General features: G+C 36.4%; 1 protein-coding gene and 3 long non-coding RNA genes across 9 annotated transcripts in view; 2 read left to right on the plus strand and 2 right to left on the minus strand.

The window, feature by feature from the left end:
* Positions 1-2,646, minus strand: part of LOC123919072 (probable acyl-activating enzyme 17, peroxisomal) — a 9,560-nt gene extending 6,914 nt beyond the window's left edge. The window contains exons 1-2 of one of the 3 annotated variants that reach the window (XR_006813016.1): positions 2,003-2,399; positions 1-32 (exon numbers count right to left, since the gene is read on the minus strand). The exon at positions 1-32 is cut by the window's left edge and continues 98 nt beyond it. Coding sequence is in view for 2 of the 3 variants with exons in the window: in XM_045971294.1 (XP_045827250.1) it covers positions 1-32; positions 2,003-2,250 (280 nt within the window). In the remaining variant the exon portion in view is untranslated. Of the gene's footprint in view, positions 33-2,002 lie in introns of all 3 variants that reach the window. The other 2 variants (XM_045971294.1, XM_045971293.1) reach the window with 2 other exon arrangements.
* Positions 2,647-6,211: 3,565 nt separating this feature from the next.
* LOC123916634 lies at positions 6,212-8,645 on the plus strand. Its single transcript, XR_006812219.1, has 3 exons — positions 6,212-6,404; positions 7,207-7,271; positions 8,116-8,645. It is a non-coding gene; the product is annotated as an uncharacterized LOC123916634 (long non-coding RNA).
* An 11,729-nt stretch (positions 8,646-20,374) lies between these two features.
* Positions 20,375-37,965, minus strand: LOC123912687. 2 transcript variants are annotated; one of them, XR_006811438.1, is made up of 4 exons: positions 37,743-37,965; positions 36,266-36,495; positions 36,072-36,141; positions 20,375-20,780 (listed from the first exon to the last, which is right to left on the minus strand). It is a non-coding gene; the product is annotated as an uncharacterized LOC123912687 (long non-coding RNA). The 2 variants fall into 2 exon arrangements; XR_006811437.1 differs by lacking the exon at positions 20,375-20,780 and having other exon boundaries at positions 35,808-36,141; positions 37,743-37,958.
* Positions 37,966-43,299: 5,334 nt separating this feature from the next.
* On the plus strand, positions 43,300-50,424 carry LOC123918178. 3 transcript variants are annotated; one of them, XR_006812714.1, is made up of 4 exons: positions 43,300-43,692; positions 43,814-45,868; positions 46,254-48,624; positions 49,063-50,424. It is a non-coding gene; the product is annotated as an uncharacterized LOC123918178 (long non-coding RNA). The 3 variants fall into 3 exon arrangements; XR_006812712.1 differs by having other exon boundaries at positions 43,300-45,975; XR_006812713.1 differs by having other exon boundaries at positions 43,300-45,868.
* The last annotated feature ends 21,665 nt before the right edge of the window (positions 50,425-72,089 follow it).

Genomic DNA, 72,089 nt, shown 5'->3' on the forward strand with positions numbered 1-72,089 from the left:
ACCGGCCAACATTTGTTAAAGTAACACTTTCCCTAATCACAAACAAACCAAAGAAGTTTATGACCTTTTACTTCATAACTTCAAAAATACTCCCTCCGTCTCATAAAAGTTTTCCTATTTGAGTTATGCGGTTCTTAAAAAAATGACTACTGGTGTTGATTTTAATGATAAAACTAGTGTTTTGTTTGGAGGTTAGCAAAAAATATTCTACCCACTAGAGAAAACTTGTGTAAAAAAGGGGTGCAAATTGAGCATATGTGTCCACTGTGTAATTCTGAAATGGAAACAACTGAGTTCATGCAATGTAATTTTGCCAAACTAGTTTGGTTCTCATCTAGCCTTGGAATCCATGTTCCGATCAATTCTTCTCTAAACAAATGGCTGTCATGTTGGTTGAAGGAAAAAGATAGCTTAGGAGCCCAATTATTTTGTTCTATCATGTGGAAAATGTGGTTTTTTAGAAACCAAGTTGTGTTCCAACAAAAAATTCCCACTCCCCCTGATATAGCTATTGCAGCATTGGATATTGTTCATGAATTTAACCTTGCTGTTCCTAAGAAGTCGAAACAGAGGCAGCAGCATGCCGCATCTGAACCGGCTGCAACACTTTGTTCTCATCTAATTCAGGTTGATGCAGGTTGCTTCCCAGATGGTTATACTACTTTTGGCTGTGTTATTAAGGACTGCTCTGGCATGATCTCTTTCTCAGCCTGCAGGAAGGAAAATTTGTTGGTGGATCCTCTTCTTGCCGAAGCTTTGGCCATTCGTTGGTGTCTACAAGTAGCAAAGGACCAAAACTTGAAGGAAGTTATAATCCAATCTGATGCTCTGGTGGTGGTAGAATGTATTAGAGGATCTAATTCTATTGCTTGTATTGAACTTATAGTTACAGATTGCAAACTCCTTATGAGTACTTTTAGTAGTGTTTCTATTAATTATGTTTGTAGAGATTTGAATGTTTTAGCTCATAGGCTTGTTGGTTATGCTATGCAAGTTGGTTGTAAGTCTTGGTTGGGTTATGCCTTTCCTTTAGAAGACTCTAGTGTTATTTGTAACTCTTCTGTCATTTGAATGAAGATGTTTGAATTTCAAAAAAAAAAATGATAAAACTAGTGTTATTTACTAAAACACCCTTATTAAGTGAAGTAATAAAGTTAGTTAGTGTATAATATTGGAAAAATAATAAATGTTGCATTGATATTCTAAAGTGACAATTCTGAGATAGAAAAAGTACAAATGAGACATTTTTTATGAGACGGAGAGAGTATTTCAAAATTTCAGTCATTCAATTGAAACAGCTTCTACAAGAAATGAATAGGCAAAGCATATGAATAATTAGTCTCCACTTAAGTTAATTCACTTTAAATGAGAAATAGAAAAATTATCACAGGTACTACAGGGCCTAAAAGCATTAACACATGTACTACATTAACGAGGTTCTCACATTGACAATAATCAGATTTGAATCCACACCAGCATCAGTTGAACCCGTACCAATTAGATCAACCTTAATGATTAAAAAATCACAACATTGAAAGTTTTGTGATCATTACACATGTAGCACCAACACTTCAGATTGAAGGCGTGTTCGGTATATGACACTGTGCTGGTGTTGGACACCAACAAGACATGGGTGCGTGCGGTTACATTCGGTCACTTCAAATTTGAAAAATTATCATCAATCTCTACATGTGAGTGCCTCGTGTGTAGTACTTGTGGCCGTTTGGATTAGCTTATTTTTGAGCTTATTCAAACAGCTTATGCAATATAAATTAGGTTGTATGTTATTTTATAAGTACACAGTAACTAAAATTGTACTTTTATAAGCTATTTTAATGTAAACTAGCTTGACAAACTTATAATAATACATAAAAATTTCATAAACTGTTTGCCTAAGTTCAAAAATAAGTTAATCCAAACGGCGCCTTGATAGTTTATAGTAAGAAACTATGAAATTAAGCTAAATGTTTGATGGATAATAATATTAGAGAAGAGAACATACGGGTCGGGTATCCAAGCGGGCGGGTCAGGGCCATAATCCTTGAAGCAACCATAGTAAAGCATCTGATGGAACGAGAAGGGGAGTTCTGGGTTGAGGATGTTGGTGGTGATGTTCTGCCACGTGGCAGGTGCATCATCAGTTCCAATTAATTCTGTGAGACTCTGGTGGAGAGTAGCAGCGTGGTCTCTCGCAATTCCAAGGGATTCAATATCCGAAACAGAGATAGAAGATAGCGATTTGTAAGCCATAATCACAACTCGCTCACTTCAATTTTCTACACTTTCTAGTTCTTCCTTCTTTCAATTAAACCTGAAATCAAAAAAGTAAGTAACTCATTAGATTAGATAGATATAGTTAAAATTCAAAGTAGTTTCAACTTTCAACTTTCAAAGGGTTTCTACAACTATAATATTAATAGTCCTCCGATCCTTTTTATAAGCATCACTTTAAGAAAAAAATTTGATTCTTTTTATAAAAAAACTTTGATCAATTTTTAAATATTTTAAATGTATTAAATGAAATAACCATGAAAGAGAATACTAAAATAAGTAAATTAGTTAAATTAAGAATAAATAAATAAGAATATAAGAGTATTAAATGAAATAATCATGTGCTTCGATTTGGAAGGAAATGAGTATAAGACCATCTCCGATAGTGGATACTTATTTTTTTAAGTACTAGTACTTAATGGCGGATTCTAGGGTGAGATAGTGGATTAGGTCCCTCACCAGTGGTCAGAAAACATATGAGAACCAATAGATCAATCATGATCAAATTTGGTATTCTACACTAGATCACAACTTTTTATTTTATTTTATTTGAACAAACTTTTTTTTGTCCTCCCCTTCTGTTTTCATCAAGCAAACCGACCACCGCGTTGTCTCCCAACTCCGCTGCCGTCGGACAATCCTGACTCTTTCTTGAAGCTCTTATAATTCATGTTCTAATCACTTCCAATTTTCCTCAAAATTTGAAGTAAACACAATCAAACCTCGTCTAAGTTAAAAATCTAAGCCCCCCACTCTCAAATGTATAAATTTTTTAAAGAAATATACAATTTTTAATTCTGTACAAACATATAGTAATTTTCTTTTAGAGGGAGAAAAGATATGTGAAAATTAATTTATGCAAAGAGAGGTTTTCTTTTAGATCTGAAGATTTTTGCTTTCCTTTTCATTCCAATATAAATTATGAAGATGGAAATTTCATTTTTTTTTAATTAACAAACCATTGCTAGATTGGATGAAATGAAGGGGAATGATTCTTCAAGAGAAATTGGAGTTCTACTTCTTACAGTGTTAACGCCAAAGAGATTGGAGTTCTACTTTGAACTAGCTTCGAATCTTCCATCATCTACTTACGAGTTATGGTAGTTATCGTTGGTGTTGCGGCGGTGCTGGTCGCCGTCATGGTGGTCGGTGGTGCGAGTATGCGTTGGTGTAGTTTTCGTCAGAAAAGTTGAAGTACTTTACAGACTTACAATACCAACTACCAAGGAGGTGTATGACAGGATTGTCTGTGCACAAGTATACATGTTCTCTATTTTAATTTTGACAGATCTAAACCATCGATCACATCTGACGGTAAAAAATTAATAGTCCATCAGTGAGAGATATGAGATGGTGTCTCACCCTAGCATGAGCCGTACTTAATAGGTACTCCCTCCGTCCCAAAATATAAGGGAAAATTGGTCAACCAAAGTTGATGTATCTAGTCCAAATTTTTAACCAAATACATCAACTTTCTTTGATCAATTTTCCCTTATATTTTGGGACAGAGTAGTACTCCCATTGGAGTAAAACACAAAGAATATCTAATAGGTACTGGTTCTACACAATAAGAAGCGGTACCTATTTTGTTTTTGTGGATTCCATTTATAATAATGTATAGTTATTGGTGGGATTTATTTATAACTTTTTAAGAGATTTGAGTTGGACGGATTGAATACTTATTAGGTACTATTATTAAAAAATTATAAATAAGTGATGTGTAGACGTGAGGTCCAGTTTAGTACTCAAAAATGAGCATCTCCATTATGGATTCTCTAATGTAACCTTTCAATTCAATATTGCACCTATGATTGGAAAACAATGAACCGTGATGATTCTTCTATAAGGACACCCAATTCCAATTTCTATAATTCTTATTCTTATCTTAATAATTTATTGGGTAAATAGGGTTTTACCCCCCTGCAAAATAGAAGAATTTTGCATTACCTCCCTATAAAATAAAAAGTTGTGATTCCCCCTCGTAATATTAAGATTCTTTGTTTTACCCCCTGAATTGACAACATGGATTTGGAATCTTAATTTTGCTGACATGGCAACCATACGTGGCTTTTTTTTTACACATGGCTTTTTTTCCTGTTTTTATTTATTTAATTTTTATTTTGCCACATATTGAGCTATGTCATTTAAAAAAAATAAAAAATAAAAAACAAAAAAGAGGAAAAACAAACAACAAGAAACATCAACAATCTTCACCACTCTCATGTGAAGAACAAACAACAACAACCCATTTTTTCATTCAATTAAAAAAAAAATCAAAACAACAACAACAAACTTCATCTTCAATCTTAAATTTCATCTCATCAATTCAATCTCAAACCCATAAATCCAAAACCATGAAAAACTCATAAGTTTCTCAATACATAAAATCTCACGGTTCATTCTCCACCACCAGCCACCACCACTGTCGTCGTCCATCTCTCTTTCCCACCAATTGCATCTCTCTTCCTTGCAGCATCACTCTCACTAATTTCCGCCGATTTTCAGATCTGAATTTTGTTGTTTGTTGATTTTCCAAAAAATTAAAATTAAATCAGAATTATTGATGTTTGGAGAACATGTGTTGTTGTTATTTTTCTTGAACTTGTAATTGCTAACCCAACTCATATCCTTCACCAAGATCAAAGGAATGAACACGTGAGAGGTAGAGACCAGGAAGGAGAGGGATGAAGGAGTTGATTATGTTAGGGTTGTTGTTGGTGGTGGTGGTTATGGAGGAGGTGGAGGAAGAGTTTGAATTGGAGGAACCGTTGAGATGATGATTTTATTTTTTTTCGATTTAGGGATTTGAGATGAAAGTTGCTTCCTGAGATTTGATATGAAAGTTGTTTTTTGGGAAAAAAAAATTGTGGTATTTGAGATGAAGATTTTTTTAATTTTTAATTATTTTAAATAACAATGATTTGGAATAATTATAATAATAAAAATTCTAAGAAAATCCACATATGCATGCCACATCATAAAAAAAAAGATTCTATGTCTAGTTGGCGAATTAGGGGGGTAATTGAATGAATCTTTATATTACAGGGGGTAATCACAAATTTTTTTTTTTGCAGGGGGTAATGCCAAATTCGCTCATTTTGCAGGGGGTAAAACCATATTTACCCTAATTTATTTACTTTCTCCGTACCACAATATATGTCACTTTGACACTTTTATGCATATTAAGAAATGTAATGTCCCCATGAGCTTAGCTCAATTGGTTGGGACATCAGCATTTTATATGCAGGAGCCAGGGTTCGAACCCTGGACACTTCACTTATCCATCTTTAAAGGTGGAATTTCAAGCCACTAGGCTACCTGACCAAAAAAAAAAAAAAAAATGTAATTAATGTTGTATGAAAAAGAGAAATTATGAGTTAGTTTACAAAATTGTCCTTCATTAATTGTATGAGAAAGATAAATTGAAGAATTAAAAGAAGAAAGAGTAATATATAATTAAGGGTATAATAAGAAAAATAGCATTCAACGCTTTATTGGTATCGTAAAACGACATATATTGTGGTACAAATTTTTTTCTCAACGTGACATATATTATGGTATAGTCGGAATAAGATTTATAATAGGAAAATGCTAAACAGTGCCCCGGGGGCACTGTTTAAGGAACCAAATATAGTAATATCATATTGAAATTTGTGCAGTCAACGCCTCGAAAGTTTAAAAAGTGTTATTTTCAATTTTAAAATTTCCTTTTTTGGTTTCCTTAACCAGTGCCCCGGGGGCACCGGTTAGCATGACCCTTTATAATAAATGGAACAATCATTGTCGTGATAAATACTGATTACTGACGGATATAGGATAGGATAAATTAAAGAACAGAAATGTTATCCAGACACAAGGACCAAACAAATATACAACATGTTACATCACTGTTCATTTATACACCTAATTTATACTTTACCTCACGTGTGTCTCTCTTTTCCCTTTATACCCTGGCTTTTTTATTTTTTTTATTTCTTGTTATAGAAATTCTCTTTCTATTCCTCACTCATCTTCTTCCTCTCAACGAAATCAGATTCCTCCACGCCGATCTCCCTCCACCACCAATAATCGCGGCGAAATCTCCCTCTACCAGTAAACAATCATCATTGTCCCTCTTCTCTAGTCAATTTCAGGTTTGTTTCTACTCCTTTTTAGGGTTTTAGATTTATTTTATTTTTCCTTTTTATGGTTTCTTTGGTTTTCTTTAGTGTGGTTGGTTTTTTCGCCTCTGTTGTTTGGAATTGGGAGTACCTCTGTGGTTTTGGTTTGGGTGGGCAGGCAGCTTTGTCTTGGTGTGGTTGTGGTTCGCTTTTTCGCTTAGTGTGTAAGGGTCTGGTTTTGCGTTCTGCCTAGTTTTAGCAGAGGTTCTTAAGTATTTTTTTTTTTTTTTTGTGTTTCTGTTTGCCTGCTGCTTGTTTTTGCAGGGTCTGTTTGGTTAGGCTTGGGGTTTTGGCTTTTGTTTGTGCTAAATCCTAGGTTCTTTCATTTATATGTATCTTTGTCCTCTCTTGGTATGCCTTATGCCTTGGATTAGAGGTTTAATAAAATTTAGCAGTAAAAAAAAAAAAACTTTGGCCTTCTTGTAAGCCCAGGGACTCATTGTTAAATGTTAAGCTTAAACATTCTAAAGTTTTTGTCTCTTTTTTTTGTGTTAAAATTGTGTGAAGTGACCTCATGATGTTGTTATTCGTTCTTTTTGAGTTTTTCTTCCATTAATTGAAAAAAATTGTGTAATGGATTTATAATACAAAGAAAATTGAACTCTTCCTTTTTTCCTCACAATGAATCTGTTTTAAAAATTGGTTGGGTAGAAGGCAAACTTGTGAGTTGAGTTGTGATTTAAGATGTGATTTTAATTGTTTTTGAGTGATCTGATTTATACATGTTTTTGAGTAATCTCATCAACCCACCCTCAATTTTGTTTCGTTGTTTTAGGGTGGGTAAGGAAGAACAACCATCTGCAGAACCCCCATTCTTTGTTACCTATCGCGAACCAGCAAGTAAGAACATGTTTAACTAAAGGAAGTAGTCAATTTGTTTTGTGAATTCTTCTTAAAGTTCTGATATTTGTATAATCAAGTGGCATTGTACAAGGAATCCAATATAATTTAATAAACCCCTATGTGGAGAATGAAAAATTGAACTTGTTTGATCTTCTAGTTTGGACATTGATTGAATACATGTCAATAAAAGATGAATAAGTTTAATTGGAAGTGGCTAAAGAATTTAAAACTGTATAATTAGGATCAATAAACTTTCACATTTAACTTTTACTTATGAAACTTATTCAAGGACAAAACTTTAACTTTTGGTTGCGTACATATGATCTGCTGCACTTTTTATTTATATTGCTCTATCTCATCTCTTTGTTGAAAATATGTATATTGAACATGTCATGTCATCTTACTTTCAAATTAGAAGTTACTTGGATATTATTTTCTTATTCAATAAATTAATATTTGAAGGATTTTTCATGTTTTCTTTCTTCACATTGCTGCTACAACATACCTTTGGATTTTTCATGGTTTCTTTCCTTACTTTATTCTATAATATCTTGTGTGTTTGATCTAGTCCTATTTTCTTAATTGTCTTGTGAGTGTAGTGGCTAGTGCATTTACATGATTGTAGATAGTGATCGAAAGACCGAAAGGTGGAGATCATTATTGGGCTAAACTTTTTTAAAATCTACAACCAAACATTGTCTTGGCTGGATTGTTATATAATAGTGTAGATGTTGTGGATCTCAAGCTTTTAGCTTTTTTTATCCTCAATAATTTTATGTGATGGTTTGGTATCATTTGTTTTAATGTTTGAAGTCTCAACTTGTGCGTATTTAATTTGCAGCATAAGTTCACATGCGGCTAAGCATGCACATGCATCAGATATGCAGTCACTACTAGATGATGATGCTTGAACACAATGACAGCGGGATGTAGGTCAGGATGACGTAGGGCCGCAAGACGCATGTGATCAAAGAGATTCACCTGATGTAGCCGACTCCAAGTTATCATATGATATGATTAGCTTGAAGCAACTAATTTGCAAATGGTGTCTGCTTGACATGGATTATCTGAAACAACACTCGTTCAACAAGCTTAAATGGGCAGTAAAAACATTGAGAAGTTGAAGTTCAAGTTGTCTAATGAGAGGAAGAAAATGAGTTGGCTTATCATGAGAATTTTTTATTGCATATTTAATTACTTAGTATTTAGGGGGAAACTTATGGATTTTACTTGTAATGTCATGTACTTGAAATAATGTTATATGTTACTCTTGTTTTCTGTTTTGATTGTTTTTTAACAACTATGTAAGGTTGAACATGATAGTATTTGTATCATATTGTGTGAGCGATGTAACTTGGTGTGATGCACAAATTCTATGTCGTCTCCTTTCCCCCAATGTCTCAAGAAATTCTAGGCTATTCTCATGCTTGGAGTTTGCTATCTAATCCTATTTGTCCAATAATGATCTTCATATATATGTTAAGACAAAGTTAAAGGTGCATGAATTTTTCTTGTTTGAAAGATTTTAAGTCGGTTAACCATATATGTTGCCAAACTCTCCAAGTATCTACACATAACTCCCCACATCTCTATTATTAATAATCGAAAGGAATCTCACTATTTGATCACAAGTGTCATTGTATGAGACACTTCTAATGGTTTTCAGATGAAAAAGTTAAAATAAAGTTAAAGGTGAATGATTTTTTCATGTTTGAAAGATTTTAAGCTAGTTAACCAAATCTATTGCTCAACTCCCAGTTATTTACACATAACTCCACATCTATACTATTAATAATTTAAATAAATCTCACTATTTATTCACAAGTGTCATTGGACATGAGATACACTTCTGATTGTTTTTCAGATGTAAAAGTTAAAACAAAGTTAAAGGTGAATGATTTTTTAATGTTTGAAAGATTTTAAGCTAGTTAACCAAATCTATTTCTCAACTCCCGAGTTATCTATACATGACTTCTCACATCTATATTGTTAATAATTTAAAGGAATCTAATTATTTTTTTCATGAATGTATTGTACATAAGACACCCCTGTATGATTTCAGATGAGAAAATTAAAACAAAGTTAAAGGTTAATGATTTTTTTTCTTGTTTGAAATATTTTAAGCCAGTTAACTAAATATGTTTCCCAACTCCCCTGTTATCTACACATAACTCCCCACATCTGTATTATTAATAATTTAAAGGAATAGAACTATTTGTTTACAAGTGTCATTGTAATGAGACACACTTCTGACTGTTTTCAGATGAAAAAGTTAAAACAAACTTAAAGATGAATGATTTTTTCTTGTTTGGAAAATTTTAAGCCAATTAACCAAATATGTTCCCCAACTTCCCAGTTATCTACACATAACTCCACATTTGTACTGTTAATAATTTAAATGAAACTCACTATTTATTCACAAGTGTCATTGGACAGAGACAGACTTCTGATTGTTTTCAGATGAAAAAGTTAAAACAAAGTTAAAGGTGAATCATTTTAAGCTAGTTAACCAAATCTATTGCTCAACTCCCCTGTTAGCTACACATAACTCTCCACATCTGTATTATTAATAATTTAAATGAATCTCACTATTTATTCACAAGTTTCATTGGACATGAGACACACTTCTGATTGTTTTCAGATGAAAAAGTTAAAACAAACTTAAAGATGAATGATTTTTTCTTGTTTGGAAAATTTTAAGTCAATTAACCAAATATGTTCCCCAACTTCCCAGTTATCTACACATAACTCCACATTTGTACTGTTAATAATTTAAATGAAACTCACTATTTATTCACAAGTGTCATTGACGGAGACACACTTCTGATTGTTTTCAGATGAAAAAGTTAACACAAAGTTAAAGGTGAATGATTTTAAGCTAGTTAACCAAATATATTGCTCCACTCCCCAGTTATCTATACATAACTCCACATTTGTATTGTTAATAATTTAAATGAATCTCATTATTTATTCACAAGTGTCATTGGACATGAGACACATTTCTGATTGTTTTCAGATGAAAAAGTTAAAACAAAGTTAAAGGTGAATGATTTTAAGCTAGTTAACCAAATTTATTGCTCAACTCCCCAATTATCTACACATAACTCCACATCTGTACCGTTAATAATTTAAATGAATCTCACTATTTATTCAAAAGTGTCATTGGACATTAGACACACTTCTTATTGTTTTCAGATGAAAAAGTTAAAACAAATTTAAAGGTGAATGATTTTTTAATGTTCGAAAGATTTTAAGTTAGTTAACCAAATCTATTTCTCAATGTAACGACCCATTTTTCGTATTCGTATGTTTTATTAAATGTTATTTTATTTATTAATTGGCTTTTATTATTTTAGTGAGCGGCGAATAATTATTTAGCCGAGCGTAAGTTATTAGACGCGAGAACCTTTGTTTTGGGCTTAATGGGCGTGAGAGACCAATTGGGCCTAAGCCACTTGGGCTTGGTTCATGACTTTTAGGGAGAGGTATTTAAGGAAACCTTGTCATGAGACTTAGCTCATTTCATGACCTTTTGTCTTAGAAGCAAGATAGAGCAAGGGCTAGGGTTTGATCAAGAGAGGAAGCTTGAGCAAGAGAAGGCTAGGAATCATCACCAAACTTAAGGTAAGAGATTAGAATTCATGATTCTTGAGTGGCAAGGAGAGGGGAGATTGTCTATGTCTCCATTCCCGAACTCTCCCACTCAATTTCTTTTAGACTTTTGATTAAGCTTTTGTATGTGAGTGTGATGTTCTTCATCATCACCTTGTATGTGTTAATCACTAGCTTGATTTCATGAAAAATATGCATGTGTTTGGATCATGTTGAAAAAGTTTATGAAAGTTGCTTAAAACCCAAGAAATTGGCATGATTTTGATTGTTTGAGGTATTTGGATGTTTGGAAGGGATGATTAATGTTCCTTGATACCATATATGTTTGAAATGGCTGTTTATAAGAATTTATAACATGTTTGAATGAATTTTTGAGTTGATTTGATGTTAAACCGCCTTATTGAAACTCAAGAACAGATATTTTTCTGGTATAGTTCGCTAAGCGACTAGGAGTTCGCTGTAGCGAACATGTTCGTTGAAGCTCGCCAATGCTCGCCATGAGCAGGTGACTTCCTGGTGAGGTTCGCGTAGGCTCGCTAAGCCTTCGCTCAGCGAATAGTTCGTTGAAGCTCGCCAATGCTCGCCATGAGCAGGTGACTTCCTGGATCGTGGTTCGCCATGTCTCGCTGAGGCTTCGCTTAGCGAAGGCCTCTGTGACAGCAATTTTTGTTGATGTTTGTAAGTGTATTCAGGCACTTGTAACATGGTTTAAGGGTATCCTTACATGATTGTTGATACATGTTGATACTGTTAATGCTTATTGTTAATCGTTAAATGATTGATAAACGTGTATGCAATAAGATGTAGTTCAAAAGTGAGTATGTTCATTATTTGGCATTAAATTGCAATGAGAGAAGAAATGTGTTTGAATTGTGTTTCCGCATTCATAATGAGTAGCTTCGAGCTAGAAATATCATATTGATGATATGTGCAAACATACATGCATTCATGTATATATATATGTTGAATTGGAAACTTGGGTTCCAATAGATTTAAATGGATTTTTGAGTCCATAAGGAAGCCGAGGATCGGATTAGATGAATCCATAAGATCTAGAGCTGCTATCCAGCAGGATATAAAACTGTTTAACTTATCCATGAGGGATATGAAGGTTTGGTAAGTTCCGAACAATCCGGCAAGATGTAAAACTGTTTAACTTATCCATGAGGGGTAAAAGGCAATTGGTACCACATGCATTAGTCGTGTCTAGGGATGACATGACATAGAATGATTGGCATTAGATACATTAGGGTAAATGCGCATATATTTGATAAATGGTATGTGACATTATCTGGTTGAATTGTGTTGAACCTTATTAATTGATAATTGTTTAGTACAATGTTTTGGCGTGAGTTAGAATATGTATGATGTAGTTCGAAAGTGTAAGGCTTTTCTTATACTCGTATGATATGCGATTATGTTTTCTAACTCTCTGCTTTGTGTTATTTGCTGGACCTTTGGGGGTTCAGATATTCAGGCTGAGGACTGTGCCGACGTTTAGACTGCTGTTTTAGCTCGGTGTTGAAGTACCTTTTGGTGAGGAGACTTAGCATAGATTACTCCTCTTAGTACTAGCTTTTGGTTAGAGTTTGTAAATAGTAAATGCTCTGGTAATGTAACATCGAGTCGGGGGTTACGCTTGGATTTCATCGTATATCGGTGTTACCTTTTTGATATGCTAGTTCTTGTATAAGTGACATCCTTAGGGATGAATATGGCTTATGTATATATATATGTATATATATGCATGCTTGGTTTGATTGAATCCGCTGTTGCTTTTCATGTTAAACTTCATGACGCTCTGTGTGTATGCTTGTGTTTTAATTACCGCGTGGCACTCTGCCTTTACACTTGTTGAAAAGTTTTTAAAATTACGTTTTTAAGGGTAGTACGGGTTAGGGTGTTACAATAGTGGTATCAGAGCAGGTCGGTTCGTGTGAACCAATTAGGACTTTTCTTTTCCCCGTATGAGCATGTGTAGGGAACACTGTTAGTACTTTTTAACGTCTAGTTGTGATTCGTTCAGGAATCATGGCTGCTGCGAGAACGAATGCCCAGATTGCGGAGGCTTTGGCCGCACTCACCAACATAGTGGTTAGAGATCATCAACCTGGAAGAGAGGTAGAGATGAGGTTGGAACGGTTCATGAAGCAGAAACCGCCAACATTTACCGGAGGTTACAACCCGGATGGAGCTCACAAGTGGCTGGAGGAACTTGAAATAATTTTTGAAGCAATGGATTGTTCCGAGGAAGGGAAGACAACCCTTGGGACATATGTGTTGCGTGAGGAAGCGAACGTGTGGTGGAAGAACGCCAAGTTGAGGCTAGGACCCGGTGGTATGGCTATACCATGGACAATGTTTAAAAGAGAATTTTTGGTCAAGTATTTTCCTGTGGATGTGAAGAATAAGAAGGTGGTGGAATTCATGGAGTTGAAACAGGGGAATATGACGGTGGCCGACTATGCCGTCAAGTTTGAGACTTTGTGTGCGTTTAGTCCGCATTACAACACTTTGGAAGCGGAGGACGACAAGTGCGTGAAGTTTGAAAGTGGTCTACGTCCAGACATCAAGCATATGATCGGATTTTCACAGATAAGGGATTTTGCGACCCTTGTGAACAAGAGTAGGATCTGTGATGAGGATGGTAGAGCTAAGGTGAACTATTATAAAGCTGTGAACGACCGAAAAGGGAAAGGACAAGAGCGCGGAAAACCTTATGACAACCGCGGTAAGGGGAATACAAGTGGAAGTAGGAAACCGAATAATGGAAACTGTTACAAATGTGGAGAGCGGGGTCATATGTCGTATGATTGCCCGAAGAAATTGGACAAGTGTTTGAATTGTAGGAAGTTAGGCCACAAAGCCGAAGTGTGTAGGACAAGAGTGTTTTGTTTCAACTGTGGTGAGGAGGGCCACAAGAGTATAACCTGCAAGAAGCCGAAGAAGGCAATGGGGAAGGTCTTTGCGTTGAGTGGAGAGGATGCTAGCCTTGAGGACAATCTCATTAGAGGTACGTGTTTCATCTATAACACTCCTTTAATTGCGATTATAGATACAGGAGCGACGCATTCTTTTATTTCTTTGGATTGTGCGAAGCGTCTTAGTATTCCTTTAACGGATATGACGGGTAGGATGGAAATAGAAACTCCTGCCAATGGTTCAGTGATTACTCGACAAGTATGTCGTAACTGCCCCGTAACCATTTTTGGTAGGCACTTTGGTATGGATTTAGTGTGTATTCCACTTAGTGGTATGGATGTAATTTTTGGTATGAATTGGTTAATTTTCAACCGAATTCATATCAACTGTCGTGAGAAGGCCGTTGTTTTTCCGAAGCCGGAGGAGAACTTGCAATTGATGAGCGGAAAGGAAGTATCGGAAGCGTTGAAAGAACATGCCGAGATGTTCATGATGTTTGCATCATTGAAACTCGAAGGAGGAGTTAAGATAGAAGAGTTACCGATCGTTTGTGAATTCCCAGATGTATTTCCGGATGATATATCTGACGTGCCTCCAAAGTGAGAGGTAGAGTTTTCTATCGACCTAGTACCTGGAACTAGTCCGATATCGATGGCGCCGTATCGAATGTCAGCGTCAGAGTTGAATGAGTTGAAGAAACAACTTGAAGAGCTGCTTGAGAAGAGGTTTGTTCGACCGAGTGTTTCGCCATGGGGAGCGCCGGTATTGCTTGTGAAGAAGAAAGATGGAAGCATGAGATTATGTATAGACTATCGTCAGTTGAACAAAGTGACGATCAAGAATAAATATCCACTTCCGAGGATAGATGATTTGATGGACCAACTAGTTGGAGCTTGCGTGTTTAGTAAGATCGATTTGAGATCTGGATACCATCAGATTAGAGTGAAGACGGAAGACATACCTAAGACTGCATTCAGGACGAGGTATGGGCACTACGAGTATTCAGTTATGCCGTTTGGTGTGACCAATGCACCCGGAGTTTTCATGGAGTATATGAACCGAATTTTCCATTCATTTTTGGATAGATTCGTGGTGGTGTTCATCGACGACATTTTGATTTACTCAAAATCCGAGGAAGAGCACGAAGAGCACTTGAGGATTGTTTTACAAGTCTTGAAGGAGAAGAAGTTGTATGCCAAGTTGTCGAAGTGTGAATTTTGGATGAAAGAGGTGAGTTTCCTAGGGCATATAATTTCAAGTGGAGGAATCGCGGTAGATCCTGCGAAGGTTGAAGCTGTGTCACAGTGGGGAACGCCGGAATCTGTTTCAGAGATTAGAAGTTTCCTTGGTTTAGCCGGTTATTATAGAAGGTTCATCGAAGGTTTTTCGAAGTTGGCTTTACCGTTAACCAAGTTGACGAGGAAAGATCAAGCGTTTGTTTGGGATGGTATTTGTGAGAAGAGTTTCCAAGAGCTCAAGAGAAGATTGACTACTGCACCCGTGTTGATTTTACCCGATGCCAAAGAGTCGTTCGTCGTGTATTGTGATGCTTCGAAGTTAGGACTTGGTGGAGTGCTTATGCAAGGGGGTAATGTGGTAGCATATGCTTCAAGGCAACTGAAGGTTCACGAGAGGAACTATCCGACGCATGATTTGGAGTTAGCCGCAGTGGTGTTTGCTTTGAAAGTGTGGAGACACTACTTGTATGGATCGAGGTTTGAAGTGTTTAGTGATCACAAGAGTCTGAAATACTTATTCGACCAGAAGGAGTTGAATATGAGGCAACGAAGATGGCTTGAATTCTTAAAGGACTACGATTTTAATTTGAGTTATCACCCCGGAAAAGCCAATGTGGTGGCCGATGCATTAAGTAGGAAAACTTTGCATATGTCATCGTTGATGGTGAAAGAGTTAGAGTTGATTGAAGAATTCCGAGACTTGAGTCTTGTGTGTGAGGTTACTTCTTCAAGTGTGAAGCTTGGAATGTTAAGATTGACGAATCCTTTTCTCGAGGATATTAAAGAACGTCAGAAATCGGATAAGAAATTGATGGAGAAAATGGTACTCATCAATGAAGGCATGGAGACCAATATCAAGATTGACGAAAGTGGAGTCATGAGATTTCACGGAAGAGTTTGTGTACCGGATGTACCCGAATTGAAAAGAATGATCATGGAAGAAGGTCACAGAAGTGGTTTGAGTATTCATCCTGGAGTAACCAAGATGTATCAGGATTTGAGGAAGTTATTTTGGTGGCCGGGAATGAAGAGGCAAATTTCTGAATTTGTTTATTCCTGCTTAACTTGTCAGAAATCGAAGATTGAACATCAGAAGCCATTTGGTTTGTTGCAACCAATGTTTATACCCGAATGGAAATGGGATAGCATTGCAATGGATTTTGTGGGAGGTTTACCGAAGACCAAGAAAGGTAACGAGGTGATTTGGGTAGTGGTAGATCGTCTGACGAAGTGTGCTCACTTCATTGCTATCAGGAAAGGTACTTTGGTGCCTAAGTTGGCCGAGATTTATGTGGAGCAGATTGTGAAGCTACATGGTATTCCAACAAGTATTATTTCGGATAGAGATCCGAGATTTACTTCTAGATTTTGGGAAAGCTTGCAAGAAGCTTTAGGAACGAAGTTGAGGTTGAGTTCAGCGTATCACCCTCAAACAGATGGTCAGTCGGAGAGGACGATACAATCCTTAGAGGATTTGTTGAGAGCTTGTGTTTTGGAGCAAAACGTGAATTGGGATTCTTGTTTGCCGTTGGTAGAGTTTACATACAACAACAGTTACCATTCTAGTATCGGAATGGCACCGTTTGAGGCTTTGTATGGGAGAAGGTGTAGGACACCTCTGTGTTGGTATGAAACTGGAGAAGGTGCAATTCTTGGACCAGAGATTGTACAAGAAACAACAGAGAAGATTCGGATGATTCGTGAGAAGATGAAAGCGTCTCAGAGTCGACAGAAGAGTTATCATGATAAGAGGAGGAAGGACATTGAATTCCAAGAGAGGGATCATGTATTCCTACGAGTTACATCGACTACCGGAGTAGGACGTGCGTTGAAGTCAAGGAAGTTGACGTCGAGGTTTATTGGGCCGTTTGAGATTTTGAAGCGAGTTGGGAAAGTTGCGTATAGGATTGCATTACCGCCATCATTGGCGAATTTGCACGATGTTTTCCATGTATCACAGTTGCGCAAGTATGTGTCTGATCCGACACACGTGATTGAATCGGACGATGTTCAAGTGAGGGATGACTTGACCATTGAGACCGTACCCTTGAGAATAGAAGGAAGAGAAGTGAAGAGGTTGAGAAACAAAGAGATTGCATCAGTGAAAGTCGTGTGGGGAGGACCGGCTGGTGAGAATGCAACGTTGGAGCTGGAAAGCAAGATGAGAGATTCTTATCCCGATCTGTTTCTAGGTAATTTCGAGGGCGAAATTCTTTTAAGGGGGGTAGGATTGTAACGACCCATTTTTCGTATTCGTATGTTTTATTAAATGTTATTTTATTTATTAATTGGCTTTTATTATTTTAGTGAGCGGCGAATAATTATTTAGCCGAGCGTAAGTTATTAGACGCGAGAACCTTTGTTTTGGGCTTAATGGGCGTGAGAGACCAATTGGGCCTAAGCCACTTGGGCTTGGTTCATGACTTTTAGGGAGAGGTATTTAAGGAAACCTTGTCATGAGACTTAGCTCATTTCATGACCTTTTGTCTTAGAAGCAAGATAGAGCAAGGGCTAGGGTTTGATCAAGAGAGGAAGCTTGAGCAAGAGAAGGCTAGGAATCATCACCAAACTTAAGGTAAGAGATTAGAATTCATGATTCTTGAGTGGCAAGGAGAGGGGAGATTGTCTATGTCTCCATTCCCGAACTCTCCCACTCAATTTCTTTTAGACTTTTGATTAAGCTTTTGTATGTGAGTGTGATGTTCTTCATCATCACCTTGTATGTGTTAATCACTAGCTTGATTTCATGAAAAATATGCATGTGTTTGGATCATGTTGAAAAAGTTTATGAAAGTTGCTTAAAACCCAAGAAATTGGCATGATTTTGATTGTTTGAGGTATTTGGATGTTTGGAAGGGATGATTAATGTTCCTTGATACCATATATGTTTGAAATGGCTGTTTATAAGAATTTATAACATGTTTGAATGAATTTTTGAGTTGATTTGATGTTAAACCGCCTTATTGAAACTCAAGAACAGATATTTTTCTGGTATAGTTCGCTAAGCGACCAGGAGTTCGCTGTAGCGAACATGTTCGTTGAAGCTCGCCAATGCTCGCCATGAGCAGGTGACTTCCTGGTGAGGTTCGCGTAGGCTCGCTAAGCCTTCGCTCAGCGAATAGTTCGTTGAAGCTCGCCAATGCTCGCCATGAGCAGGTGACTTCCTGGATCGTGGTTCGCCATGTCTCGCTGAGGCTTCGCTTAGCGAAGGCCTCTGTGACAGCAATTTTTGTTGATGTTTGTAAGTGTATTCAGGCACTTGTAACATGGTTTAAGGGTATCCTTACATGATTGTTGATACATGTTGATACTGTTAATGCTTATTGTTAATCGTTAAATGATTGATAAACGTGTATGCAATAAGATGTAGTTCAAAAGTGAGTATGTTCATTATTTGGCATTAAATTGCAATGAGAGAAGAAATGTGTTTGAATTGTGTTTCCGCATTCATAATGAGTAGCTTCGAGCTAGAAATATCATATTGATGATATGTGCAAACATACATGCATTCATGTATATATATATGTTGAATTGGAAACTTGGGTTCCAATAGATTTAAATGGATTTTTGAGTCCATAAGGAAGCCGAGGATCGGATTAGATGAATCCATAAGATCTAGAGCTGCTATCCAGCAGGATATAAAACTGTTTAACTTATCCATGAGGGATATGAAGGTTTGGTAAGTTCCGAACAATCCGGCAAGATGTAAAACTGTTTAACTTATCCATGAGGGGTAAAAGGCAATTGGTACCACATGCATTAGTCGTGTCTAGGGATGACATGACATAGAATGATTGGCATTAGATACATTAGGGTAAATGCGCATATATTTGATAAATGGTATGTGACATTATCTGGTTGAATTGTGTTGAACCTTATTAATTGATAATTGTTTAGTACAATGTTTTGGCGTGAGTTAGAATATGTATGATGTAGTTCGAAAGTGTAAGGCTTTTCTTATACTCGTATGATATGCGATTATGTTTTCTAACTCTCTGCTTTGTGTTATTTGCTGGACCTTTGGGGGTTCAGATATTCAGGCTGAGGACTGTGCCGACGTTTAGATTGCTGTTTTAGCTCGGTGTTGAAGTACCTTTTGGTGAGGAGACTTAGCATAGATTACTCCTCTTAGTACTAGCTTTTGGTTAGAGTTTGTAAATAATAAATGCTCTGGTAATGTAACATCGAGTCGGGGGTTACGCTTGGATTTCATCGTATATCGGTGTTACCTTTTTGATATGCTAGTTCTTGTATAAGTGACATCCTTAGGGATGAATATGACTTATGTATATATATATGTATATATATGCATGCTTGGTTTGATTGAATCCGCTGTTGCTTTTCATGTTAAACTTCATGACGCTCTGTGTGTATGCTTGTGTTTTAATTACCGCGTGGCACTCTGCCTTTACACTTGTTGAAAAGTTTTTAAAATTACGTTTTTAAGGGTAGTACGGGTTAGGGTGTTACACTCAACTCCCGAGTTATCTATACATGACTCCCCACATCTATATTGTTAATAATTTAAAGGAATCTCATTATTTGTTCATGAATGGTATTTGTACATAAGACACCTCTTTATGATTTCACTCTATTTGATTTCAGATGGGAAAATTAAAACAAAGTTAAAGGTTAATGATTTTTTTTTCTTGTTTGGAATATTTTAAATCAGTTATCCAAATATGTTGTCCAACTCCCTTGTTATATACGGATAACTCCCAACATTGTATTATTAATAATTTAAATGAATCTCGCTATTTTTGTTCACGAATCATGACTGACATTGTATATGGGACACACTTATGATTATTTTCAGATGATCATAATTCGGTCTATAATGCAAGAAGATGAACACATCGCACAAAATAACACTATGATCGGCGCTTAATAATCAAGTAAAAGCGTTGTCTAATGTTACCTTTAGACAGCGCCTTTTGTCGTAAGCGCTATTATATGCCACCAATAGACAACGCTTTCTAATTATAAGTGATGTCTTATGTTACATTTAGACATCGCCTTTTGTTGTAAGAACTATTATACGCCACCAATAGACAACACTTTCTACTCATAAGCGCTATCTTATGATGCATTTAGACGGCGCTTTCTACTTATAAGGGTTGACTTATATTACATTTAGACGATGCTTAAACAACATAAGTGCTGATATAGGATAGTATTATAAAGCGCTTTCTGCAACAAGCGTTGTTATTTGCTACATTTTAAAATAAACAAAAAATCATTACAAAAGATGCCTTCATAAGTCATTTTTTTCACATTTTTATTTTTTCTTTTAAATTAAGAAATTGCAGATAGCTTATAAATCAAATATCCATAGAATTTTATTATGATTTTATAATATTCGAAAACATGGAAACTACATGATCAAATACTTAAAAATTACATATCTACATATACAATAGTATTACACAATGCTCTTGTTGCTCTAAAAACAAAATTTGCAACTCAAATATTCAAAAGCATAGACCAGGGTTCAGAATAATGGACCGCTCTACCAACAAGTAGCTGCAGCTCTCGGCAATACCAAGCTCTAGTAGTATATCTTCAAAATACAGCTCTTAACAAAACAAACTCTTTATATTCCAGCAACCACAAGTTCTGAAACCATAACACTATAAACAGTCTACAAAACTGAATTGGTCTCTATATTCATCTTGGTTACTTGCAAACGGTGCCAACTTTACAAACATCATTTCAAATAACCAATCATCAATTACTACAAAGAAAATAGAAAAAAATTGTTTTGAAAAATAAATAGGATTAGAAAAATAAAGCACGAGCTAGAAACATATATGAGTATAGCTAAGAAAAAATAGGGTGGTTTTAAGCAATATATACCTGGAGAGCAATATCATGTAGGTAAGTATGCTGATAAAAAAACACAAAAAATAGACAATTGTTATATTGTTAAGTAAATACACTCTGCCACACGTCAATTAAAACCATATGCTCTTTGTAACACCCCGAACTAACTACCCTTAAAAACGTGATCTTAAAAACTTTTTAAAGATAAGTAGCCGGAGCGCTACGGAAAACATTTTCAAAACGATCGTGCACAGGACACGAAATGTCGCAGCGGAAAACATAACATAAAGGATTTTCAAAGTAATGAACATGATAGTTCAAAAGATAATTCATTTACATAAAACATAAGTTAAGATGTTCACATCGATATACGACGGAATACAAACGATCCCCGACTCGATGTTACAAACTACCAGAGCACTAATATACATCTCAACCAATACTAAACTTAACAAAACTATACAAAGGTAGCCTACACTAGCTCCTCACCAAAAGTGCTCCACACCAAAACGATCTGCAGCTAAAGCTCGATCGAAACCACGACCTGAATACCTGAACCCCCAAAGGTCCAGCACATAACAATTAGGTAGAGAGTTAGTAAACATAATCACATACATACGAATATAGAAACGCACCTATATTCAACCTATCACGTAATACTAACTCACACACATGCCTCAATAAGCAATACACCAGATAACACATACTCACAATTACACAACCAGATAGTTTCACGTCGTTTCGGACAACACAAAGAACTCACATAACACATAACACATAATTGCACATTTACCCAAATGCGACCAATGCCAAACATTCAATGTCATGCCAACCTAGACACGACTAATGCATGTGGTACCATCTTCTTTATCAAGGAACTTACCATTGATATTCTTCTTTATTGGACAAGTCCAATATCCTTCTTTATCAGACAAGTCTGATATCCCTAAATAATGCATGAATTTATGAATGCCATGCATTTACCAAACATATGATAATCACTTAGCACGAAGCTACTGCTCACTACATGGATAACATAATCCATTAAACTTCTTTATCAGACAAACTGATATTCTTCTTTATCGGACAACCCGATATACAAAATACATATACTTCTTTGACATTTTATATAAATGCCATCACACAACACAATTATTAAACATATAATAATTCCAAACCAAAACGAAACCAAATACATGGATACACACACTTTACAAACATTAACAAAAATTGCTGTCACAGAGGCCTTCGCTAAGCGAAGCCTCAGCGAGACATGGCGAACCACACCAGTAAGTCACCTACTCATAGCGAGCATTGGCGAGCTTCAGCGAACATGTTCGCTACAGCGAACTCCTGGTCGCTTAGCGAACTACACCAGAAAAATATCTGTTCTTGAGTTTCAATAAGGCGGTTTAGCCTTGAATCCACTCAAAAATCCATCTAGACATGTTATAAATTCATATAAACAGCTAATTCAAGCATATATGGTATCAAGGAACATTAATCATCCCTTCCAAACATCCAAATACATCAAACAATCAAAATCATGTTAATTTCTTGCAAAATAAGCAAAGTTGCATAAACATGCAAAACCATCATCAAACATATACATATTCCCTCCTAGATGTTCATTAAGCATACTAAGATGAAAAGACATGTTTATGATAAAGAAACTTCACCCAAACCCCAAAGAAATTGGATGAGAGAGTTCAGGAATGGAGGCTAGACACCTCCCCTCTCTTGGATCACCCAAGCTTATGCTTAACCACTCTCACCTTAGATTGAATGATGATTCTTGGCCTCTAAATCTCTTCTCCTTGCTCGTGTTCTTCTTCTTGCTCTCCTAGGGTTTGCTCTTGCTTCTAAGCTCACCAACTTCAAACTTCTCATGAAAAACAAGTTATGATACTATTCCTTGGTTTGACTTGCTACTTATACCACTCTCTATTGTCATGAACCAAGCCCAATGGCTTAGGCCCATTAAGCCCTATCACACGCCCAAGCCCACTAACACGGCAAAGGTTTCGCTCACAAACTTATGTTCGCGATAAATAATTATACGTCGCGTAAATAAATATTTAACACTAACCCAAAATATAAGCAAATATATAAAATATCGATTTACTAAAAATCGGGTCGTTACAACTCTACCCCCCTTAAAAGAATTTCGCCCTCGAAATTACCTAAGAGATAAAACAGAGAACGAACCCTCAACGCGGCATCTTAGGTTTCTTGCATACCGGACTCTTGTGACCTTCCTCGCCACAATTGAAACAAAACACTTTCACCCGACAAGCATCGGCCTTGTGCCCAAACTGTCCACAATTGAAACACTTGTCGCTTTTCCTCGAGCAATCATATGACATATGACCCCGCTCTCCACATTTGTAACAACTTCCACTTCGTTGCTTCTTCTTTCCATTTCCATTGCCCTTGTTTTCATACGGCTTACCACGATCCAAACCTTTTCCTTTCCTATCATTCAGAACCTTATAGTAGTTGGTCTTGGCTTTGCTATCTTCATCACAAATCCTTGCCTTGGTCATAAGGGTCGGAAAATCCCTGATTTCAGAAAATCCAATCAAAAGCTTGATATCCGGACGAAGTCCACTCTCGAACTTGACACACTTATCCTCTTCGGCTCCCAGCGTGTTGTAGTGTGGACTAAACACACACAAAGCTTCAAACTTAGCCGAATACTCGACGACCGATAAATTTCCTTGCTTGAGCTCCATGAACTCGATCACTTTCTTGTTCTTCACATCAGCCGGAAAGTACTTCCTTAAAAATTCCCTTTTGAAAGTTTCCCAAACGATAGCAACACCGTCCACTCCTATCCTGAGTCTCACATTCCTCCACCAAACGATTGCCTCCTCTCTAAGGGCATAAGTTCCCAAAGTAGTCTTGTTCTCCTCAGAACAACCCATTGCTTCAAAGATGATCTCAACCTCATCTAACCACTTGATAGCCCCCTCCGGGTTATAGCCTCCGGTAAACAGAGTTGGTTTATGCGACATAAACCTTTCTAATCTTTTCTCACTATCCCTTCCCGGGTCATTATCCCTTACCACCAATGTAGTCAAAGCAGTCAAAGCTTGTGCAATCTGAGCGTTGGTCCTAGCAGCAGCCATGATTCCTGAACGAATCACAACTCGACGTTAGAATGTATTAACAGTGTACCCAACACATGCTTCATACAAGAGAAAGAAAATCCTAATGGCTCACATGAACCGACCTGCTCTGATACCAACTATTGTAACACCCCGAACTAACTACCCTTAAAAACGTGATCTTAAAAACTTTTTAAAGATAAGTAGCCGGAGCGCTACGGAAAACATTTTCAAAACGATCGTGCACAGGACACGAAATGTCGCAGCGGAAAACATAACATAAAGGATTTTCAAAGTAATGAACATGATAGTTCAAAAGATAATTCATTTACATAAAACATAAGTTAAGATGTTCACATCGATATACGACGGAATACAAACGATCCCCGACTCGATGTTACAAACTACCAGAGCACTAATATACATCTCAACCAATACTAAACTTAACAAAACTATACAAAGGTAGCCTACACTAGCTCCTCACCAAAAGTGCTCCACACCAAAACGATCTGCAGCTAAAGCTCGATCGAAACCACGACCTGAATACCTGAACCCCCAAAGGTCCAGCACATAACAATTAGGTAGAGAGTTAGTAAACATAATCACATACATACGAATATAGAAACGCACCTATATTCAACCTATCACGTAATACTAACTCACACACATGCCTCAATAAGCAATACACCAGATAACACATACTCACAATTACACAACCAGATAGTTTCACGTCGTTTCGGACAACACAAAGAACTCACATAACACATAACACATAATTGCACATTTACCCAAATGCGACCAATGCCAAACATTCAATGTCATGCCAACCTAGACACGACTAATGCATGTGGTACCATCTTCTTTATCAAGGAACTTACCATTGATATTCTTCTTTATTGGACAAGTCCAATATCCTTCTTTATCAGACAAGTCTGATATCCCTAAATAATGCATGAATTTATGAATGCCATGCATTTACCAAACATATGATAATCACTTAGCACGAAGCTACTGCTCACTACATGGATAACATAATCCATTAAACTTCTTTATCAGACAAACTGATATTCTTCTTTATCGGACAACCCGATATACAAAATACATATACTTCTTTGACATTTTATATAAATGCCATCACACAACACAATTATTAAACATATAATAATTCCAAACCAAAACGAAACCAAATACATGGATACACACACTTTACAAACATTAACAAAAATTGCTGTCACAGAGGCCTTCGCTAAGCGAAGCCTCAGCGAGACATGGCGAACCACACCAGTAAGTCACCTACTCATAGCGAGCATTGGCGAGCTTCAGCGAACATGTTCGCTACAGCGAACTCCTGGTCGCTTAGCGAACTACACCAGAAAAATATCTGTTCTTGAGTTTCAATAAGGCGGTTTAGCCTTGAATCCACTCAAAAATCCATCTAGACATGTTATAAATTCATATAAACAGCTAATTCAAGCATATATGGTATCAAGGAACATTAATCATCCCTTCCAAACATCCAAATACATCAAACAATCAAAATCATGTTAATTTCTTGCAAAATAAGCAAAGTTGCATAAACATGCAAAACCATCATCAAACATATACATATTCCCTCCTAGATGTTCATTAAGCATACTAAGATGAAAAGACATGTTTATGATAAAGAAACTTCACCCAAACCCCAAAGAAATTGGATGAGAGAGTTCAGGAATGGAGGCTAGACACCTCCCCTCTCTTGGATCACCCAAGCTTATGCTTAACCACTCTCACCTTAGATTGAATGATGATTCTTGGCCTCTAAATCTCTTCTCCTTGCTCGTGTTCTTCTTCTTGCTCTCCTAGGGTTTGCTCTTGCTTCTAAGCTCACCAACTTCAAACTTCTCATGAAAAACAAGTTATGATACTATTCCTTGGTTTGACTTGCTACTTATACCACTCTCTATTGTCATGAACCAAGCCCAATGGCTTAGGCCCATTAAGCCCTATCACACGCCCAAGCCCACTAACACGGCAAAGGTTTCGCTCACAAACTTATGTTCGCGATAAATAATTATACGTCGCGTAAATAAATATTTAACACTAACCCAAAATATAAGCAAATATATAAAATATCGATTTACTAAAAATCGGGTCGTTACAACTCTACCCCCCTTAAAAGAATTTCGCCCTCGAAATTACCTAAGAGATAAAACAGAGAACGAACCCTCAACGCGGCATCTTAGGTTTCTTGCATACCGGACTCTTGTGACCTTCCTCGCCACAATTGAAACAAAACACTTTCACCCGACAAGCATCGGCCTTGTGCCCAAACTGTCCACAATTGAAACACTTGTCGCTTTTCCTCGAGCAATCATATGACATATGACCCCGCTCTCCACATTTGTAACAACTTCCACTTCGTTGCTTCTTCTTTCCATTTCCATTGCCCTTGTTTTCATACGGCTTACCACGATCCAAACCTTTTCCTTTCCTATCATTCAGAACCTTATAGTAGTTGGTCTTGGCTTTGCTATCTTCATCACAAATCCTTGCCTTGGTCATAAGGGTCGGAAAATCCCTGATTTCAGAAAATCCAATCAAAAGCTTGATATCCGGACGAAGTCCACTCTCGAACTTGACACACTTATCCTCTTCGGCTCCCAGCGTGTTGTAGTGTGGACTAAACACACACAAAGCTTCAAACTTAGCCGAATACTCGACGACCGATAAATTTCCTTGCTTGAGCTCCATGAACTCGATCACTTTCTTGTTCTTCACATCAGCCGGAAAGTACTTCCTTAAAAATTCCCTTTTGAAAGTTTCCCAAACGATAGCAACACCGTCCACTCCTATCCTGAGTCTCACATTCCTCCACCAAACGATTGCCTCCTCTCTAAGGGCATAAGTTCCCAAAGTAGTCTTGTTCTCCTCAGAACAACCCATTGCTTCAAAGATGATCTCAACCTCATCTAACCACTTGATAGCCCCCTCCGGGTTATAGCCTCCGGTAAACAGAGTTGGTTTATGCGACATAAACCTTTCTAATCTTTTCTCACTATCCCTTCCCGGGTCATTATCCCTTACCACCAATGTAGTCAAAGCAGTCAAAGCTTGTGCAATCTGAGCGTTGGTCCTAGCAGCAGCCATGATTCCTGAACGAATCACAACTCGACGTTAGAATGTATTAACAGTGTACCCAACACATGCTTCATACAAGAGAAAGAAAATCCTAATGGCTCACATGAACCGACCTGCTCTGATACCAACTATTGTAACACCCCGAACTAACTACCCTTAAAAACGTGATCTTAAAAACTTTTTAAAGATAAGTAGCCGGAGCGCTACGGAAAACATTTTCAAAACGATCGTGCACAGGACACGAAATGTCGCAACGGAAAACATAACATAAAGGATTTTCAAAGTAATGAACATGATAGTTCAAAAGATAATTCATTTACATAAAACATAAGTTAAGATGTTCACATCGATATACGACGGAATACAAACGATCCCCGACTCGATGTTACAAACTACCAGAGCACTAATATACATCTCAACCAATACTAAACTTAACAAAACTATACAAAGGTAGCCTACACTAGCTCCTCACCAAAAGTGCTCCACACCAAAACGATCTGCAGCTAAAGCTCGATCGAAACCACGACCTGAATACCTGAACCCCCAAAGGTCCAGCACATAACAATTAGGTAGAGAGTTAGTAAACATAATCACATACATACGAATATAGAAACGCACCTATATTCAACCTATCACGTAATACTAACTCACACACATGCCTCAATAAGCAATACACCAGATAACACATACTCACAATTACACAACCAGATAGTTTCACGTCGTTTCGGACAACACAAAGAACTCACATAACACATAACACATAATTGCACATTTACCCAAATGCGACCAATGCCAAACATTCAATGTCATGCCAACCTAGACACGACTAATGCATGTGGTACCATCTTCTTTATCAAGGAACTTACCATTGATATTCTTCTTTATTGGACAAGTCCAATATCCTTCTTTATCAGACAAGTCTGATATCCCTAAATAATGCATGAATTTATGAATGCCATGCATTTACCAAACATATGATAATCACTTAGCACGAAGCTACTGCTCACTACATGGATAACATAATCCATTAAACTTCTTTATCAGACAAACTGATATTCTTCTTTATCGGACAACCCGATATACAAAATACATATACTTCTTTGACATTTTATATAAATGCCATCACACAACACAATTATTAAACATATAATAATTCCAAACCAAAACGAAACCAAATACATGGATACACACACTTTACAAACATTAACAAAAATTGCTGTCACAGAGGCCTTCGCTAAGCGAAGCCTCAGCGAGACATGGCGAACCACACCAGTAAGTCACCTACTCATAGCGAGCATTGGCGAGCTTCAGCGAACATGTTCGCTACAGCGAACTCCTGGTCGCTTAGCGAACTACACCAGAAAAATATCTGTTCTTGAGTTTCAATAAGGCGGTTTAGCCTTGAATCCACTCAAAAATCCATCTAGACATGTTATAAATTCATATAAACAGCTAATTCAAGCATATATGGTATCAAGGAACATTAATCATCCCTTCCAAACATCCAAATACATCAAACAATCAAAATCATGTTAATTTCTTGCAAAATAAGCAAAGTTGCATAAACATGCAAAACCATCATCAAACATATACATATTCCCTCCTAGATGTTCATTAAGCATACTAAGATGAAAAGACATGTTTATGATAAAGAAACTTCACCCAAACCCCAAAGAAATTGGATGAGAGAGTTCAGGAATGGAGGCTAGACACCTCCCCTCTCTTGGATCACCCAAGCTTATGCTTAACCACTCTCACCTTAGATTGAATGATGATTCTTGGCCTCTAAATCTCTTCTCCTTGCTCGTGTTCTTCTTCTTGCTCTCCTAGGGTTTGCTCTTGCTTCTAAGCTCACCAACTTCAAACTTCTCATGAAAAACAAGTTATGATACTATTCCTTGGTAGGGGTGGCAAAACGGGTCAGGCCCGCCGGGCCGACCCGTTTGACCCGCTATTTTTGGCGGGCCGGGCTGAGGTTTTCGGCTCGCTACCTTAAGGTGGCCCGCCCCCGCCTAACCCGCCTAAAAAACGGGGCGGGGTGGGGCGGGGCGGGTCGGGTTAGCCCGCGGGCTTTTTAATTTTTTTATAATTTTTTTTCTTTTATTGAAAATTGGGCTTGGAATGAAAGCCCAAATATCTCAATCCAATTTTCTCTCATAAAACTTAACTTCACCATCTGCTCCCTTCTTCCAAAATTAGGGTTTCATTTCATCCGCTGTTTGCTCCTTCTTCCACTTCGCCCCCGTGATACTCAATCCACTCCACCGTCGTTCTATTCCATCAAGCCACCGCTTTTTGAGCCATGTTTTGGTGGAACTGGATGCATCACAAGCTGTTTGCTTGTTTCAAATGGGAATTATCACTTGCTAGTATTTATCCTTTTATCTTATATTGTAATGAATTATTTATTAACTTAGTTGATGTTTTTATTAGTTTAATTAAGGGTAATTGTAAGTATTAGTTTAATTAAGGGTAATTGTAAGAAATTACTTATTAACTTAATTAATGTTTCTTGTAGTATTTTTTTTAACATCAACTAGGAGGTAAGAATTGTGAAGTTATAATTCAAATAGTTAAAAAAAAAAAAAGTATTTGGCGGGCCGGCCCGCCAACCCGCCAACTCGCCAATAAACGGGCGGGCTTGAGTTGTTGAGCCCGGACACCTAAGTTGCCCCGCCCCGCCCCGCTTTTGGGCGGGCTTAAACGGGGCGGGCCTAAACGGGGCGGGCATGCCCACTTTGCCACCCCTATTCCTTGGTTTGACTTGCTACTTATACCACTCTCTATTGTCATGAACCAAGCCCAATGGCTTAGGCCCATTAAGCCCTATCACACGCCCAAGCCCACTAACACGGCAAAGGTTTCGCTCACAAACTTATGTTCGCGATAAATAATTATACGTCGCGTAAATAAATATTTAACACTAACCCAAAATATAAGCAAATATATAAAATATCGATTTACTAAAAATCGGGTCGTTACAACTCTACCCCCCTTAAAAGAATTTCGCCCTCGAAATTACCTAAGAGATAAAACAGAGAACGAACCCTCAACGCGGCATCTTAGGTTTCTTGCATACCGGACTCTTGTGACCTTCCTCGCCACAATTGAAACAAAACACTTTCACCCGACAAGCATCGGCCTTGTGCCCAAACTGTCCACAATTGAAACACTTGTCGCTTTTCCTCGAGCAATCATATGACATATGACCCCGCTCTCCACATTTGTAACAACTTCCACTTCGTTGCTTCTTCTTTCCATTTCCATTGCCCTTGTTTTCATACGGCTTACCACGATCCAAACCTTTTCCTTTCCTATCATTCAGAACCTTATAGTAGTTGGTCTTGGCTTTGCTATCTTCATCACAAATCCTTGCCTTGGTCATAAGGGTCGGAAAATCCCTGATTTCAGAAAATCCAATCAAAAGCTTGATATCCGGACGAAGTCCACTCTCGAACTTGACACACTTATCCTCTTCGGCTCCCACCGTGTTGTAGTGTGGACTAAACACACACAAAGCTTCAAACTTAGCCGAATACTCGGCGACCGATAAATTTCCTTGCTTGAGCTCCATGAACTCGATCACTTTCTTGTTCTTCACATCAGCCGGAAAGTACTTCCTTAAAAATTCCCTTTTGAAAGTTTCCCAAACGATAGCAACACCGTCCACTCCTATCCTGAGTCTCACATTCCTCCACCAAACGATTGCCTCCTCTCTAAGGGCATAAGTTCCCAAAGTAGTCTTGTTCTCCTCAGAACAACCCATTGCTTCAAAGATGATCTCAACCTCATCTAACCACTTGATAGCCCCCTCCGGGTTATAGCCTCCGGTAAACAGAGTTGGTTTATGCGACATAAACCTTTCCAATCTTTTCTCACTATCCCTTCCCGGGTCATTATCCCTTACCACCAATGTAGTCAAAGCAGTCAAAGCTTGTGCAATCTGAGCGTTGGTCCTAGCAGCAGCCATGATTCCTGAACGAATCACAACTCGACGTTAGAATGTATTAACAGTGTACCCAACACATGCTTCATACAAGAGAAAGAAAATCCTAATGGCTCACATGAACCGACCTGCTCTGATACCAACTATTGTAACACCCCGAACTAACTACCCTTAAAAACGTGATCTTAAAAACTTTTTAAAGATAAGTAGCCGGAGCGCTACGGAAAACATTTTCAAAACGATCGTGCACAGGACACGAAATGTCGCAACGGAAAACATAACATAAAGGATTTTCAAAGTAATGAACATGATAGTTCAAAAGATAATTCATTTACATAAAACATAAGTTAAGATGTTCACATCGATATACGACGGAATACAAACGATCCCCGACTCGATGTTACAAACTACCAGAGCACTAATATACATCTCAACCAATACTAAACTTAACAAAACTATACAAAGGTAGCCTACACTAGCTCCTCACCAAAAGTGCTCCACACCAAAACGATCTGCAGCTAAAGCTCGATCGAAACCACGACCTGAATACCTGAACCCCCAAAGGTCCAGCACATAACAATTAGGTAGAGAGTTAGTAAACATAATCACATACATACGAATATAGAAACGCACCTATATTCAACCTATCACGTAATACTAACTCACCTACATGCCTCAATAAGCAATACACCAGATAACACATACTCACAATTACACAACCAGATAGTTTCACGTCGTTTCGGACAACACAAAGAACTCACATAACACATAACACATAATTGCACATTTACCCAAATGCGACCAATGCCAAACATTCAATGTCATGCCAACCTAGACACGACTAATGCATGTGGTACCATCTTCTTTATCAAGGAACTTACATTGATATTCTTCTTTATTGGACAAGTCCAATATCCTTCTTTATCAGACAAGTCTGATATCCCTAAATAATGCATGAATTTATGAATGCCATGCATTTACCAAACATATGATAATCACTTAGCACGAAGCTACTGCTCACTACATGGATAACATAATCCATTAAACTTCTTTATCAGACAAACTGATATTCTTCTTTATCGGACAACCCGATATACAAAATACATATACTTCTTTGACATTTTATATAAATGCCATCACACAACACAATTATTAAACATATAATAATTCCAAACCAAAACGAAACCAAATACATGGATACACACACTTTACAAACATTAACAAAAATTGCTGTCACAGAGGCCTTCGCTAAGCGAAGCCTCAGCGAGACATGGCGAACCACACCAGTAAGTCACCTACTCATAGCGAGCATTGGCGAGCTTCAGCGAACATGTTCGCTACAGCGAATGTAACACCCAAACCCGTTATTTAATAAACTCTGCCTTTATAAAATCTTTTTCGAAAATACGCAGCGGAAAATTGAAAATATGATTATAAAGCGCTGGTTTGAATATCACAAACTTCATTCAAAGATAATACTAAATACATTTATCTAGTAAAATATTCGAATGAACTAAAACCAAAACCTCGCATCGAACGATGCGTTATTAGTTATACAAAACGGATACTTTTCAAATGAAAGCTTAAGACCAACAGAGTATACTAAGAGGACTACATGCATATACATATAAAAACCCCTTTTTCCCGTGTCTCAATCAGAGCAGAGCTTCACCATTGCACTCGGACGAGGCTAACACATAACCTGTCAACCTGGACCCCCAAAGGTCCAGCAATTAACACAAAGCAGAGAGTTAGAAAACATAAACATAAATATAAGTGTGAGTAGTATACTACACACTTCACACGCTATCATACATTTCTAACTCACGCACATACATCGTCAAATACGACTACCAATTAATCATTCATTTACAAACACACCAATCATATAGTTTCACGTCTTCTCGGACACTACCAAAGTGTTCATTTTATAGTCATGACGGACTCTACACTTGTTCATTTTATAGTCATGACGGACTCTACTCACATACCAAGTAATGGCAACAATCACAGTATTAAACAATTAGTAAATACCAAAGCTTAACACATACGGAAAACACATTACAATCCAATCAGATATTGTCACATAACAATTATCAAATACATGTGCATTTACCCTAATGCATCTAATGTCAATTATCCAATGTCATGTCATCCCTAGACACGACTAATGCATGTGGTACCCATTTACATTGTTCAGATTTCAGTCATGACGGACTGTTCAGATTATAGTCATGTACGGACTGTTCAGATTATAGTCATGCACGGACTGTTCAGATTATAGTCATGCACGGACTCTACATCAGTTTTACATCATGCAGGATGCTGTCAGTTTTACATCATGCAGGATGCGCGTCACCCCATTTAAGATGAACTAACAGTTTTACATCATGTTGGATGCGTCGGAACTTACCGAACCACCTTATCTCCCTTGGATAAGCTCAATAACAGTTTTATATCATGTAGGATATGGTTATCATCAACCATCTCTCCCATAAAGAGGAGTCACACAGTTTTATATCATGTTTGGATATGGGCTCCAGATCTCGGATAACATAATCCCATCTTCGGCCACTTTTCATAAACATAGTCAATTTTCATCAATTATTGGAATTCACATGATTCCCATAACACAATTATTCATGAATGCATGATTACTTTTAAACACATCAAATACATGACGCTATCTAGCTCGAAGCTATTCATTCACTGATGCGGAAACACAATTCCAACATCTACACATTAGGATAACACAATATCCTATCACTCCAATCATAATTATTCACATGATAATTATCTGCATAACCATTTTTATACACATAAAGTTTCATTTACACTTATGTCATAAAACACACATCATTTCCTTAACATTGCAATTTAATGCTAAAACATCACATTGCTCACTTTAAGCTACAACTTATTGCATACACGTTTATCGATCATATAACGATTAACAATAAGTATTAACAGTATCAACATGTATCAACAATCATGTAAGGATACCCTTAAACCATGTTACAAGTGCCTAATTACACTTATAAACATCAACAACAATTGCTGTCACAGAGGCCTTCGCTAAGCGAGGGCTTAGCGAGACATGGCGAACCTCACCAGGAAGTCACCTGCTCATGGCGAGCTTTGGCGAGCTTCAGCGAACATGTTCGCTACAGCGAACTCCTGGTCGCTTAGCGAACTATACCAGAAAAATATCTGTTCTTGAGTTTCAATAAGGCGGTTTAACCTCAAATCAACTCAAAAATCCATCTAGACATGTTATAAATTCTTATAAACAGCTAATTCAAGCATATATGGTATCAAGGAACATTAATCATCCCTTCTAAACATCCAAATACATCAAACAATCAAAATCATGCCAATTTCTTGCAAAATAAGCAAAGTTGCATAAACATGCAAATCATTGATCAAACATCTACATATACCCACTTTCAACTCCCCAAAGTTGTTTACCTCATCTACCATGAGTTCACTACACATGTTAGGATCAAAAGAATCCATTTTCCATTAAGAAAATCACCCACAAAACCCACAAGAAAATAGAGTGGAAAGAGTTTGGGAATGGAGGAATCGACATCCTCCCCTCTTTCGAATCACTCACGAATATGTAATCTAACTCTCGTACCTTAGCTCGACGAATCCACAAGCTTGCTCTTCTCTTTCTCTCCCACGAGCTCCTCTCTTTCTCTCATGAGCTCCTCCTCTTGCTCTTTCTCAAGAATTGCAACTTATGAGACTATTCACGGTTGACTTACTACTTATAGCTCTCTCTATTCTCATGGATCAAAGCCCACTTGGCTTAGGCCCAATGTCTATTCCACGCCCAAAGGCCCAAACAACATAACTTCTCGCTCATTAACTTACGTTCTCGTTAAATGATTATTCGCCGCTTAATAATTTAATTATAAATCACGCCCTCGCGTAATAAAATAATTAAATAACGAATACTAAATTTTGGGTCGTTACAGCGAACTCCTGGTCGCTTAGCGAACTACACCAGAAAAATATCTGTTCTTGAGTTTCAATAAGGCGGTTTAGCCTTGAATCCACTCAAAAATCCATCTAGACATGTTATAAATTCATATAAACAGCTAATTCAAGCATATATGGTATCAAGGAACATTAATCATCCCTTCCAAACATCCAAATACATCAAACAATCAAAATCATGTTAATTTCTTGCAAAATAAGCAAAGTTGCATAAACATGCAAAACCATCATCAAACATATACATATTCCCTCCTAGATGTTCATTAAGCATACTAAGATGAAAAGACATGTTTATGATAAAGAAACTTCACCCAAACCCCAAAGAAATTGGATGAGAGAGTTCAGGAATGGAGGCTAGACACCTCCCCTCTCTTGGATCACCCAAGCTTATGCTTAACCACTCTCACCTTAGATTGAATGATGATTCTTGGCCTCTAAATCTCTTCTCCTTGCTCGTGTTCTTCTTCTTGCTCTCCTAGGGTTTGCTCTTGCTTCTAAGCTCACCAACTTCAAACTTCTCATGAAAAACAAGTTATGATACTATTCCTTGGTTTGACTTGCTACTTATACCACTCTCTATTGTCATGAACCAAGCCCAATGGCTTAGGCCCATTAAGCCCTATCACACGCCCAAGCCCACTAACACGGCAAAGGTTTCGCTCACAAACTTATGTTCGCGATAAATAATTATACGTCGCGTAAATAAATATTTAACACTAACCCAAAATATAAGCAAATATATAAAATATCGATTTACTAAAAATCGGGTCGTTACACTCTTCCCACCTACTAATATGTACTTTAGTCTATGCGTGAAGAGTACTACATCCCACATCCTACAAGTTTCTCTGGATCTATATAATTCTCTACTTTTAGTATGCACATTAGTTCAATATTTATGATATACATGTTTTGCTAGCTACTCTTTCTGAAGATAAATTTTTATCATGCAACATTTTGATAGTTTAATTAGCATAGTATCCATGACATTGAGTGGACATAAAGTTTTCAGAGAGTTATTTACACTTCTTTACACCATTAGTTTGAATCGTGGTACCATTCAAGTTCCGAACGGCTTCTCATAAATTGGTTCCCTGAAAGTAAAATGAAAATTATTAGTGACTGTTAATTGTATTAATGTAGCTAAATTAATTATGTACAAGGTCTCAACAATAATAATAACAATAAAGCGCATGAGTCAGGAGTGAGGCATTTAACCTGAGTAATAATTGCAACGATGGTGATGATAACCCAATAGACATAACATGAGAATTGTTCAAAAGTTGGTGCAAGAGCTGGAACTTCTTTGATTTCATGACGTGAGTTGAGCCTTTACTACTCAATGATGATATCAATCACTCGTCATGTTGCCTTGATCAGATGTTGATCTTCAAAATTGTAGATATTGTGATAGCAGCTAAAACTCTCCACATTCAAGGTTGTTCTTCCTGAAATACAATTTTTTCAAATAAACTGAGTATGTCACATAAACACAGTTTTAGAGAAAGCTTGATAAACACGCTTCAAATTATCAACCAAACCAGCTAATGGCAAGTCATGTTTCACTTCAAGTTGATAGTACGTATAAGAAAATTAAAACTAAACAAGAAAATTTAATTTAATTTTTTATAATCAAAAGAATTTATTCAACAAAAAAGCAAGTACAAGGGGTACTCTAACCCGGCCTTACAAAACAACACTAGACCTGGCTCAGCATCAAAGTGGAAACGCACTACCTACCGACCTTCTATGAAGGGTTGCAGAGCTCCCACCAAATCATGTACTAGAAAGCTGGACAAAATGAACACAAACAGGACCTACGAGACAGCTTGGATACAAACAAGCAATAGAAAACCAAACTATGACATGCATCTAAGGTTCAAATCATACTTCCTCATTTAAATACGCTTCTTCACAGCAATTTGAACACAAAGTGAGACTTTCATTGCTTGTATGAAACCCAGCTAGCTTTAATATCATTGAAGAAATATATCAAAATTCTACAAGCTTCCACCTCATTCTCATAATTGGAAACAACTACTAACTTGGCAGACACACAAACAAGGCAATCATAAAACTCTCAAAAATCTATAGACAAATGTTGTGAAGTAGGTAGTAGCTGATTTGGTACCCTTTCAAACATTAATAGAAAACAGAATACCCCTAAAAAGTATACGACAATAACAAATCCAAAAGCCTAATATTACTCCTCATCACAAAATTCAAAACAATACCTATAACAACAATATCAATAATTTAAGGAACATTATATTTGGTAAACTAAATTCAATTGAAATCCCCAAGCTAGTTAACCTGTGTCAAATTTTCAATTTTTGACGGAAACTTCTACATTAACCAAGTGTTTCAAACAACTGCCCACATTTTAACACATGACTACTGTTTATTTTGTCTTGCTGTATTTATCATGTTATTTTTTTTTTCAACTCATAACATTACAACAAATATAATTCCACAACTTAAACTACGAATAATATGATTTCAGTTTTGTCTAAGTCTAGAATCATGAAATTATGTTGAGAAAATCAATATTAAACATATTCACGAATTAGAATCCCCAATTTATACCCTAAATCATGCATATCAAATAACAATAAGCAAAAGGGAAATTAAAATCAGAATCTTATCTTTTGAAGAATAAGGAGAAAAGCAGAATCAAATGGAACAATTAACTAACCTTGAATCGGATGAATGAGTTCAACGTAGTAACATTTCTGATTTCGTCAAAGAAAGAGAACGATTGTGTTAGGGTTTTGTCGCAGAGAGGGAGAATGAATTTTGCAGAGAGGGAGAAGCTTGAGCTTTGATGGAGATGATGATTTTCAGAGATGGAGATGGATTTCTTTAATTTTCACGTGAAAGAGAGAACCGTGTGAAAGAGAGAAGAAAGAAAATTAAAATATAAAAACTGAAAAGAAGACACACGTGTGGGAGGTTTTTTTATGAGCAAAATTACCAACATAACCCTTTGTGTTGTATATTTGTTGGAGAATTTTTGTCCAGATAACATTTCTGATAAAAGAAGGCAGCCAGGACAACAACAGCCTAGCACAAGCCACAAGGTTTGCAACAATGTTCAATCTTCAAAATCTTGGTGCGCAACCCAATAATAATGCTCCCTAATAAGTAAAAAAAAATGGTAAATAAAAATTGATGTTTTTTTAGTAAAATTTAGTATATCAAATGCATTAATTTTTTTTAACTCATTTTTGCTTATATTTTAGGACGGATGAAATATAGTTTAATGGACATGTTCCATAAATTAATTTATTATTTTTTTACAAATGTTCTGTGAATTAATTTACATTGAAATATAATAGAATTTTTGTACCAAAAAATAATAATAATTAATTCATGTCATAAAATTAAAGTGAGATGTGTAAACCAAAAAAAAAAAAGTGAGTTGTAGCAGAAATAGGCGCTCGCTGCACCATTCTTGCTAAAAATTGATGTTTTTTTTAGTAAAATTTAGTATATCAAATGCATTAATTTTTTTAACCCATTTTTGCTTATATTTTAGGACGGACGAAATATAGTTTAATGGACATGTTCCATAAATTAATTTATTATTTTTTTTACAAATGTTCTGTGAATTAATTTACATTGAAATATAATAGAATTTTTGTACCAAAAAAAAAAAATTAATTCATGTCATAAAATTAAAGTGAGATGTGTAAACCAAAAAAAAAAAAAGTGAGTTGTAGCAGAAATAGGCGCTCGCTGCACCATTCTTGCTGTTATGTACGTGAAGCTTGACTTGAGAGATTCATCCAATGGAACCCACACTCAAAGGAGGACCACAAGCTCGGGGCTCGACGAAATAGAAAATATCAGCATTAAGAAACTTCTTGGGGTTAGCACTTAGCAGTGAAAGAAAGAGCCCGACATTCATTCATATTCACAGCTTAGTCTATAAAAATAAAAGAGGGACAACTCTTTCCGTGAGCAGTAAGAGGTTCTCCGGTGAATGCTCCCCCGTGCGGGTACGAGGATTGTCGAGGGCCCTCGCACCCTGTCCCAACCAATCTCCTTCAGGATGATGATCCGCCATGACCTGACAGATATACACCCACTTCAACTGCCTGACTCTAACAAGTAAGCAAGTAAACTACCAGTTCCCGATGGCCTGCGGGGGATTCGATATAGCAGCTTACGGTTTTTTGCGCTGAGCGTTCCCGCTGGACTGGACACGTGCTATCATCCATCATTTGTGCATACTACCTAACCTAATTTGTTATCGCTTTTTTTTTAAGAATGCATCTGGTTTTATCTTTCTTTCGTCGGTTAGTCCACCTTTTAGTGATTCTAGTAAATCTGGTTTGATAGTGCTTAGAATGTGTCTCCTCAGAAATCCGCTCTTCTATCTTCGCATAATTCACCCGGCTCTCTTACTCACCTTCGTGTCTAGGGCAAAAAGAAAAAGAACTACTACCACCGGGATTCTATTACCATAGATAGGCGCTGAAAGCTCGCTTCCCACATTAAATTATCTGCTTTCCTTCTGAATGAGAAGCTCATTTGGAAAAGAGCTCTCAGGGGTCGATTATGGGTCGGAACCATCATTGGAGGGGCCTATTTCCCTGTTAAAAGGATAATTTGGTAGAATACATGATTATTATTAGATGATGCCAATGTATATTCTATTTTCTCTCATAATAATTATATATAAATAAAACCTTTCGGTTCTTTTTACCTTCTTTAATGGATATAACGGATAACGGATATAATAAAGCTTCTTTTATTTTACGGGAATGGTAAAATAAAGCTAAAAAAATGGCTAACTATTGATATTGTAGTGAGCTCAAAAGCATGATTGAAATAAATAGAGTTCGATTGATCATCTTATATTTATGAATATATGACATATTTTGCATTGGATACTCTCCCACAAGCATCCCTCTCAAATTTAAAATAAAAATAAAAATATATGTGAGTGAAAACAGAGAGAAGATGAGAAAATTTTAGGTGAATATTTTGTTGGATAAAAAGAGGGCAGTAACACATCATTTATATTAAGTTCAGAATCATCTATATTAAGATCAGAATAATTATACAAGTGAGTTGGACACCACACTTCTACTGAAAATTTTAAGACATTTTATTTATGAGTCATCTCACTTATAAAATGTCCCGCTTTCACTTTTCTACGCAATGTGAGATTTAACTCAATTCACACTTGCCACAACATATTTGAAGAGAGAATAATTGATAGCACTAAAATATGTCTAATATTTAGTAGAATTTTTTTTTGGTTTAATATTCTATAGCATTTTGTTTGATTTTTTTTGAAACGGCAAAATATTATTAATAATAACCGGTCTCTGCACAAGACGAACAAAAGCCTAGATAAACGGAGTTACAAAACAGAGGCGCCGTATATAAGCGGAACACCAATGAGAAGCTAAAAGACGGACACCACCTAATACACACTCCACAGTCACCAGACCACTTAGAGCACACACCACAAATACCAGACCACCAAAGAGGACCATTAGATGCCCTAAGCATCTTGTTTGATTAATCTAGCCTTATTGTATTATATTGTCTTGTATGCACCTTGATCATGTGTATGTGTTAGATGGTAGACACGCAACTAGAGGGGGTGAATAGGTCGCAAATATCAACATTGAGGTTTTTAAAAAATTGTTTCTGTAAACTTTCCCGAAAACGACTTGATTGTCTATCCTAAACGCTATCAAAAAGGATTATATGCACGCCAGAGACGGATCCAAAATCTTATCACACTGGGGGCCGAAAAATAGTAAAATTAATGAATTTTGTATATAGATTATTTTTGTGTAGATTGTCGACGTGAATTTTTTTATGTTACCATATTATAAGTATGAATTTTTCACCGTCGATTAATCTCCATTGGAAAATATGTAAAGTACACAAAGTAATTAATTCTTCCCTCTGAGTCAAATATTTTGATTTATAGCATATATACTAATACAATTGTATTTGTAGAATTAGAGTTAAAGATTTAATTAAATACATATAATGTATATGTAAGAAAGGATTAATGAGGAGGGGGGTGCCTTGGCCACCGCTTGCCACACCCCCCACATCCGTCCCTGATGCACGCTAAACCGATTAATAAAACTTCAATGAAATTAAGAGACTATGAATAAAATTGTTCAACTTTCTTCAGAGATTAAATTGAACAATGTCTAGAATACTTGTTTTGATAATCGATTAGATATTTCAAAATGGTTTTTCAAATGATTGCTTGCTATTCCAATTAAGTGATTAACCAAAAAGCTAATTGAGAAGTTTGATCAAACACCTTGCATTTATGTAGTGTAGTTTTCACATCTCTAAAAACTAACAAACTCAAGGTTTCAATTCAACAAATCAACAAAAATCAATTAATTGAGAAGTTTTACCGAACACCTACTAAGCAGTTTTTGGTATTGTATTCAAATAACCAAAACTTACACAATTGAGTGTTTCAATTAATCAATTGCAAGAACAATCAAAAGAATGAAAAAGACGTACACAAACAAGAGATTTATTTGGACAGTTCCCCGATTTCTCGTCCTCCCTTGTTGGGTACGTCTTCCCCCAATTTCCAAATGGAAATTGAGATATTGAATTGCAATGAAAAAATCGTTTTGTACAAAGAGGTAGAGGAATTTACACAATCCACATATATTGAAACTAAGATCTTCAATTCTTCAAGCTTCAAATCTTCAACTCATTTGTACCCTTGCTCTTCTCTTGATGAAGATCAATCCTCAAGTTAGTTCCAAAACCTCCACTTGTTCCTTTGATTACAAGAACCTTTCTTCAATCCTTGAACGTTGGCTGATCTTGTCACCAAACTCCTCAATCTCAATTGAAGAGAAAAGCAAAAGTTTTTCTTGGAATCCCCAAACACAATTCAACCCAAAAGATGAACTCAATTCATCCACCATGGACGTTATCCACATACAAGATCTTTACACTCAATGTTCCTGGATGTTGTGCTAGAGAAATGAGAGTTTAGAGAGATGAGGAAGATGATGAAATGTGTTTGTACTTTGTATATAATATACAGTGAGGAATGGTATGATTATGATAGATTTTTAAGTCAAATTGTGCTGAAAAGACAAGGATGTATAGATACAAGATTGTTCAAGGCCTTTAGGATACTTTGAAATTCTTAATTTGAATTGCGCACTAATATCTAGCTATCCATAGATGTTATTAAACAAAATAAATTTCTTTCAATTACTCTCGTACATTTGAGAAAAGAAAAAAGAGTAATGATAGGAACACAACTTCAAACACACTCTTTTTAACACACCACAATTTATTGAGCCACGCCATTTGATATCTCTAAATCATTACCTTTTAACCGGCTGAACAAGTTGGCTTATTTAAATTTTTTATTAATTATATTTTAGTTTTATTATTTTATCGTTCAATCTCCCGTACCATTTATATATATGTGATAGATGAAACATAAACTACTATCCAGGGAATTGCATATAGGTACAACAAATTTCTAGAATGACAATATGGCTTTTTTTAATTGATTAATCAATATTAGGAACAATTTTGTTGACTCACAATAGTTGAATTTTAAAATATATGCAAGTTTTAGTCTAAAAGTAAAATTCATGCCAAAACACAAGTCCAACAATACAGAGAAGCTCCAAATACAACACACAAGATACTCAAAACCCACACCACATAAACTACCCGTCCATATACCCATGCCGCGCCTACCATTTCAACAATATAATGAGTACAAGAAACTAAAATTTAATAAGTAAAACAAAAGTTTAAAGAGGTCAGTCTCTCTGTTTGAGAATTATTTCTCTTTGGTTGGTGAACAGGATTCGTGTTTAACTGTTGTTACCGATGGAGTTTCTGCGTAGGTGAGAAGTGGTGGTTTGACAATTATTTTATTTCCAATTTTCCATTATTTTATTTCATTTATAATTGTGTCTTTTTTATTTTAAAAGAAAAGGAAATGATATATATGTTGTTCTTACTCTGCAAAGTGAATTGCCACATATACGTTGACTTAGTCAAAATTGAGATTTTGCAAAAGGGCCAAAGTTAGGGGTCAAAACTACTATTTTTAAAATTAGGGACCAAATCGCAACTTTATGAATGTTCGGGGCTAAAAATGTATTTTAGCCTTTTTTTTTATTTAAAATTTTTATAATGACTCAATTTATTTTGACTTGACATTATAAATACGATTTGACGTAGAACATACGCACACTATCATGATTCTTGATTTGTGATTTGGTTTCTTTGTTATCGCTAATAACTATTTTTCTCATCTCTTCATCGTTTTCGATCTTCCTATTTCAGTCTAATTCATCATCGATTCAACCCTAGTAACAAAAATTCATTGTCGCTAACTATACCAAAAATTCATTATCGCATTGCCGCGAATCTTTCGTTCGAGCAAATTTCTTCTCTGTTTACGAAACTGATTCTTTCTCCGCGAATCTTGATTACTGGAACCCTAAAAAATTTATTTGAACGGTTCCTCAATTTTAGGGTTTTATGTTTCTACAGCTCTTGCAAGGTTCAATTTGAAAGAGATATATGTAGAAATGGAAACGAATTTTAGGGTTTCATGTTTCCGCGGTCCTCTCAAGTTTAGCAATGTCGCTCATATCAAGGTAATTGTCATCACTCTTTCAATTTTCGATTCTGTATTATCTTTTTAAATTTTTCTAATTGATTTGAGGTTGTTTTTTGTTTGCAACATTAACATGCTGTTAATCTTGTTTATCCAAGAAGATGCTAAATTTGTACTGAAAGCCACTTTATTGTTGTTAATCTTGTTTCGGGTCTTCATTATTCAAGCCTAAGATGGCTGGCTAATTTGTACTGAAAGAAACTGTATTGTTGCTAAAAGAATTCTTAATACAAGTCTTGGGATATTCTGTTTGGATGACCCCATGAGATGAATTTTTTACCAAAAATGTGGCTTACAATATGAATTCTTTATTCATATATAATTAGATGCTATACATGGTGCCTTTGATGCCAAATTGATATGGTCTGAATGAAATTTCAATGTCAATGCTTCAAATGTAGCTGGAGATGACTCTTGGTGCCATTGATGTGAAATATTATATATGTCCCTAAATATATGTCTCTCGATGTCCCTAATTGATGCCTAAATGAATGCAATTCGATCTCCCTAAATTTATGGTCTGAATGAATGCAATTCAATGTTCCTAAATTGATGGCTGTGTGCCATGGTGCCTTTGATGCAAAATTGAGTATATGTCCCTTGATGTCCCTAAATTGATGGTCTGAATGGAATTTCAATGTGAATGCTTAATTGCTTATTCATAACTTCAAATGTAAGTGGAGATGACCCTTGGTGCCATTGATGCAAAATAGAATATATGTCCCTAAATTGGATACATGTTGCTCCATGTCCCTAAACTGAATATATGTCTCTCGATGTCCCTAATTGATGCCTAAATGAATGCAATTCGATGTCCCTAAATTGATGGCTGTGTGCCATGGTGCATTTGATGCAAAATTGAGTACATGTCCCTTGATTGATGGTCTGAATGAAATTTCAACGTGAATGCTTAATTGCTTATTCATAACTTCAAATGTAAGTGGAGATGACCCTTGGTGCCATTGATGCAAAATAGAATATATGTCCCTAAATTGGATACATGTTGCTCCATGTCCCTAAATTGAATATATGTCTCTCGATGTCCCTAATTGATGCCTAAATGAATGCAATTCGATGTCCCTAAATTGATGGTTGTGTGCCATGGTGCATTTGATGCAAAATTGAGTATATGTCCCTTGATTGATGGTCTGAATGAAATTTCAACGTGAATGCTTAATTGCTTATTCATAACTTCAAATGTAAGTGGAGATGATCCTTGGTGCCATTGATGCAAAATAGAATATATGTCCCTAAATTGGATACATGTTGCTCCATGTCCCTAAATTGAATATATGTCTCTCGATGTCCCTAATTGATGCCTAAATGAATGTAATTCGATGTCCCTAAATTGATGGCTGTGTGCCATGGTGCCTTTGATGCAAAATTGAGTATATGCCCCTTAATGTCCCTAAATTGATGATCTGAATGAACGCAATTCGGTGTCCCTAAATTGATGGTCAGAATGAATGCAATTCGATGTGAATGCAATTCGACGTGAATGCAATTCAGTGTCCCTAATATTGCAATTCGATGTCCCTAAATTGTTGGGCACGACAAATGTGAATGTTTTTCCTTCGATATGCTGCCGGTTATATCTTATCGAGCATAGTATTTTTAAGGAATTACCTGTTCATATATTTTTTTTGGAATACTCCTGTTGTTCATTTTGGTTCACGGCTTCCGTGGTACCAATTTTTATGTTGATGCTGGTCTTATTAAGTATACCAGTTCTACCATTGAGATACATCTATTACTGAGTCTTAAATTCTTATTTACATACTTGAGGTCATGAATACCAATTTAAACTCGACGCTTGCATAATCATAATATTTTATAGGAGAAAGTGGTTGAATCTCAAGGGCGGGGTCACATTATTTCCTGCTTACAGAATGGCTCTAGAATTTCAAAGGAAGCAATTGATTTGCTATATGAGTTACTTCAAGACCGTTCTGGCTGGAATAGAAGTTTCTGTAAAAGGCTTTCTGAGCATCCCAACGCAATTCTTTACCTTGTTACCATTCTAAAGGAACCTGTCAGTGAATAAACTGGGATTGCAGAAAAGATTTTGATGGAGCTTTTTGAAATAGATGAGGAAAATGTTTCTTGTGCTGCTAAGTTTGGTTGGTACAAAGTGCTTGTTGATCGCATTATTCAAGGTAGCAAGACATATTGTTTTTTAGCTCGGCTTTATTGTGTTGAGAGTTCATGGAATGCGCATATTCAATTATATATATTGACAAAAATGAAATTACATTAAATACAGGTATAGATAAAGAGCAAATACTGAATATCTTCTATTTTCGACAATCAACATCTATAATATTTTAAGATCAACTATAAACACAGTAAAATCAATGATAAGCAATGTTGCATCCTTGACAATAGTTTTTGATTCCTCTGGTATTTTGTACTAATCAGTAATCACATATGGAAAATCTTCTTTTCTTTATGGTTTATGCACCAAATGAAGTATTTGTGTCTATGTGATTGCAGTCCTATAATTTACTGAGCAAATTATTTTTCCTTATTCGTATTCTTCAGGATCGGAGTCTTCAAGAATCTCAATGGTTAAAGCCATGATTACTTTGGAATTGGAAGAATCAAACTTGAAACTCCTTGGAGAGAAACGAGTTATATATATACCTCCTTTGATAGAAATGCTATCTGGAAGCATTATCATTATCAGGCTTGGTCAAACTAGCAGGAGTTCATGCCAATAAGGGAATTATTGCTGCATATGGAGGTGTCCCTCTTGTTCTAGATTTAATGTTCTCTCGCAGGACACGAGCGTTCATTACAATTAAATGCTTTGAAATCCTTGAGAAGCATTCATCTGATGATGACGGATTTAATTTCTTCATTGATGGAGAAGGGAAACAACTTGAGTTAGATAACATTATCACCGATTTGCTAACTCTAGAGCAGCAGCTTCCTAACTCAGGTCACTACCTTATATGCAAAATTGAGTATACGTCGCACGATGTCCCTAAATTGATGGTTTGAATGGAATTTCAATGTGAATGCATATTCATAACTTCAAATGTAAGTTGAGATGACCCTTGGTGCCATTGAAGCAAAATAATATATATGTCCCTCGATGTCCCTAAATTGAATATATGTCCCTCGATATCCCTAAATTGATGGTCTGAATGGAATTTCAATGTGAATGCTTATTCATAACTTCAAATGTAAGTGGAGATGACCCTTGGTGCCATTGATGCGAAAAAGTATATTTATCCCTCGATGTCCCTAAATTGAATATATGTTCCTCGATGTCCCTAAATTGAATAGATGTATATGTCCCTCGATGTCACTAAATTGATGATCTGAATGAATGCAATTCGGTGTCCCTAAATTGATGGTCTGAATGAATGCAATTCCACGTGAATGCTTAGTCGTAACTTCAAATGTAAGTGAAGACGACCCTTGACGCGATGACTATACATGCTTTTCCATAATGGTAAGTTTGGATGATGTGAAAATTGAATATATGTCCCTTGATGACTCTGAATTGTTGGCCAAAATGCAATTTCATTATTAATGTAGAACAAGAGGGACACCTCCATATGCAAATGGAGGTCGTAACATATAAAAAAATATTATGAAATATTGCTCATACTATTGTCTATACCATTGGATGTGTTCCTATTCAGTTGACAAAAACTATTAGATGGCTATTTAGTTGCTGACTTGTTTTCTGAATGTGCATAACATCTTTCTATTTGAGCTTGCCTAAACTATGTGGATTCCGAGGTAGTAAACATAATTGTTTGATTGAGACATGGCTTAACTATCCCATATTTAGGCTAGTTTGCATCCTAAAGTGTGAAGGTATTGAGGAGAAAAAATTCGAGAAGAATGAGAAGTTCTAGTGGATGGGTGATATGGAATATAAGCAAGAGAAGACTCTTGGCTTGCTGAAGGATAGAAATTTTAAAAGGTGCATTCTTCTGATGCGAACGACTAAATTATTGCAAAGTATTCAATATGGGATTGTTGCTGATCCAAATGCAATGATGGATGATTTGGGTGAATAGGAGGGGGCAATGGCTTTTGGAGTGGAAGTGGCCGAGGGAATTAATTCAGTAGGTGTATTATCATATGACTTAATGAATGTGTTGCTGGCTAATGTAGTTTGAGGTTGGGGGTACTATTGGCATATTGAAATATTTAGCTGATCCAACAAATGCTTATTCAATGAAATTAGCATTTGAGGTAATTTCAAATGAGGGTATCCATTGGGATGCTTGGCGATCTATATGGTTTGTTGTTATCTCGACTATTGGATGATCTCGCATCCAAAAGCTGTCTCTTTGCAAGTTGTGACTGTTTTTGAGGTAGTTAAATTGAAAGTCTGAAGTTGGTTAAGTGCAATGAATGTCTGGTTAAGGTATCATGTTCCATCATGAAATTATTGTCTAACAGCTCCTATTATGCAGATTTTGTTGGTTGTTGTTTGTGGTGGTTGAGATGGGTACTGCTAGAGGTTGCTGTACTGGCATGTTGTTTGGTTCAGCTCAGTAGTCTTGTTTGTCTAGTTTGATGCATATGTATGTAGACTTTTTTCTTGCAGCCTTCAATTTATATGTGCAACTTGTTCTGTTTAGCAGATTATCGTTTCTCTGAGGTATCTCTTGTGTGCAACTTGTTCTGTCTTTGGCCTAATACTTGGAATCCATTTTGCTAAATTTTAGTATAATTTTAGCTTATAATAAAAACAACGACTAAAGTTGTTTGATTGCTAATTTGCTGAAATTGTTTTGAACAAAAAAAATATATATATGGACATATATCAGATATACAGATCTAAAATGGAAATGTAATTGGAACATATTCCAAAAACAAATTGAAAGGGTTGATTCCCACATGTCACTGAACACCAAGTCAAGTGGAGGCCGAGGAAATTGATTAGGTATTTTGTTCTTTTAATATATTTTTCTAATTGTAGTCTTATTATATGCATATGTGTTCTTGATTAGTTTCATCTATCTTTTGTATCTTAATATCAAGTTATTCAATTCTGTTATCATGCCCCTCATGTTTGTTAATTTTTTGTTCTTAGTTGTAAACTGATTTATTTGAGTCTTTTGATTCAATTACTTCCTATATTCATAAATATGACAACATCAGAAGAACCTTCAAGTTTGAAATTATTGAGCCAACATCTCTTTTTTTCACAAAGAGAATATATCAGACTCTTTATTTCACAAATCTCAGTCCCATAAAATTTGAATATACATCTGCATCAGAGATTGATCAGGATTCATATTTTTCATAACAAAACAGTTTTCTTGAAAGCCTTGGTTTTGAAGCTGATACAAAATTTATTGACTTTACTTCTCATAATAAGGTACAATACTTGAATGAGGAAAGTACCTTTGAAACAGATGAGTCAAATTTGGCAGAATCAATGGTGTTGGAGTTGGAGAGGAAGGAACAAATAAATGTTATGGAGTAAATCAGTACCGAGGAGAGAGGAGAAGGCCATGAGGTAAATTTACTGTAGAGATGCAGTGTTTGGTTGTGCAGCTTTCAGAATGAAGGGTCAGAAAGCTATACTCAATTTTCCTAAATTGACTATATGCCCCTAGAATATATGTCCCTCTGTGTCTCTAAATTGAATATTGTTCCTCGATGGCCCTAAATTGAATATATGTCCCTCAATATCCCTAACTTGAATATTTGTCCCCCGACGTCCCTAAATTGAATATATGTCCCTCAATATCCCTAACTTGAATATTTGTCCCTTGATGTCCCTAAATTGATGGCCTGGGTGAATGCAATTCGATGTCCCTAAATTGACGGTCTGAATGAATGCAATTCGATGTGAATGCTCAGTCATAACTTGAAATGTAAGCGGCGATGACCCTTGACGCGATGACTATACTTGCTTTTTCATATTGGTAAATTAGGATGATAGTTTTGTGCCTGTGTGACCTTAGATGTGAAAATTGAATATATCCAAATGCAACGGTGGCTGATTTGGGTGAATGGAAGGAGGGGCGCCCGTGTGACCTTAGATGTGAAAATTGAATATATCCAAATGCAACAGTGGCTGATTTGGGTGAATGGAAGGAGGGGCATTGGCTTTTGGTGTGGAAGTGGCCGAGGGAATTAATTCAGTAGGCGTATTATCGTATGACTTAATGAATGTGTTGCTGGCTAATGTAGTTTTGGAGGTTGAGGGTGCTATTGACAAATTGAAGTGGTTAGCTGATTCGGGAGATTATGAGGTAATTTCAAATGAGGTTATTAATCGGGATGATTGGCAATCTATGTGGTATGTTGTTATCTCAATCTATTGGGTGATCTTGCATCGAAAAGCTATTGTTTTGCAAGTTGTGACCATTTTTAAGTTGGTTTAAATTGAAAGTCTGTAGTTGGTTAAGTGCAAAGAATAACTTGTTAAAGTATCACATTTCATCATGGTTTATTAATGTTACAAGTTAATCGGTTATTGTCTAAGTTCATAGGCATGTGTGGGTTGAAATTATTGTCCGACATGCAGATTTTATTGGTTGTTGTTGGTGGTGTTTGGAGATGGGTACTGCTAGAGTTGGTTTAGCCCGGTAGTCTTGCTCGTCTGGAGTATTGACATAGACAGTGGGAAATCTCTATACGAAGTGTGGGCTACCTATTATTCGTTGGTGGTCCAGTGCACCCCTACTCACTTTGATGCATATGTATGTACACTTTTTTTGCACCCCTCAATTTATATGGGCAACTTGTTTAGTTTAGGGGATTATGGTTTCTCCGAGCTATCTCTTGTGTGCAATTGGTTCTGTCTTTGGCCTAATATTTGGCTTCCATTGCGCTAAATTTGATTATATTTTTAGCTTATAATAAAAACAAATGACTAAAATTGTTTAAATGCTAATTTGCTAAGATTTTTTAGAATAAAAGAAAAACATGGACGTATATTAGATAAACATATCTAAAATGGAAACGTAATTGGAACATATTCCAAAAAGAAATTGAAAAGGTTGATTCCCGCAAGTCAGTGAACAACAATTCAAGAGGAGGCCGAGGAAATTGATTAGGTGCATTTGAAGGAACCATGCAAAGTTAGTTCTTGGTTTTGAATCTGATACATAATTTATTGACTTCACGTCTCATAATAAGGTACAAAACTTGAATGAAGAAAGTACACCTTTGAAACAGAGAAAGAGTCAAATTTAACAGAATCAATGGAGTTGGAGAAGAAGGAACAAATAATTATGTTATTGGGCAAAACCATGGGGTAATTAAGTTTGCTGCAGAGATTTGTGACACAATTCAAGGAAAGGATGCAGTGTTTGGTTTGGAACATTTGACAGTGAGATTGATGCTGCTAAGGCTAATGATTGTGCAACTTTCAAAATGACGGGTCTGAAAGCTATACTAAATTTTCCTTTGGAAGCTGGAAAAGCTAATCCGAAGGCATTAGTGGCAGGAAAAGCAAAATACATCAAAGAGATTCTACCACAAGATCAAGTTAAGACATGTTTGATCAATGTTTAAGAAATTGAACCAAACATCGAACATATGAGAGCTCTAAGTTATGGTTCAATTTGCTTTAGACCGTTTTAATCGAACTAATATGGTGGGTGATCTAAGTGGATACCATATTTTTTAGGCTTAATTAATAAAATGGTCCCTTAAAGACATTTTTGGTTTCAGATTGGTCCCTTAAAGAAAAAAAGGTCCAAATAGGTCCTTTAAAGAAAAAAAAGTCCGAATAGGTCCCTTAAAGACATCTCCGTTAATCAGTTTGGTCCCTAAAAAGAGGTCTAAAAATAGGACCAAACTGATTAACAGATATGTCTTTAAGGGACCTATTCGGACCTTTTTTTCTTTAAGGGACCTATTTAGACCTTTTTTTCTTTAAGGGACCAATATAAAACCAAAAATATCTTTAAGGGACCATTTTATTAATTAAGCCTATTTTTTATTGAAGCGAATGGATACCACATTATATCATTATTTTATATATAGTTACCATTGTAAAATTGATCCCTACATTGAGTTGTCTCACTTCATATAAACTATTTTCAAACCTTATTTACTTTTAACAACAATAAGTTAAAGTTAATTAAGGAAATCAAATAGTGTGAAATTCAAACCAAGAATTGATGAGTTGATGAAAAAAATATGATAGTGGTACTACTACTTGAATGCAGAACAATTGAGAATTTTAGCTACATTTTTTTGGGCATGTTAACACATTGCTGTTTGTAACATGTAATAGCTCCAAGTGAAGAATTGTGAGAAGTAATAGCTCAATTGTTAAACCTAGAAAAAATGTTAATCTTGCTGCTATCTTCAAAGTACAAGTTCATATAACACCTGATAATATTAAAAAAAGAAATAATCCTATGCACGTCACAAACTAACATACTATGGAACATAATTTTGATATCTACCTATAGTTATATATAAAGAGGATAACAAAATATTTTGAACCTAACATGAGTGTCGTCTAGTTGCTGCACACATCTCCCAGCGTTCCGTGCATCACAACAACATAGAAGCAAGCATTGATCTCAATCGGTCGGTGCTAATTGGGTGTGTCACGTAACTTTGGAAAAGTTGTGCTGCAACGTGTTCCTTTGTTTAAATAGTGTTCTGGACTAGACTAGAACTAGTCCACTTCATACCCCCTAAGTCCATGACTGCTTGTCCCACCACATCCATGTCAGCGGAACATGGTGGAACCTCTCCACCAAGATAGGAGCAGATCCCTGCTTCACCCACTATCTAAGGGTAATATCTTGGCAGTCCATCTTATTGGGCCTGATTTGATCCAACCCAATAAGAGGACATTTGGCCCAGAACTAGGGGTTATAGGTAATACTATTCATTCACTCAATTAATTTCTCTCTCTCTCTCTCTCTCTCTCTCTCTCTCTCTCTCTCTCTCTCTCTCTTGTATCTCATTTGCTCTCATTCCCTCTCTAACTTTGGCATCGGAGCACCTGCAGGTACAACCCCCTCCGTGGATCAGCTGCTCGACCCGCCGTCAACCACTTGCTCAACGGACTGCCAGCTGGCCATCTACCTATTCTAATCAACAGTTAAGATCAATCAGGATGGCTTGGTCAAGCATGGCCTTTCATTCTATAGAGTGTGAATTAAACTATGGGGATAAACAATCATCCCCTTGTGTTTCACGTGATGGTAGCATGCCAAGCAAAAATTCTTCATCGGCTGATGGTGCAACACTTGCAACGATAAACCATCAATTGAATGGTGTGCAAAATTCGGGGAAAAATATAGGTGCCATTAACGGAGATGCAGTAGAGGATGCTGCGAATTCAAAGAAAATATCTTTTGCTCAAGCCTTAAGTAATGCTTATGATGTTAGCCAACTTCCGAAACCTAGCTTAAAAGGAGATGATGTTGCTATTAAAATACCTCAAGAGGAGTATAAAGCGAGCTTGGAAGATTGTCAAAATCACTTTCACGGTAGATTGTTGTTATCAAAAGGTGATCCACCTCTCACATTTCAAGACTTGCGTGCCAAATTATCTAATATTTGGAAGCCTTTGGGAAAACGGGGCATTGTCTCTTTAGGTAAGAGATTCTATGAATTTAAATTCTCTTTAATAGAAGACATTCAAAGTGTTCGTGCGGTGACTTCCTGGAGCCTTAAACCGGGATTTATCAAATTATTTGTTTGGTCTCCAAATTTCAACCCAAATAATTTTAAGCAAACAACAACTCAATGTTGGGTTCGTTTCTTGAGTCTTCCTCAAGAATACTGGCGTCCGAAGATTCTCTTTGCTATTGCTAATGGTCTTGGAACTCCAGTAACTCTCGATGCTTTTACAAGTATGAGTTTTTTTGATAGATCCTTTGGACATTTTGCAAGAGTTCTAATTGATATTGATATGACTGCTAAAATAAAAAAATAGAATTTGGGTTGAAAGAGAAGGTCATGCTTTTCTTGTTAATGTTGAATATGAGAATCTTCCGCTCTTTTGTACACATTGCCAATGTATTGGTCATAGCTTTTCTTCTTGTAAATTTAATGCTAAATTTGATAAAGAGAAAGCGGTACTTCTAGAAAAGCCAAGACGTACGGTCAGACGCGGATGGCTTAAATCCGACGCTACGGTTTAGCTTCGTGTAACGCCCCAAAAATTAGAATTCATTTTATTTAATTATTTAGTTGTTGTGGTGTTGATTGACGATGTTTATTTAATTATTTTGGGTGACGAAAATTTATTTAATTATTTTGTGTGGTGAATAATTAAATAATTGATAAATAAAAATAATGATGTTGCTAAATAAAAATTAAAAGAAGAAAAAGGAGTAGAAAGTTATAAATTGAGGTGTTGAGAGCATATGGGGGGTGTAGATAGGAAAATGGTAGAGAAAGGAATAAAGAAGAAGAAACACAATTTTAATTCCCATTAAATCATTTTAAAAATAATAATGCTATTGTCCCTTGGAATTAAATGGTTTAAAGGGTGGTGAAGTTGAGAAGAGTTAGCATACCGATAAAAACAAAAGAAAACAAACATTAAAAAATAGTGCTAGTGGGTGAGAGAAAAGAGAGAGAGCTCATGTGAGAGTGAAGAGAAGCAAAGGAAAGAAAAGCTTAACCTGAATTTAGGGAGTTCACTACAATCCAAGTAAGGGAGCTTTATACTCTTGAAATTCTGAATTCAATGAAAATACTTGATGTATTTATTATGTGTGTGCTTTAAGTTGATGCTCTTATGCATGTGATGCTGTTGTTGTTGTTTGAATTTACTAGAATTTGAAATTTGGATTTTACTATGATGATGATGATGATGACGTGCTTTGTTATTTGGATAAAATCGTGCCTTATTTGTTACTGATTCTGAGTGAGTTTTGTTGAGTTCATCCATGGTGTTATGTTAAGTTATAAAAAGAAAAATAACTACTATACTTAAAATATGAATTTTGAGTTGTTAATTCATAAGTTGAGTTTTTATATGGATTTAAATGTTCTAATCGGTTTATGAACGTTCCTGGGAAGTTTTTAAATCAATGAGAATCGATTTAGGGTTGTGTGGTTTGGAATTGAGAAGTATTGAATCACAAAAATCTTCAAAACTCAAGTGTGAATTCCTTTAGTTTCAAATAAGATTATATCGCCTATTTTAAAAACAAACACCGGGTATCTTCCTAAAATTGAATGGGGATCAAAACAGTATAAAGAACGTTGTTTTTCGCGGAGTATACATGGAGAACGAATCGGGTCAGAACTGGGTCAGGCAACCCGTTTACAGGGAAACAGGCGAGGAAGACGATGAACAGTGTCGTCGACCTCGCCCACTCGCGGAACAGGCGCGTGGGAGCGCGTGAGGAGTCATACAGACTCCATTGTTGTTTTAGTTTTTCATAGATAAATAGTAAATAATTTTCTTGAAATTTTGGTACCTCTTTGAAAATTTTTGGACACCTGTAACTATTTTTAATTAATTAATTGAGGTAAAAAGGTGATTAAATTGACTTAAAATTCATACGTTTCGTCGGTAAACTAAATGAAGATGATTTGGGTTATGGGCACTGTTAAAAAGGAGTAATAGGTTGTTGTTTTGGAGAGGAGTGAATGATTAATTGAGTTATGAAGTTTTAGTTGGTGTTGTAATCGAAGTTGCTAATAATTGGTGTGTATCGGTGTTGTTTTAAGTCGTTGCTCGTTGATAATAATTGTGTTGTTTGAATTGTTGTTTGGTTGAATAATGGCGTTGAGCTACGTGGTTATAACGATGTTGGATTATCTATTTTAATGATGTTGGAGTTGTGCCGAAATTATGATGTTGTAATTGTTGTTGTTGTAGTTGTTTATGGACGTTGTTTATTGATGTTGTTATAATGATATGAAGTTGTCTATCGAAGTTGTTAAATGATGTTTTCTATTGACGTTGCTTATTATAACATGACATGCATTCATTCATGTGTTCAATGACATTGCTTATTGAAGTTGTATAAATGATGTTGAAAATGACGTTGCTTAATGAAGTTGAAAATTATGTTGTTTATAATTATGTTGATCCTCCATGATGTAAAACTGGAAATGACGTTGTTATTGGTACCACATGCATTTAGCGAGTCTAGGCGCATTGCATTCATTTTAATTATATTTGTTCATTTAAATGTTGTTGTTTATTTCTCTTTATTTAATTGTTGATCGTAGTTGACTGATGAATGCGCGTGGCCATCCGCTTAGGTGGTCTTGTTGTTGTTTATGATGTTGCTAGTTATGATGTTGTTTTAATTCAGTTATTTTCTTGATGTATTGTCGCTCACCTTTACATTCCCCCTTCTGGCTTGGCTCTATGGTGTGCAACCGTAGATTTTCAGGTAGGTGATGAGTCATAACTGATGCGTTCGGTAGCTGTTGCTTTACTATTTATTTGGAGTCGCTCTGTTATGATATTGTTGGGGAGAAACTTTATTTAATTATGCTGCTAAATTTTTATAACAATTGGACTATGTCATTTGACTCAGTATTTTCAATTCGGACTTTGAAACTTATATTATTTTTGTATTTTCCGCTGCATGATTTTTAATCATTTGAAGAATTAGTTAATTGGAGTAAGTGTGACATCCGTATTAATTAAATGAAATTAACTTTTTCGAAAATAAAATAAAGGGGTAAATTAAGGGTGTTACACTTCGCGCCTTTTAGACTCAGCCTCGACACCGACGCTAATCGACTCTAAATGCATGTTAGAGTCGGCCCTTTAGCGTCGGTTTATGGCTGATTCCGGCCAGAGTGTGTGCCACGCCAGTTGATCTTCAATTGTAGGCCCAGTAAACAAAGTTGGAACTGCGTCGGGTAAATATTTTCCTATTCAAAAAGAGGTTTTGGCTAATGGAAAAGAGGGTCAAGTGGATCACGATGAAGTTGTTATTATTCCCGATTCTATTGATCAATCAGCTTTGCAGGATAAATAATGTGTCTGCTCACAAATGTGTTGATAATAACCCTCTTTTAGGAGGCGGATGCTGTAACACCCTAACCCATACTACCCTTAAAAACGTAATTTTAAAAACTTTTCAACAAGTGTAAAGGCAGAGTGCCACGCGGTAATTAAAACACAAGCATACACACAGAGCATCATGAAATTTAACACGAAAAGCAACAGCGGATTCCAATCAAAACAAGCATGCATATATGTACATATATATATACATAAGCCATATTCATCCCTAAGGATGTCACTTATACAATAACTAGCATATCAAAAGGTAACACCGATATACGATGAAATCCAAGCGTAATCCCCGACTCGATGTTACATTACCAGAGCATTTACTATTTACAAACTCTAGTCAAAAGCTAGTACTAAGAGGAGTAATCTATTCTAAGTCTCCTCACCAAAAAGTACTTCAACACCACGCTAAAACCGCAGTCTAAACGTCGGCACCGTCCTCAGCCTGAATATCTGAACCCCCAAAGGTCCAGCAAATAACACAAAATAGAGAGTTAGAAAACATAACCGCATATCATACGAGTATAAGAAAGGTCTTACACTTTCAAACTACATCATACATATTCTAACTCACGTCAAAACATCGCACCAAACAGTTATCAATTAATAAAGTTTAGCACAGTTCAACCAGATAATGTCACATACCATTTATCAAATATATGCGCATTTACCCTAATGTATCTAATGCCAATCATTCTATGTCATGCCATCCCTAGACACGACTAATGCATGTGGTACCAATTGCCTTTTACCCCTCATGGATAAGTTAAACAGTTTTACATCTTGCCGGATTGTTCGGAACTTACCAAACCTTCATATCCCTCATGGATAAGTTAAACAGTTTTATATCCTGCTGGATAGCAGCTCTAGATCTTATGGATTCATCTAATCCGATCCTCGGCTTCCTTATGGACTCAAAAATCCATTTAAATCTATTGGAACCCTAGTTTCCAATTCAACATATATATACATGAATGCATGTATGTTTACACATATCATCAATATGATATTTCTCTAGCTCGAAGCTACTCTTTTATGAATGCGGGAACACAATCCTAACACATTCACTTAACATTGCAAATTAATGCCAAAACATAACATTGCTCACATTAAGCTACAACTTATTGCATACACGTTTATCAATCATATAACGATTAACAATAAGCATTAACAACATCAACATGTATCAACAAACATGTAAGGATACCCTTAAACCATGTTACAAGTGCCTAATTGCACTTAAAACAATTATCAAAAAGTTGCTGTCACAGTGCTGTTCGCTGAGCGAATCCGTAGCGAACCCGTAGCGAACACGTAGCGAACACGTTCGCTGTAGCGAACAGGTAGCGAACTACATCAGAGGGTTACAGGTACATGGCGAACAGATAGCGAACCCGTAGCGAACTTATTCGCTAAGCGAATCCGTAGCGAATCCGTAGCGAACTTATTCGCTAAGCGAATCCGTAGCGAATCCGTAGCGAACTACACCAGAAATATCTGTTCTTGAGTTATCTAAGGCGGTTTAACCTCAAATCAACTCAAAAATTCATCCAAACATGTTATAAATTCATATAAACAGCCATTTCAAACATATATGGTATCAAGGAACATTAATCATCCCTTCCAAACATCCAAATACCTCTAACAATCAAAATCAAGCCAATTTCTTGGGTTTTAAGTAACTTTCATAAACTTAACAAAAATGATCCAAACACATACATATTTGTCATGGAATCAAGCTAGTGATTAACACATACAAAGTGATGATGAAGAACATCACACTCACATACATAAGCTTAAATCAAAAGTCTAAAAGAAATTGAGTGGGAGAGTTCGGGAACGGAGACATAGACAATCTCCCCCCTCCTTGTCACTCAAGAATCATGAATTCTAATCTCTTACCTTAAGCAAAGATGATGATCCAAGCCTTCTCTTGCTCAAGCTTTCTCTTAGCCAAAACCCTAGCTCTTGCTCTATCTTGCTTCTACTCACTCAAACTCAAGAAATGAATTGTGAAACTATTCATATGTTTGACTTGTTACTTATACTACTTCCCATTGCCATGAACCAAGCCCAAATGGCTTAGGCCCATATGGCCTCCCACGCCCCTCAAGCCCAAAACAAAGGTTCTCGCGTCTAATAACTTACGTTCGGCTAAATAATTATTCGCCGCTCACTAAAATAATAAAAGCCAATTAATAAATAAAATAACATTTAATAAAATATACGAATACGAAAAATGGGTCGTTACAATCCTACCCCCCTTAAAAGAATTTCGCCCTCGAAATTACCTAGAAACAGATCGGGATAAGAATCTCTCATCTTGTTTTCCAACTCCCACGTCGCATTCTCACCAGCCGGTCCTCCCCACACGACTTTCACGGATGCAATCTCTTTGTTTCTCAACCTCTTCACTTCTCTTCCTTCGATTCTCAAAGGCACAGTCTCGATGGTCAAGTCATCCCTCACTTGAACATCGTCCGATTCAATCACGTGTGTCGGATCAGACACATACTTGCGCAACTGTGATACATGGAAAACATCGTGCAAATTCGCCAACGATGGCGGTAATGCAATCCTATACGCGACTTTCCCAACTCGCTTCAAAATCTCAAACGGTCCAATAAACCTCGATGTCAACTTCCTTGACTTCAACGCACGTCCTACTCCAGTAGTCGATGTAACTCGTAGGAATACATGATCCCCTTCTTGGAATTCAATGTCCTTTCTCCTCTTATCATGGTAACTCTTCTGTCGACTCTGAGACACTTTCATCTTCTCGCGAATCATCCGAATCTTCTCTGTTGTTTCTTGTACAATCTCTGGTCCAAGAATTGCACCTTCTCCAGTTTCATACCAACACAGAGGTGTCCTACACCTTCTCCCATACAAAGCCTCAAACGGTGCCATTCCGATACTAGAATGGTAACTGTTGTTGTATGTAAACTCTACCAATGGCAAACAAGAATCCCAATTCACGTTTTGCTCCAAAACACAAGCCCTCAACAAATCCTCTAAGGATTGTATCGTCCTCTCCGACTGACCATCTGTCTGAGGATGATAAGCTGAACTCAACCTCAACTTCGTTCCTAAAGCTTCTTGCAAGCTTTCCCAAAATCTGGAAGTAAATCTCGGATCTCTATCCGAAATAATACTTGTTGGAATACCATGTAGCTTCACAATCTGCTCCACATAAATCTCGGCCAACTTAGGCACCAAAGTACCTTTCCTGATAGCAATGAAGTGAGCACACTTCGTCAGACGATCTACCACTACCCAAATCACCTCGTTACTTTTCTTGGTCTTCGGTAAACCTCCCACAAAATCCATTGCAATGCTATCCCATTTCCATTCGGGTATAAACATTGGTTGCAACAAACCAAACGGCTTCTGATGTTCAATTTTCGATTTCTGACAAGTTAAGCAGGAATAAACAAATTCAGAAATTTGCCTCTTCATTCCCGGCCACCAAAATAACTTCCTCAAATCCTGATACATCTTGGTTACTCCAGGATGAATACTCAAACCACTTCTGTGACCTTCTTCCATGATCATTCTTTTCAATTCGGGTACATCCGGTACACAAACTCTTCCGTGAAATCTCATGACTCCACCTTCGTCAATCTTGATATTGGTCTCCTTACCTTCATTGATGAGTACCATCTTCTCCATCAATTTCTTATCCGATTTCTGACGTTCTTTAATATCTTCGAGAAAAGGATTCGTCAATCTTAACATTCCAAGCTTCACACTTGAAGAAGTAACCTCACACACAAGACTCAAGTCTCGGAATTCTTCAATCAACTCTAACTCTTTCACCATCAATGATGACATATGCAAAGTCTTCCTACTTAATGCATCAGCCACCACATTGGCTTTTCCGGGGTGATAACTCAATTCAAAATCGTAGTCCTTTAAGAATTCGAGCCATCTTCGTTGCCTCATATTCAACTCCTTCTGGTCGAATAAGTATCTCAGACTCTTGTGATCACTAAACACTTCAAACCTCGATCCATACAAGTAGTGTCTCCACACTTTCAAAGAAAACACCACTGCGGCTAACTCCAAATCATGCGTTGGATAGTTCCTCTCGTGAACCTTCAGTTGCCTTGAAGCATATGCTACCACATTACCCCCTTGCATAAGCACTCCACCAAGTCCTAACTTCGAAGCATCGCAATACACGATGAACGACTCTTTGGCATCGGGTAAAATCAACACGGGTGCAGTAGTTAATCTTCTCTTGAGCTCTTGGAAACTCTTCTCACAAATACCATCCCAAACAAACGCTTGATCTTTCCTCGTCAACTTGGTTAACGGCAAAGCCAACTTCGAAAAACCTTCGATGAATCTTCTATAATAACCGGCCAAACCAAGGAAACTTCTAATCTCTGAAACAGATTCCGGCGTTCCCCACTGTGACACAGCGTCAACCTTCGCAGGATCTACCGCGATTCCTCCACTTGAAATTATATGCCCTAGGAAACTCACCTCTTTCATCCAAAATTCACACTTCGACAACTTGGCATACAACTTCTTCTCCTTCAAGACTTGCAAAACGATCCTCAAGTGCTCTTCGTGCTCTTCCTCGGACTTTGAGTAAATCAAAATGTCGTCGATGAACACCACCACGAATCTATCCAAAAATGAATGGAAAATTCGGTTCATATACTCCATGAAGACTCCAGGTGCATTGGTCACACCAAACGGCATAACTGAATATTCGTAGTGCCCATACCTCGTCCTAAATGCAGTCTTAGGTATGTCTTCCGTCTTCACTCTAATCTGATGGTATCCAGATCTCAAATCGATCTTGCTAAACACGCAAGCTCCAACTAGTTGATCCATCAAATCATCTATCCTCGGAAGTGGATATTTATTCTTGATCGTCACTTTGTTCAACTGGCGATAGTCTATACATAATCTCATGCTTCCATCTTTCTTCTTCACAAGCAATACCGGCGCTCCCCATGGCGAAACACTCGGTCGAACAAACCTCTTCTCAAGCAGCTCTTCAAGTTGCTTCTTCAACTCATTCAACTCTGACGCTGACATTCGATACGGCGCCATCGATATCGGGCTAGTTCCAGGTACTAGGTCGATAGAAAACTCTACCTCTCGCTTTGGAGGTACGTCAGATATATCATCCGGAAACACATCTGGGAATTCACAAACGATCGGTAACTCTTCTATCTTAACTCCTCCTTCGAGTTTCAATGATGCAAACATCATGAACATCTCGGCATGTTCTTTCAACGCTTCCGATACTTCCTTCCCGCTCATCAAATGCAAGTTCTCCTCCGGCTTCGGAAAAACAACGGCCTTCTCACGACAGTTGATATGAATTCGGTTGAAGATTAACCAATTCATACCAAAAATTACATCCATACCACTAAGTGGAATACATACCAAATCCATACCAAAGTGCTTATCAAAAATGGTTACGGGGCAGTTACGACATACTTGTCGGGTAATCACTGAACCATTAGCAGGAGTTTCTATTTCCATCCTACCCATCATATCCGTTAAAGGAATACTAAGACGCTTCACACAATCCAAAGAAATAAAAGAATGCGTCGCTCCCGTATCTATAATCGCAATTAAAGGAGTGTCATAGATGAAACACGTACCTCTAATGAGATTGTCCTCAAGGCTAGCATCCTCTCCACTCAAAGCAAACACCTTGCCCATCACTTTCTTGGGCTTCTTGCAGATTATACTCTTGTGGCCCTCCTCACCACAGTTGAAACAAAACACTCTTGTCCTACACACTTCAGTTTTGTGACCTAACTTCCCACAATTCAAACACTTGTCCAATTTCTTCAGGCAATCATACGACATATGACCCTTCTCTCCACATTTGTAACAATTCCCATTCACCGGCTTCTTACCACCACTTGTATTACCCCTACCGCGGTTATCATAAGGTTTTCCGCGCTCTTGTCCTTTCCCTTTTCGGTCATTCACAGCCTTGTAGTAGTTCACCTTTGCCATACCATCTTCATCACAAATCCTACTCTTGTTCACAAGGGTCGCAAAATCCCTTATCTGTGAAAATCCAATCATATGCTTGATGTCTGGACGTAGACCACTCTCAAACTTCACGCACTTGTCGTTCTCCGCCTCCAAAGTGTTGTAATGCGGACTAAACGCACACAAAGTCTCAAACTTGACGGCATAGTCAGCTACCGTCATATTTCCCTGTTTCAACTCCATGAATTCCACCACCTTCTTGTTCTTCACATCCACAGGAAAATACTTAACCAAAAATTCTCTTTTAAACATTGCCCATGGTATAGCCATACCACCGGGTCCTAGTCTCATCTTGGCGTTCTTCCACCACACATTCGCTTCCTCGCGCAACACATATGTCCCAAGGGTTGTCTTCCCTTCCTCGGAACAATCCATTGCTTCAAAAATTATCTCAAGTTCCTCCAGCCACTTGTGAGCTCCATCCGGGTTGTAACCTCCGGTAAATGTTGGCGGTTTCTGCTTCATGAACCTTTCCAACCTCATCTCTACCTCTCTTCCAGGTTGATGATCTCTAACCACAATGTTGGTGAGTGCGGCCAAAGCCTCCGCAATCTGAGCATTCGTCCTCGCAGCAGCCATGATTCCTGAACGAATCACAACTAGACGTTAGAAAGTACTAACAGTGTTCCCTACACATGCTCATACGGGGAAAAGAAAAGTCCTAATTGGTTCACACGAACCGACCTGCTCTGATACCACTATTGTAACACCCTAACCCATACTACCCTTAAAAACGTAATTTTAAAAACTTTTCAACAAGTGTAAAGGCAGAGTGCCACGCGGTAATTAAAACACAAGCATACACACAGAGCATCATGAAATTTAACACGAAAAGCAACAGCGGATTCCAATCAAAACAAGCATGCATATATGTACATATATATATACATAAGCCATATTCATCCCTAAGGATGTCACTTATACAATAACTAGCATATCAAAAGGTAACACCGATATACGATGAAATCCAAGCGTAATCCCCGACTCGATGTTACATTACCAGAGCATTTACTATTTACAAACTCTAGTCAAAAGCTAGTACTAAGAGGAGTAATCTATTCTAAGTCTCCTCACCAAAAAGTACTTCAACACCACGCTAAAACCGCAGTCTAAACGTCGGCACCGTCCTCAGCCTGAATATCTGAACCCCCAAAGGTCCAGCAAATAACACAAAATAGAGAGTTAGAAAACATAACCGCATATCATACGAGTATAAGAAAGGTCTTACACTTTCAAACTACATCATACATATTCTAACTCACGTCAAAACATCGCACCAAACAGTTATCAATTAATAAAGTTTAGCACAGTTCAACCAGATAATGTCACATACCATTTATCAAATATATGCGCATTTACCCTAATGTATCTAATGCCAATCATTCTATGTCATGCCATCCCTAGACACGACTAATGCATGTGGTACCAATTGCCTTTTACCCCTCATGGATAAGTTAAACAGTTTTACATCTTGCCGGATTGTTCGGAACTTACCAAACCTTCATATCCCTCATGGATAAGTTAAACAGTTTTATATCCTGCTGGATAGCAGCTCTAGATCTTATGGATTCATCTAATCCGATCCTCGGCTTCCTTATGGACTCAAAAATCCATTTAAATCTATTGGAACCCTAGTTTCCAATTCAACATATATATACATGAATGCATGTATGTTTACACATATCATCAATATGATATTTCTCTAGCTCGAAGCTACTCTTTTATGAATGCGGGAACACAATCCTAACACATTCACTTAACATTGCAAATTAATGCCAAAACATAACATTGCTCACATTAAGCTACAACTTATTGCATACACGTTTATCAATCATATAACGATTAACAATAAGCATTAACAACATCAACATGTATCAACAAACATGTAAGGATACCCTTAAACCATGTTACAAGTGCCTAATTGCACTTAAAACAATTATCAAAAAGTTGCTGTCACAGTGCTGTTCGCTGAGCGAATCCGTAGCGAACCCGTAGCGAACACGTAGCGAACACGTTCGCTGTAGCGAACAGGTAGCGAACTACATCAGAGGGTTACAGGTACATGGCGAACAGATAGCGAACCCGTAGCGAACTTATTCGCTAAGCGAATCCGTAGCGAATCCGTAGCGAACTTATTCGCTAAGCGAATCCGTAGCGAATCCGTAGCGAACTACACCAGAAATATCTGTTCTTGAGTTATCTAAGGCGGTTTAACCTCAAATCAACTCAAAAATTCATCCAAACATGTTATAAATTCATATAAACAGCCATTTCAAACATATATGGTATCAAGGAACATTAATCATCCCTTCCAAACATCCAAATACCTCTAACAATCAAAATCAAGCCAATTTCTTGGGTTTTAAGTAACTTTCATAAACTTAACAAAAATGATCCAAACACATACATATTTGTCATGGAATCAAGCTAGTGATTAACACATACAAAGTGATGATGAAGAACATCACACTCACATACATAAGCTTAAATCAAAAGTCTAAAAGAAATTGAGTGGGAGAGTTCGGGAACGGAGACATAGACAATCTCCCCCCTCCTTGTCACTCAAGAATCATGAATTCTAATCTCTTACCTTAAGCAAAGATGATGATCCAAGCCTTCTCTTGCTCAAGCTTTCTCTTAGCCAAAACCCTAGCTCTTGCTCTATCTTGCTTCTACTCACTCAAACTCAAGAAATGAATTGTGAAACTATTCATATGTTTGACTTGTTACTTATACTACTTCCCATTGCCATGAACCAAGCCCAAATGGCTTAGGCCCATATGGCCTCCCACGCCCCTCAAGCCCAAAACAAAGGTTCTCGCGTCTAATAACTTACGTTCGGCTAAATAATTATTCGCCGCTCACTAAAATAATAAAAGCCAATTAATAAATAAAATAACATTTAATAAAATATACGAATACGAAAAATGGGTCGTTACAGATGCTAGCGTGAGTTAGTATAGCATGTCTCCCACCAATGAGTCATGTGTTATGTGGATCGGATTGAATGTGTACATGATATTATGGTGTACTGTCAGTATTATATTATTTTCTATTTTTGAAAAAAAGTTCCCGATATTTTCGAAAAAAAGTTTTTGATCTTTTTTGTGGAAAAAGTTTTCGATTTTTTTTTCGGAAAAAAGTTTCCGATTTTCGGGAGAAAATTTTCGATTTTAGATAAAAACAATTTCGGAGGTTTTGTCTGAACAAAAAAGATTCCGTTCTTTTTTTGGGAAAAAAGTTCCGATATTTTATTCGGAAAAAAGTTTCGGATATTTTCCGGAAAAAAATTTCCGATATTTTTCTGGAAAATTTCTAATATTTTATTCAAAAAAAAAGTTTTAAATATTTTCTGTTTTTTCACTCTTTTTTGTATCAGCAATACTTTTTCAGATGAACATTTCGAAACTATTTTCCCCAAAAAATCGGGAACTTTTTTCCGGAAAACATCGGAACTTTTTCCAGAAAAAATCGAAATCTTTTTTTCGGAAAAAATCCGAAACTTTTTTCCCCAAAAATTAACGGAAACTTTTTTTCCAGAAAAACTCCGGAATTGTTTTTATCTGAAATCGAAACTTTTCCCCTAAAAAATCGGGAACTTTTTTCAGGAAAAAAAATTGATAATTTTTTCCCGAAAAAATATCAAAAACTTTTTTTTCAAAAAAAAAAAAATTTAATACTGACAGTACATCATAATATCATGTACACATTCAATCCAGACCACATAACACATGACTCATCGGTGAGAGACCTATCATGGTCTCCCACCCTAGAATCCGCCCTTTTGGGATTTGTGGATTCCAATACACTACAAACCATTGTTGATAGGGAGGTTATCTACTATATAAGAAAATAAGATACTAATGAAATTCCCAATTTGCCCCTTATTCATTTTTTGACACATAATCAATTCAGGGTTAATTTTTGTCTTTATCAAAAAAAGTTAGTAGAAAAATGCTAAAAAAAATTTTCAGTAGGATTCAAACCCTTAACCTTTTTTTTTTTTTTTTTGAAAACAAATACTATTATAAAAGAGAAAAAACCTCAGCCAGGTCTTATATCGTTTTGGATAAAGAGGGCTATTTGAGGGGGTACATTAGATAACCAGTTTTTATTTGGTTCAACTAAAGCCCATTTAGCCAAGTTGTGGGCAACCCTATTTCCTACACGCCCAATCCAATTAACAGAAGCATTTGGATGGTTTGATAGCCATTCCCCTCCTTTTTGAGCAATTTTTCCCCAATAAACCCTAGGATAGTGCTTCGTCTTCACCGCGTCCACCACCATCTTTGCGTCCATCTCTACAATAATCGCCATATCCTGATGTTGGTTCTGAAGATTGTCGACCTTTTAGTTACACTTCTTATTACATTTACCACTAAGCCATATAAATTAATTTGTTATATTCTTGGAACCAACATATAATCAATATGAGTTAAATGACCAATTATAACCACAAAACTCCACTTTATTTGTTACTTCTTTCACGCTTTTTTTCTTTTTATCTAAAATTTCAATTTTTTGTATGTAACCCAAATTCAAATACGTCACTTTATACAAATTCAATTTTTTAGTAAATAAAAATCAATTATTAACTGGGCATCGATATATCCTATACATATTTATTAAATGGGCATCGACCATCTCGAGGGGATTGGTCTCTGCATGGTTGTGCGGATGATACTTTTAGTTTAAAAAAAAAAGAATTAAATACAAAGTTAAAAAATAAATGACATTTTTTTAGAAGTTTTGTTTTGGAAGATATTTTGTTGTTGATATAAGGACAAATTAATTTTTTGAGAAATAAATTACCTTTTATTTTACCGGAACAAAAAATTCACTTGTCATCAATACATTGGTCATTCTTTTGAAATAGATTGACCAATACATTATGCAGAATTTATATTTAGTCTCACGGAACTTGTGTTTTACTAATATATTATGTTGTCTATTTTTTTTTTTTAATAATTTACAGGTTATATTCATATTAATATGAGAACATAATTTTTTTGGTTATATCTACGAGCCTTATATTTTTACTCATATATTAATAAAGTTGTATATATTTTTATTAATTTTACGAGTTATACTCATATATTAATACGAGGACATCATCTTTTGTGTGAATTCTGAGGGACCTATATTTTTCTTCTTATTAATAAGGTTTCCCGTTCTTTAATAATTTATGTAGCACGTATATTTATACTCATATATTAATACCAGAACCTTTTTTGTTTTTAATTTCTACAAGATTTATACTTTTAATCATAATTTAATAAAAAAAAATTAATTTTTTATAATTTTACGGGTTATAATAGATCATATATTAATACAATGACCTAATTATTTTGTTATTTTTTACGAGACCTATGTTTTTTATTAATATATTAATAAGGTTGTCAATTCTTTCATAATTTCTACCTGACATATATTTATACTCATATATTAACACAAGGATATAATCTTTTGTCTGATTTCTGCAAGGCTATATGCTTTTACTCTTATTAGTAAAGTTTCCAATTTTTTACTATTTTTTTGTGAGATCTATATTTATACTCATATGTTAATACAATGACCTAATGTTTTGTGTAATGTTTGTGGGACCTATGTTTTTTACTCATATTAATAAGCTTGCATGTTCTTTTATAATATATGCGGAACCTATATTTATACTCATATATTAACATGAAAACTTATTTTTTATGTTGTCTATTTTTTTTTTACAATTTTACCGGTTATACTCATATTTAATATTTAATACGGTGACCTAATTATTTCGATGATTTTTGTGAGACCTATATTTTCACTAACATATTAATAAGGTTGTCTATTTTCTAATAATTTTTACGGGACTATATTTATACTCATATATTGAATACACAGACATAAGTTTTTGGTTATTTTTACAAGACGATGTTTTTACTAATATATTAATAAGGTAACCTATTTTTTCATGATTTCTCCATTATCTATATTTATATATTTTTTTTGAACAAAATTCATATTATACTAATACGGATATCTGAGGTTTTTTTGTGATGGTTTTACCATTGTTCTTTTTCTATTTTTTTTACCAAATATTATATCCTTTCTTATTTATTTTTTTATCTTTTGAATTACTTTCCAGTAAATTATTATTTCATGTTAGCAAGTGAGGAGCGGCAACGCCGCGACTCCCGTGCGGACGCACGGGTGTCCAGCTAGTTAGTGTTGATAATTTACAACACGAAGACATGTGTCCTCCAATGAATCATGAGACTCGAAAGGATGCTGATGCTGCTACAGTTACTGATTTTGAGCAGTAGAATGGGGATGATGTTGCCATGACTACTGCTCCGGAGAGGCAGAACGATATTGATTTAAATCATAGTGCTTCTGAGGAAGTCCTAGCAGAGGAGTTAATGCAGGTTCATACCGATACCACACAAAATAATGCACGGATCATGGATTCAGATATGCCAGAGTTAATCCCTGACTCGGTAGAGGAAGTAGTAGCTGAAACTCAAATTATTTTGCAAAAGCCTGCTTTACCACAAGTAGTTCTTGATGATATGGAGAAGATAAAGCAAACATGGGAAAATAGAACGAGTACCAATACCAAAGAAGAAGTTTCATTCACTTCGTACGTCTCTAAGAAAACTAAAAAGCAAAACCTACGGATTGCGCGCAGCCTTGGAAGTTATCCTACCAGATCTAAGGGCCCGCCTCCGCCATACTCCCAATGATCCTTTATGGGGAGTTTTATTGTTGAATATGGAGGTGTCGGCTAGTTGACTTCTCTTGGGTACTTTCTAGAGGTTTTCTTTTGTGAGAAACATTGCCTCTTGTCTTCATTGAGAACTAGTTTAGGGATAGTCTCCCTAATTTTGGATTTGTGTTTGTTCTTTTTTGTTTTTGCTTTTGTTCTTTTTGGTCTTATTTTTCTTTCTTTTCTTTTTTACCTGGGTAAGGTTTGACCCTCCATTCTGTATAGTTTCTCCTATATATATATATATATATATATATATTTATGATGTCTTATAATGCTATTAATTTACCCAAAAAAATTTGGTGTGGACTTTTTCATAATACCAACAATGCCCTTATTTTTTTTAGCAGCAATTTTTTTTTATTAACAATCTCACCATAACATAAGACGTGCATTTTTTATTTATTTTTTTGACATAAATTTACATAATAGACACAGACATGGCCGCTAGTGATCAATAAATATAATTTTTTTTCTTCAAAAATATATAACTATTTTAGTTGAAAAAATATAAATTTTTGGTTGTTCAATAGAAAGTTTTCCATATTTTTTTAATGCTTGCATTATTATGAAGAACGGACACCTCTATGATTAGGCGTGTCGTGGTGTTCGACACACGTATGACACTCGTACAACACATGTCAGATAGGTCAGACCGGTGTCCAAAAAAAAGTCAATTTTTCCTTTACTTTGACACTGTAACGCCCTGACTTTTAGAATTATTCGTTTATTTAGAATTTAGTTAATCCTTGTCTACTTTGTTTGGAATTAATGGTTTAGATGTGTTTGCGTGATTATCTAATTGTTTTAGCATGTTAAATAATTAGTTGACGGAAATTTGAAGTACATAAGATGAAGTAAGAAAATAAATAATTTAGAAGTAGTTAGAGAAATTGGGCCTAGTAGCATGAATTGAGAGGTGATTAAATAATAATAAATATTAAATAATAAAACAAGATGCATCTTCTTTTCGGTAGCTCATTCGAGAAGAACTTCATAGTTAAGCGTGCTTGACTTGGAGTAGTCTTTGGATGGGTGACCTGAAGTGGAAGAAATAGTCACAAGAAAGGGGGGGTTTGAATTGTGACCCTTTTAAAATTAATCCTGCACTCTACAAAATTAATCTCAAGTGTATACTTGGATAAATGTTAGTGGAATATAAAACAGCTTGTTCTGAGAATGTTCTCTGCTGCGTGAGCTTGTTCTGAGAATGTTCTCTGCTGCGTGAGAATTCAAAGTGAATGTAGATTAAGTGGTTTGTGTGATGTGTGTTTGCAGTAAATAAATAGTTAAAGGTAAGAGAGATTCACACACAAAAATTATACTGGTTCACCCAAATCCTGGGCTAGTCCAGTCCCCACGCCTGTGAGTTTTCCACTATGATCTCGAGATACTACCGATCTCAAATACAAATCTTCTTTGATCTAAACCACGATCAGAAACCTCCAATCCCTACAAGCTTGATCTACCTCAGCCTTACAGAGGTGTCACTCAATCAATAGTTACGTATTGACTTGAGCTAATCTTCTTTTTACAAAGGAAAGTTGTTCTGGATCTAAGCTTATACAAAAACTCAAAACTAGTTTGAGAAGCTTATACAAAATACACTCAATACACTCAGTAGTATTGTGATCCAATAGGTTGATAGAGAGCTGGAGTGTGAGTGGTAAAATTGAGAGACAAAGATATAACCACTTAAAAGTGGGTTATGTTGAAAAGTGGTCTCTTGAGAAAATTGCTTGTAGAAACTCAAAGGTTGTTTGAGAAGCAAATAGAAACACTCAATAAACTCAGAAGTATGATGTGAATGAAGAGCCTGAGTTTGAGTGATGAAAGAAGAGTTTTAGGACTTGTAGACAAAAACAAGTAATTGATGATTTGTAGCTTGAACTCTTGCTCTTTCTCTTGGATTTGCTTGCCTTTTATAGATGCTTGCTTGAGGTTGAAGCTTGGCCTTCAAGTATATCAGTTAGAGGGCAAAAAAGAGCTGTTACTCAATGCTCCACAAGCAGCAGACAACTTCTGCATATTTGACAGGTTCTCTGTTCAGTCTTGGAACAGTCTTGAACTTCATTTTGCTTTGATCCACAAGAGCCAAATATGTGTGAGCTGTAAGCAAGTACAAATGAGTTGTTTCCTGCATCCTTCCAATGTCAGAGGTCAGATATAGCCGTTTGGAACCTCAGTAAAAGGACTCATGACAGTTGGAGATGGTTTTGCAAAACTGTGTGCAGGAACGTTCTTGAATCAGTCTTGAACCAGTCTTGATTTCCATTTGGCTTTGATCCATAAGATCCAAATGTGTGTGAGCTGTTACCAAGTACATATGAGTTGTTTCTTACTTCCTTCCACTGTCATGTATCAGATATAGCCGTTTGGATGCTCAGAAAAGGACTTATGACAGTTGGAAATGGTTTTGAAAAACTGTGTGCAGGATCAGTCTTGCATCAGTCTTGAAACAGTCTTGACTGCACCAGCCAGTTGTGATGAACCTTCATCCTTCCTTTCTTGTGATGTGCAGCTGCTCAAATAGGCTTGAGGACACTTCAGAGATAGCATTAGCTTGGGAATAAACCAGCTGGAATAGTACAAGAGCATATGAGACAAAAAGTACTTTTATGACACCACCATTGAAGAATGTTCC

Source organism: Trifolium pratense, linkage group LG3 (genome assembly GCF_020283565.1).
Source record: "Trifolium pratense cultivar HEN17-A07 linkage group LG3, ARS_RC_1.1, whole genome shotgun sequence".
NCBI classification, from domain to species: Eukaryota; Viridiplantae; Streptophyta; class Magnoliopsida; order Fabales; family Fabaceae; genus Trifolium; species Trifolium pratense.